The sequence below is a fragment of the Odontesthes bonariensis genome, chromosome 2, assembly GCF_027942865.1.
Source record: "Odontesthes bonariensis isolate fOdoBon6 chromosome 2, fOdoBon6.hap1, whole genome shotgun sequence".
Classification (NCBI taxonomy): domain Eukaryota; kingdom Metazoa; phylum Chordata; class Actinopteri; order Atheriniformes; family Atherinopsidae; genus Odontesthes; species Odontesthes bonariensis.
The window spans coordinates 26,715,484-26,776,431 of record NC_134507.1 but is presented as its reverse complement, the minus strand read 5'-3'; the positions used below and the strand labels follow the sequence as shown (position 1 = coordinate 26,776,431).

General features: G+C 41.0%; 2 protein-coding genes across 2 annotated transcripts; both read right to left on the bottom strand.

The window, feature by feature from the left end:
- Positions 1-7,574: 7,574 nt before the first annotated feature.
- crls1 (cardiolipin synthase 1) lies at positions 7,575-17,752 on the bottom strand. Its single transcript, XM_075480624.1, has 7 exons — positions 17,167-17,752; positions 13,649-13,786; positions 13,278-13,407; positions 13,083-13,168; positions 12,303-12,371; positions 10,797-10,888; positions 7,575-8,112 (listed from the first exon to the last, which is right to left on the bottom strand). The coding sequence occupies exons 1-7, from the start codon at positions 17,596-17,598 to the stop codon at positions 8,016-8,018; spliced, it is 1,044 nt and encodes a 347-aa protein (XP_075336739.1). The 5' UTR covers positions 17,599-17,752; the 3' UTR covers positions 7,575-8,015.
- Positions 17,753-18,033: 281 nt separating this feature from the next.
- mcm8 (minichromosome maintenance 8 homologous recombination repair factor) lies at positions 18,034-29,509 on the bottom strand. The gene is made up of 20 exons (XM_075483262.1): positions 29,360-29,509; positions 29,078-29,132; positions 28,889-28,971; positions 28,610-28,759; positions 28,231-28,328; positions 27,868-28,066; positions 27,610-27,695; positions 26,279-26,424; positions 25,949-26,023; positions 25,726-25,864; positions 25,401-25,431; positions 25,160-25,297; positions 24,903-24,963; positions 24,708-24,788; positions 24,353-24,548; positions 24,052-24,265; positions 22,570-22,779; positions 22,400-22,476; positions 21,117-21,306; positions 18,034-18,685 (listed from the first exon to the last, which is right to left on the bottom strand). Exons 1-20 carry the CDS (start codon positions 29,507-29,509, stop codon positions 18,593-18,595), a joined length of 2,472 nt encoding a protein of 823 aa, XP_075339377.1. The 3' UTR covers positions 18,034-18,592.
- Positions 29,510-60,948: the final 31,439 nt, after the last annotated feature.

The following is a 60,948-nucleotide window of genomic DNA, read 5'->3' as shown; positions in this document are numbered from 1 at the left end:
GTGATAACCAGAGATGGGACCAAGTCACACATGTGCAAGTCCCAAGTAATTCTTTCTTGGTCAAGTCAAGTCACCTTATTATTGAACTTTTACCTGCAGAATCTGATCTTAATAAAGTGAAAAGACAAGGTATAAGTAACTGTCCCCCACCCCGTATCATATCAAGCTAACCTTAGCTAACTACCGACTAGGCTAACAGGATAATATTAGCTAATATGACAAGCACTTACTGGTCAGAATGGATTTTCAAATGAGGAACAAAGTTCGAAGTTGTCGTCTGGCTGTCCGAGATGTTGATGCCGCATGTCTTGCACTGTGCTGTTCGTCTTTTGCTGTCAAAATGGTAATTACGGCTCTTAATTGTTGTTGTTTTTGTCTTTATTTAGCTATTTACTTATCTGTCGATCCTACAACATGTAAAAGACCTAGGGGAGCGGAGGGTGGGTTGTATACAAGTTCTTAAGTTGTTTGGAAAAAGAAAAAAGAAAATTACTTGTATTCCTGTATACACTTCATATTTTTGTCTTACATTTGATAGATAAAAAAAACAAAACAAAAAAAAAATGGTAATTACGAAAGCCGAAGACAATGACTCTCGGTGTCCCTCCCGCTGACATGTTGATCCTGCGCTCCTACCGGGTAATCCATATTATTTTTTTAATCATTAATTTTATATTCAAACTGAAAACATGAACTGAATAACTCTCAAGTCATTCAAGTCATCGTGTCTCAAGTCAAGTCAAGTGCAGAGTCTTTAACTTCCAAGTCCGAGTTGAGTCTCAAGTCTTTTCTTTTTTGTCAAGTCAAGTTACAAGTCATCAAAACAGCAACTTGAGTCCCCATATCTGGTGGTAACAGCTTATGTTTGGTAAATCTGAGCTGGGTTAGGACAGGAATATGCTTGCTTTTTAATCACATGTACACAAAGGCATCTTGCTCCGCTGTGCGTGTAATTGTTCTACGTCTGTTACCAGATGATTCCACCAGGGGGCACAACAGATGACTCAGGCCAGAAAAAAAACACGCCACTGGCACCATCCCTACTCCATTTCTCCAACACTTTTCTCCATTCATTGATGTTTCTAAAATGGATGTGGTTAATTACAGACTTTCTTTATAAGCTTGTCACCTAAACTTCACATCATTTTTACCACGGCCGACCCCATGACCTCACATCTGGTCCCCTACCAGTCACCTACATATTGCAGCTTACCAACATGTGGCGTTCGTTTCTGAGGACGTGCATAAACAACGCTCCACACAGACGCTGGCAGCCGTGATAAGCATGTGCATCCGTAACAAAAAGCAAGTATATCCTCGCCCTAAAAGGGTATGAGTGGGTCATTTCACTATGACTAGAGGACCAAAGTTAGTCCTGGATGCTGCATGGGTCTGATCAGAGCTCACATTGGGCTGGGAAGTGACACCCCTCATAGCTCCATAGCTAGCCGCCAGGACGCTTTGCTGGCAGTCTTCAGTTGAGGCTAGATTAGCATAATGCTAAATCCTCGTCAAGAAGAGAAAACTTACAGTCTAACCCAAACCATTTTAAAGCCATGAGACCTTTTTATCATGGCATGGTTTCGCAACTTCAGTTCCCACTTCTACAAAAGATGTTGTTGCTCATGGCTGCAAGCACAAAGCAGTGACCATTACTGACTACAAAGCCAACAACTGGGGAGGAAATGTGAAGGATATGGCAGTAAAATACGGAAGCCCAGAGCGGACGTGGTACGTATAAACTTTTTTCTGATGGTTTTCTCGAGATAACGAGATAATTAAAACTGACCTCGAAAACCATCGGTAAATTAACTCGAATTAAAAAGATCTCGAATTAGTTATCTCGTTATCACGGGAAAACGGAGGAAAATTATCTCGTTATCACGGGAAAACGGATGGAATAAAATGTATTTATCTATGGCCGTTTAGGGCTTCCGTAGTAAAAGAAACAGAAAAATACAACAAATTTGTACTTGTTGTTATCTGGACTTCTAATATTTGTGAATCTGATTTTAGTTGCATCAGATTTTTACGTTTGTTTGTTTTTAAATGAGCACAGTCTCCCAAAAAATACGTTAAAATAAGATTTCATGTAGCTACACTTCAGCTGTAGCTTCATGTCTGAGTTGATACTGTGCTAAATAACTGCCGTACACTCTTGTGCTGGGGTTAGTTCACAACTTGAATGTGTTGTTTGCCCTTGAATACTCCGTTCTCATCATATCACCGGATCTCAGCGCTGTCAGAACCGATGATGGTCAAAAACTGCAAAAATAACACAGAGATTGTTAAATTAAAACCAGAATTCCTTCAAGGACCTGTCATCCAACTTGCTGTGCACTGCGATACCAGCAGGAACCATCTCACAGAAACACATCCAAACATTTCCACACATACATGTGTGCACACTCACACACAACTCAAGACACTCCTACTGCCCACTCACTGGCACGCACACAGACAGAGGCAGAGCCACACATGCACACGTATAAACAGGCATCAACACACACACACACACACACACCCCAGTCTTCTCCGTGCTGGGAGCTTATATAAGGGAGAGTGGGAGGCTGAAAGCTATTTCAGGACCAGAAAAGACGAAGTGTGCATGAGCGTGAGTGTGTGTTTGTGTATGGCTGTAGTACCCATATGGATTTGCACTGCTGCTGCCTTTGTGTGTAGGCCTGCTGTAAGGACTATAAGCACTCTGATTCAGAGGGTTTCATAAGCAGTCGAGTTTGAAGTGAAGTTTGGTTTAGAACCTCTGGCAGCGTGTGCGCCGACAACGTGTTCAGTCGCACCCCGGAGCTGCCTGCACGCACGCTGAAAGCACAGCGCTCCCACAGAGCTACGCCTAGATGTTTACTCGCTGTGGCCACAGACGGATAAAAGCACCCGGATGTTGTGGCAGCCGCCATCCTTTGCAGCTCTGATAAGAGCCTTTCGGAAAAACTTTAAATTGTAGTTGTCTCCCTGAAAAAAGGCCCTAAATTTACTCTTTCATTCGACTGAACCTGGCTGGCTGAAACAGAAGACAAAAGCCGCGACTACCGTGGGGGGAATAGGTTCCTTAACTGTGCAAGCAGGGCGACCAGGGCTGGTCCAGACTGACACATCTTTCCAAATATTTGCTGGATTATTTCGTGAAATTGTGCAGATACACTCAGCGTGTGCAGAGATGTGAAAAATAGAGGCATCACACTCAGGCAGTGACGACTAAAACTGAGTGACCATGTCAGAAAGGAAGAGTTTTACATTCTAAGTGGAACATAAAATAAACCCCGAAACTCCATCAAGTGAAGAGATTTAAGGTTTGAACACCGGATTGATGCAGAGAGGCATGCATCCTTTCGTCGTACCCAACAATATAGCTTAAAGTTACGACTGACTGGTCTGCTTAGTGTGACGTGTTTGCAGAGACTCTGCTCTGCTCAAATAGTACGTCTGCATCAAACAAAGGATTTCTGGTCCTGGTGCAGTTACTCCACTCAAATGTCCACATATTAAACCACATTTCTGCACTGAGTGGATGGCTTTGAGTTTTTGACAGTTGGCCTAGGCCTTTATGCACTTAGATTTCCTGAGGTTACATGAGTTGTGCTTTATTATTTTAGCTCTATGCTATTCTTTGTATATTACACACAAAGATCGTCTTTAATGATTAACCGATTCTCTGAGTTTGGTGGTGAGCAAAGATCGATCCTTGCTTGGAAAGACTAAACCTTTTGAAGCTCCTTTTATATATACCCTCACCTATCACATATCAGTCTGCTGATTGTTGACCGTTTCTTCCACAAACTCTTCTCCATTTATCTAAAATTCAACAGTGTGACGTCTGCTTCGTATTCTTTATGGACTCAGTTGGGACCGCGTTCCTCCACGCCATCATTTCTGACATCTACCCACTTCTCTGAGTTGCAGCATTGTTCAAAGTGACCACTGTTAAACATTATTAACTTCCCACAAACATGTAGAACCAGAGTTTTACATCCAGTAAGAGGTTTTTGGTCACTGCTGAAGCAGCAGCAGCATAGCAACCTGCCACCAGTTAGTGGTGCTGAGGTCCATTTAGAGAAGATCCAGACATTCAGTGGAAAAAATTCAGTGGAAAAAATTTCAACTTAAAAAAATTCAGTGGAAAAGCCAATTGCCATTGGACTGAATTTTTTTAAGTTGAATTTTTTTTTCCACTGATTGTTTTTAGAAATGGATTTTTTTTTACACTGTTGGTTTTTCAAATTCAAAGTCTGATTTTGATGCTGTAAAAATTCAATATTAGAAATTCATATTCAAACTCTGATGGCACAGGGAAACTTCCATAGAGCTAACCGTTCTTTATCTGTATCAGAGACAGGAAACCTCTCACTTGGTTCAGAACTGACTGCAGCAGTGAGAGGTAGCCGGAGGGATGTGCCGACACGAGTAAACAGATCTAAAAAGTTTGTCCTTGTTAGTGTGATTCAGCCCGTCGTGGGTTCTGAGGAGCTGGGCCGTGAAGCGTGAAGGCATGTTTGGCTGCTCTCGCCTCCATCACTCAGTCACCTGTATCCGCATTAGAGGGAGTCTTCCACACTGGAAAAAATCTAAATCTTACCAAGTATATTTTTCCCATTGAGTATCTCATTACACTTAATATAAGACACAACTGCCTAACAAGTACCATTTCAGCCAGATATAGGGACTTGTTTTAATACATCTTGAATATCTGTTAAGTGAAAAAGTCTTGAAAAAAATCTTGTTTTGAGTCAGATTTCATATGAAACAAGCTTTTTTTTTTTTCATTTGAAGAGGTTTTTAAGCTAATTTCAAGATCACTTTTAACTCAAAAGTCCTAAATATCACATCTTATTTCAAGAAATCTTGACAAGCCGATTTTCACTAGTTCCCATTGGCAGATTCTTTGCTTATTTCAAGCAAAAACGTCTTGCATTTGTTGTTTTTTTACTTATTTTTGGAGGGGCATTTTTTCCAGTGCAGCGGTTGCTGCAGCAGCTTTTTTCAGAACACGGATGTGTCCCCGGAGAGCTTTTTTTCCCCCAGTGCGTCGTGTTGTTAATGAAAGCAGAGAATATGCCCCAACAGGACCTAAACTCACTGAAAAGGAAACAGAAAATAAAAAGTCACCATGTTACCCCTCATTAAGGACATTTAACACAAGCTGTGAGCATCACTTGCTGTGACTCTGCTATGAATGCTGAGTATTCTGGGTAAACTAAGAACATTTATTCAGAAGGTCAAGAACATTCCTGCACAGAGCTGCAGTTTTAGTGACATATTAAAATGATTTTATTAAACCTGCATTTCCCCAACAGACTCATTTTATTCCTCCCATGGTTGGAAAAGGCCCCGAGCAGCATCTGCACTACAATAAACTAATTTCAGAGCAAATTAGATGCATTTTCCAGGGTTTCAAGGGAACTGTAGAAGTCCAGTTCGGGTCAGATGAGCACAATGAATAATTTTCCTGTTTTAAAGTACACATGCCGAGTGACTCAAAGAATCTGACGGAACTAATAAAGAAGCTCTGGAGCTGGTTGTTATATAAGATGCTCGACACCACACACCCTCCGAGGGCGCAGCTGCACTGCAACGAGGAAAGTTCCAGGTCGTCGTTCCTCCCACCACAACCTACTCCAACAGCGCCAGAATTACTTTGCTCAGACAGCATTGTTCTCCAATTATGCGTTTTCATTAATCCGACATCCGCTAAGAGACAAATCCTACAAGCCGTCCACGGACTCAGAATAGAACCTGACTAATCTAATGCTTTATTCATGCAGCAAACGGACGCAGTGCATGATTTAAAGATATCCTGCATTTTACCGGCCGTTTACTGGAGAGAACACCGACGTCCTTTCTCAGTATCTAAACCGATCAGCTGATTTTATCTGGTTTTGGATGTTAAATTTGATCTTTGCGTGTTTTACATGAAGAGGTGACACATAATCTCTGCATCCATGAGTACACACGTCTCTTAGGAGTTGGTTTGGATGCAGTTTTACCAGCTAACCAGATGCCTTTTCACATTATTGGTTCGCTTTGATGCGATTTGGCTGTGCTTCAGGATTACTTTTACTTCATCTCACTTTAGGTTGATGATTCTATAGTTGAAGATGGGGGCACAGAAAGCTGGGACACGGGAGGTGGTGCAGTCCTGGACTGGCCCGGTCCCTCCTGGTGGTGCCACAGCCATCGCTTTAGGCCAACAAACACAAATCTGTGGGAAAGTGGGAGTCATTTACCGAGACAAGGACATTGATTCCGTTTGAATGGCCCGTTGATGTTATCACTCCCCTCTGGACACAGTGTGGCAACTTTGTTCAAAATAATCAGAGCTCAGTATGATTTTAGAGTATCAACAATACAGATAAGATGAGGAATAACAACTAACTAAGAGGCTCTAAGTTATCATGTACATCTGAACACACAAATTACTTCTGTATTGTGTAAATTTACTTTATAATTTTTCTTTTTATCATTCATTATTGCTATTTCTACTTCAATAATTACTGTACATTTGTATAATTGTACTGTTTTCAAACCCAAAGTATATCTGAATGAGAACAAAAAAAAATAGAAAATACAGCCAAATATGAACTATTTTGTCTGGCAGAAGATTTTTCAAGCTTTAATCACCACTTAAGGAGCTTTCCCTTCACACACAAAAACAGTGCAGGGTGTTAAATAGCACTTTCAAATTAAGACACGACCAATTTGTGTTATCAGTCGTGGACTTAAAAGCCATTTCATGGAGAAAAAAAAAAAAAAAGAAAGCATTAGAACTTCCTTCTTTTAATCTGGTGGGTATCTAATTTTAGAATGAGATTCTTTCCCTTTCTCACAGAGGACGTAATGAACACACAGAAAAACAACCTGCACAGGCCTGAGAGTCATCTGCGCACGAGCCTCAGCTTTACCAGCGCTGCGAAGCAAAGGAAAGAACAGAGAAGGTTGCACTTCCCGGTTTGTAGAGGGCAAAATAAGCAGCGCAGTCGGATACGATCGCCACAGGAGTCGGTGGAAAAGGTTTGGTCTTCGCTTGTGTTCTCCCAGGGTCTCCGTATAACCTCTGGCTTATTGATCCTGAAACTGTAAGAACTTCAAAGCAGCAGCAGAGCTGCAGCAGTTCAGTTAATCATCAAAATAGTGAGCCGTTTCATTCCCCAACTGGCTGATATTTTACAGTATTTGTAGACGATAAATTAAAAACGAAATTCAATTAAAAAGATTTAACTCCACTGTGCAATTAATTTTTCACAATACGAATTAATCTGTCATTTGGTTTCCTGCTTTCAAAGCCACAGACGATGAGAAACAGTTCGGGCCAAAGCGAGACCTGAAGACATAAATCAGGAGATTTAAGAAAACCGTTGGATAAATAATCAAATGAAAATAACAGCTTTATTAACTAAAGATATGAATCGGAGGCTCTGAGATGACATTTCTGGGGACTTGGTGACACCAAAAAGAATCGGGTTAAAGAGGACGTGCTGAAGACGGCTTCACGTTTCAAAGCTCATTCTTAAAAAAACACACCTACATCCATCAGTCAGACACCTGCAGAGGAACCAGAGCTGATTTTCCTTTTTAATCACAAATCATTGGCTTACAAAACTAACAGTCACGTGACACTCTTTTAGTTGACGGTGCGTCCGGATGATTGAGGGAACAGCTGGTGGCTGACCAGCCGACACGTGGCCGACCTGCATAATTCGGGCTGTGGGTGGATGGTCTGTTGATATTCGTGTTTGCTGTTTATTTCTGTGCACTTGGCTCGGGACCAGACCGGCGGCAGGGCTGCCGTGTCTCTGTAGTGTTGCAATAAACCATCTGCGGCTTCAGTTGTTTTCTGTGTCGTTGCCATGGCGACCCATAAATGGTTGTCACAGCTACTTGTTTTCAGAGCTCCTGGCGATCGTCCATCTGCACGTCCATCGTTTGTCACGGCCGACGAGTGTCTCTGCAGAGGCTGCTTCCAGCTTTTGTTCCCGACTCCTGTGCGTTTCCAGCTGCGGTTATGACGGGGATTTGGTGTTCAGCACCTTGACCGTCTTGCGGCCGTAGTGCCAGTAACTGTAGCCCGATGCCGTTGTCGTCACAGCTGTAATATACCTGAAACAGGAGACGTGACAGAATTCAGACCGCTATTTCATTCAGACGAACAGAACGGTCTAATATTTCTATTTCAAATGCTGCTTGCAAGAAATTACTAGTTGTAGTTGCCCTCGGTGGAGGCATCAAGAAAAACATTGCAGAAGATGAAAAACACGATAAAAATAGGGAAAAGTAACATTTTAAAGGGGAAATTTTATGTGAAAATCCCTTTTTTCTGTTCTTGAGGCGTATATTTACATGTCTGGTGAGCAGCAAGTGTAAAATACAAACCGTTTATTTAGTCTTTGTTTGAAAGTTAGTAATTTAAGGAGTCATTCTGATTCTCATTTCAAAATTACATCGCTCCTTAAGCTCCCTCCACCTCCTCCGCTAAGCCTCAACCTCTGAGCTCCAGCTTCTGGTGGAAATGTTCTGCTGTCAGCTGCACTGAGGAGCATGCATCTTCCATCAGGCAGCAGCCACAGCGGATATCAGAGCCCAGTGGGTAAACTCTGAGGCTAATGTTCCAGCAGAGTTAGCTAAAGACTGTCTATGTGCAGCAACCACTTTCATCCCACTGTCTTAACAACTTGGTCCAGACTGAAGAAACTGAGCCACAAAGAGGGATCAGTTCCAACTCTCAGAGCCTGAACTTCTTATTTTTTCCTTTAGCAGCAGCTAACGCTAACAGCTTAGCTAATGAGGATGATGTACACACACTTCTAAAGAGTTATTGCTGCTACTCTCTGAAAGATGAACATTATTGTTACCACATTACTTTGTTAGCTGAAGCTTTCTAGTTGAACGGTTACGTTCTGTAACTCAGAAAACTGGCAGCTGTGTGGATGAGGTGTGATTGTTGCATTGAACGCCGTGTACCGCTCTCGGTAAATGTACTTAGTAACGGCACAGACTGCAGCTGTTTTGTTGTCTGACAAGCTACAGATTTTAAAGCAACACAAAATAATTTGGCACATTTTTGCTCTTTGGCTCCCCCTACAGTTCAGAGGCCACAAAGACGCCATCAAAAGCCCACAAAAAATCTCAAGCGTCCTTAAAGCAAAGCTGGACACCAAACTCTGCCATAGACTCACATCTCTCTCTATATATACATATATATGCCCCTGGCAGCTCTAGGGCAATTCAGGGCCCAGGAATGTGAATAACAAAAACGTCAATGTACTTGTAAGTCACAATCACATAGTGTTGCTTTTAAATGCAAATGTATCATTCAGCATAAATAAAACAAAGTAGGAATCGATGTAAAGTAAATAGTTAGAAAACAGAGTATTTTTTTATATATAAAAAAAAAAAAAAAAAAATAAAATAAAATCACAGCTGATCGTGATGATTTACTTGTTACAAATGTCCGCCTTACAGTGATCCATACGTGTGCACGTGTGAGAGAACGGGGCTCTCCACTGATCGCTCAGTGTGTCGCTCTTAAACAGCCAAACTGAAATCAGGTGTGGCGTTTGCTTTTGACAGCTGATTAAATATGTCAGACAGCAAATAAAGACTCCCGTCATGATGTCAGTCAGTTTAACATTTTTATAAAAAGGTTAGGGAGGTACGATAAAATGTCTTCACCGAGCACGATTTCTGCTCCAACTCAAAAATGAGCGAATGTAATGGTTTTAAGTATGTTTACTGTTGAACACAAAGAAATAATATACATAGTGTTTTGTTTTCATTCATGGTGGTGCCTGGAGAGAAGCCAGAACACATTGTGATTTGTGTCTTTGTACGAGAGAACTTGTGATAGCGTTAGCACACTGATTTGCTAATCGAGCGATCCATGATCAGCTGCTCTGGTCTTGCAATAATAAAGCGATAGAAAAAATGCATTCGAACAATAACGCGTTTAAAATGCCAATACTTGAATATTATTTTGTTTATTTTTCATTGTACATTGATTTCTTCAAAGTTTTTACGTCTGCGTAAGGGAAACGTGTTGCTGCTGCTCGTCCATTACAACACTGGACGTGACGACAGTAAATTCCCCTTTGAAGGTAAACTCTTTGCTTATTAATATGTTTTATGTCTGTACTCATGTTCTCTGTGTTTTAAGAAATAAGGTTGAAGTTAAATCTGTCTACAGTAACAATGCTGGCTTGAGTAGGTGCAGCTCCACTTAAGTTTTGAGCAGCGGTGCAGTCGACACAAATGTACTGTTTATGTGCAATGTTTAGCACTCAGGAAAGATGAAAGCTGTTGAATATAAGAATATTTCATTAATGTTTGTAAATGCACAGTGCAGCATGTGTTAATACTATGTTATTGCTGTAATAATACATTTTGTTGTCTATATTAAGGGTACACCACTTGGATATGTGTATTGTATTGAGATTTTGGCAACTAATAGTCATATTCCTATATCTTGTACCATTTTATATGATGCTTTGTTGCTAAAAATATTGTTTCTTATGAAAAATTCCATTACAACACTGGACGTGACGACAGTAACATCATGTCTTGTGTCTGTTCTTCACTATTCCCCTTTGCAGGAAGGGGAGGTGTAACATGAACACACTTAACCTGAACAATCTGCTGAGAACAAACAGCATTTGTGTGCTCAAGAAAGATGAAGCCATTCGTCTAATCTGTTGCTTTGACCCTGCACTGAACACACTGGAAAGAAAAGGGCTATTAAAGGGTAAGTGGATGGCACTGGGACTGTGTTCACATGTAATGTGGTTTACCATAAACAAGGCAGCAGGACGCTGTCTGTATAATGGAAGACCGGAGCAGCCAGAGAGGCAGCAACCAGGAAGAGCTGGATCACCGTGTTGGCCTAAAGAAACAAAACAACACAACACGAGTCAGAGGAGAAACAGGAAGACGAAACATTCACTGACTTTTTGGCAGATAAATCAACTTCTCAAGACAAGCACTTTGATCTTCTCAATGTCTGTAGACAGACCTCAGCCTTCATTATAGAGCATTCATTCAACACCTTTCTAATGCAAATGTGACGCAAAATGCTTTACAGAGCAAAATACACAATTTTCAATCAAACTGACCACAAATTTCAGGGTTAAAAGCATTATTATTCATGTCTATATGTTGATTTTTTTAATTTTTTTTTTTTTGTAAAGCATCGTGTTCTGTAATCAGTCACCTTACTTGGTGGATATTCATTTGAAAACCTTAGTTTCCACAGCTGGAAAGAACTTTAAAGCAGCCTTTAAAACATCAGAAAATATGATAATCGACATTTCCCATGCGTATAAAGGACAGTGCATCATTTGGCTGTTTATCCCTTGGATCAGAAACACAGAGAAAAACACTGAAGAGGCAGAGTTTAAGCGTTCGTAAACGCAGCCGCCTCAGAGAGACGCACTGATGCCAAAACTAAAAGAGTTGCTTGACATGAAAGCAGAGGCAAAGAAGAGGGCGATTATGCAGTGTGGCTGATATTGGCTGAGGTGCAGGAAATCTGGAGCTGTCAGGAGATAAAGAGAGGGTGGGCTGCTGCTTTACCAGTAAAGAAATCTACACCCCCAGCAGAGAGCACTGCTCCGATTATGACACCTAATTCATACACTTGGACATACTTCAGTCAATATCTCAAATCCCCCCCCCCCCCCCCGTGCATGTAAACAGAAGGTCGGGGGTCCAGTTAACTCGACTGTGCATCCAACTGTGCATGAAGAGACAAACTCAGAATTATCCAGATTGAATTCTGCTTTACTCAAGACTTTAAAAGGTAGGCGTTTTTTTCCTTCATTTATTCGCTGTCATTCATGTCAGATATTTCAACTGTGAAAACTTAAAAGAAAAACAAAGCCCAGATGTTTGTTTTTGTCTGCCCAACAGCGTCCAAATGAAGCACAAACACGAGAGTACTTTGGAGACATCCGAATGCTAATTCTCAAAAATAGTTCAAGCATCACAGTTTCCTTTGTATGAGAAGGTTTATTCATATTCTGTTCAAATGGGGTGCAAAGCTAAAGAGGTTCGGCAGTTTCATTAAACAGCCAACATGACGGGGTGCAGAACAGGCTGTGCAACGGTCACATGATCAACCTGAGCTCATTCAGCTTGGCGAGTATTGATCAGTTTCTCATAAACTTTCTTTAAGTCAGTCGTGTTACTATTTGTTTTTTCTCTAACTCAACTACCAGCGGCAGCAGGACAGTTTGGGTTTCTGTGTTTAATCGTGAAAATCAATGTTGGTACAGAAACGTAAAGCTTGTGTTTCTCACCTTGCTGAAGAGTGTGGGCTTGAGTTGTGCTGTAGTGTAGCAGGGGTTAAAAAACTTACTAAGGGTCACCTGCAGAGACAAAGGAAAGGGATTACATAACAGTCATGATAAGACAGATTACTCCAGGAGAAAGTCAGACCTCACAATCGCTTGGCGCCATTTTCTCTGCCTTCGTATCACTGCCTGCTGCCGCCTGCCGACAGCCGTGCCTGTTACGGTGTTTACTGCTCGGTCTACACAGCAGGCAGTGATACGAAGGGAGAGAAAATAGCGCCAAGCGATTGTGAGGTCTGACTTTTTCTGGAGAACGATTTTGGGATGCAAATGTATTACTCTTTTGAACGCATATTGTTTTGAGAAGCAAGACGCTTTATTTTCGGGACCCCAGCAAACTAGCCGGACTACCTTCGTCAACACCAAAACGAGGCTGGAACTCGGCTCACAGGACGCAGCAGGGGGAAAGAAAATGTTCATAAACAATATTGCTAATATGGGATGTCATACAGCTTCATGTCAAAAGAGGCGAACTATCCCTTTAAAGATGTAGAGTTTCCAAATTCTGTTGCCTAAAAGCAAGTAAAGAGCTCGGCTCGTGCTTCCAGAAACTGCTGCTAACCAAATATAAATGCACCACTAGAGGTCCGACTGTCCAGAATCTCAACAGGTTCATTTTACGTTCACATCAGGCAGGTTTGTAAAAAAGATATATACATGTTTCAGTGCCCAAAAAGCTTTGTCAAAGTGTACTCATTTGGATTGAAGTGTGTTTTTTTTTCTCACCGGTGGAGGTACAGTCTTGTATCGGACCCAGAACACAGCAGCTATCAAACCAATGTCCCTGAAAATCACCAAAGCGGTCAGTGGAGCTGAAACAGAAGACAACAGTTAATATCTGTGCTGCACCCATTCCCCTTTAAAGACTTGAAGCTGCTTGTTGGATCTTTGAAATTAGAAAGTGTGAGACACACATGGTACCTGGTATAAGTTCAGCATAGGTGAGACTGACGTACAAAAAACTGATGAGAATCTTGTCAGCCAGCGGATCGAGAGCACTTCCCAAAGCGGATTTCTGAGTGGGCCACCTTCTGGCAATGTATCCGTCCAGCTGAGACACAGAGAGGCAGAAACACTGTAAAACTCTGAACTAAATGAGTCTTAATCTAAGCTGGAAATACAATTAATCAGTCAATATCAACATGAATCACTGGGTTTCTGTAGTTGGGGGTGTTAGATTCCACGTGTTAAACGTTTAGAAGCATTTAAATCCTAAAGACATTTGTAATTCTGAACAGACTAAGAGGAACTCAGCAGAGCAGCATATCTGTGGGGAAGTGTGTCTGCATTACCAGGTCCGTCGCTCCAGCCAGCGCGAACAGAGCCAGGCTGAGGTCAAAGTGCTGCTGGATGATCAGCTGACCCAGAAATGGAGCCAGCAAAATCCGACACACACACAGCAGGTTGGGGATTGTCCACGGGTTCTCGTACTGCAGGGGGACAGGTTGCATACATGTGTTAAAAATGTGAGTTTACAGATCAGAGACGCAGTGGAGCAGCATCATTGAACACAAGAATAAACACCAGGTTGGTACGCGTCTGTCCAGTTCTCACCTTACTTTTTACTGAATCAGATTAGCTGTGTGAGGATAGAAGGTCAAAGACTTACACAAAATAAACTTTGAAATTTATCTTTCTGCGTTGCCTGCCGACTTAAATGAAGCCCTGAGGTGCACCATCACCTCTAAAAACTCTTTCCTCAGCGGTTTGATATCTCGCTTCCTCATTGAGGTGCTTTGATAAATGCTTTTCTATGTGTTATTACATATTTCAGAGCATCATTAGTTACTAGGAGTATATCTGGCCTTCATTTCTTTATATTTTGCTTGCAGTGATCCAGACTTTCTGAAGATCTTCAGTGTTTCTTTAGACATTGGCTGCTCCCCCCCCCCAATAATTTTCAGAGGATTGAGTTTTCTTAGGCCACTAAACTATGAATCATTCAAGCATAAAGCACATTAAATATGTTTTTAGCAGCAACAAGGTGATTCCCAAAGAGCTGTTAGCTGAAAACTTGGCATATCTCAGCATGGTGTGCAGTGTGTCCTTAAAACATTTGAGGAAACTGGACAAGTGGAGGACAAAAGAAGAAGTGTCAGGCCTAAAGAACCATCTACAGCAGATGAACAGGATCTGAAAGTGATGTCCTTAAGAAAGAGGGAAAATTCCAGCAAAGACCTGACACGGGAGATGAGAGATGCATCTGGAGCTTCAGCTGATCCATCTGCTGTTGGCCCGAGCCTCATCAGAAATGGGCTCCATGGAAGGGTGGCTGTCAGGAAGCCGTTCTTAAGGAAGGGAAACAGGGAGAAAAGGCTGAGCTGTGCCAAAGGACACAAGAAGTGGACTGAAAATCAGTGGCAGCAGGTCTGATGGAGGGATGAATCCTCCCCAGAGCCCGGAGCTCAACATTACTGAAGCAGTGTGGGATCATGTTGGCAGAGAACGGAACAAAAGGCAGGCCACATCCAAAGAAGAGCTTTGGGATGTCCTTCAAGAAGCCTGGAGAACTATTCCTGAGACTCCTTAAAGAAAGGACAGGAAGCTCGTCTGAAAGGATAAAAGAGCTCAGACCAGATATTCACTTTAAAAGCTGCTCAGAACTGTACAAACTCTGTTTTAGCCTTATATGCTGTAGTTAAACTATTTCCTGTTTTTCTGGAAATGTATCAAGAAATGATGAGCAGCTCGGCACATTTCTACAGTACTGTATATGCCAGTGGCCACCAGCCTGCCTCTGTAAATCACCAGAAAACAATTATAATCCTCTACATTAGACTGAGGTAAAGATGAGCCATTCAGCAGCTTATCTGCGCACCCCCCCTCCCCTGCAAACTCTGAAGGATTCTGTATGAAATCACTTTATCCAATGGCAGCTAATTTATTAAATACAACAGTTGTTAAAGCTACTGGATTTAGTCTAATTTTACCACCCAGTAGGATTTTAAAGTCTAGCCCAGCAAACTAACCCGTCTTATTCTGCAATTTTACATCTCTAAGAAGAGAATATTTATGCTTTAAAAAGCCTTATAGATAAAAAAATAGTAACCTGCTACCAATGCAATTTAATTACTCTGATCCTATCCCCTCTGTTCCAATCATAACCACCTTAGGTTTTAAGCAGTCCAACACTGGGAACTGCTTTGAGATTCTTAATTCCATAGTCGGTAGTCCAGAGCATCCACCCCAATGATCAGCAGTTATTCGGGGCAGCTGGGAGTCTGGGTTCCCTCCAGGATAAGAATCAGCAGTATATCCAACCTGGTCCCTTCTTCTGTAAGATTCTGCTAGTGGTCCACAGGATTCATTTCGGTGTCCTCAGACAGGAGATAAATGAGCACCGAGACTCAAAAACCTACAGTTTTTATTCCGTCTCGAACAGTGTTGACGCTCACGTCATTGGATGGCGAAGGGACGGCACAATCAGTGCCAAGATGAACACACAGTTCTGACAAACAACAGATTAGTCCAGTCGTAACAATTATCAAACTAACTTGCATTGTAAAATACTGTCGTGTTACTGCTACTAAATCAAACTCTTCTATCTGCAGCTCAGACCTTGACACAGAAAAACAAACTTGTTTCACAAGAAAGAAACATGACACACAGAACAATGTGCTTCACTAACCCTTAGGAGGTCCTTTAATAGTCAAATGTAAGCCTGGTGGACATCTGGTGGACAAATATGAACATTTAAATGGAAAGACAGCAGTCCAAAATCAAATCTTAACAGAAAGGAATGCATTAATGTCTTTTCAATGGGACATTTTCTGTCATTGGGAACAAATTTGTTGGTTTTTGCGAAGCTTAGTTTGGCTATATTCATTCAGCACAGCCTAATCGGCTTTAAAATAAAATAAAAATTTAAAAAGCTGAACGGCTCAGGATCTCCTAAAGGCTAAAAACTTTCTAGCCAATGTTAAATACCTTCAATCAACACAATCATAAACATTATTTCATCATAAAAATCCTAATTTTAGCAATAACAAAACAGCATGTGATAATGAAAACTGATCCTCCTGCTGTGACCTCCACATTAGGCAAGGCAAGTTTATTTGTGCAACACAATTCAACAACAAGGCGATTCAAAGTGCTTTACAGATACATTAAAACAGAAATAAAAAGCATGATTTAAATTTTAAACAAAAAAGAAAGAAATAAGAACAATAGATAGAATCAGATAAAATCAGAAGTTAAAATGTGATTAAGTTTTGAAACTCAAACTTCAGATTTGGAGCTTTATTCAAATGCAGCTGAAAATAGGTGTGTCTTCAACCTGGACTTAAACACACTGAGTGTTTCAGCTGATCTGAGGCTTTCTGGGAGTTTGTTCCAGACATGTGGAGCATAGAAGCTGAATGCAGCTCCTCCATGTCTGGTTCTGACTCTGGGAACTGATAGAAGACCAGATCCAGATGACCTGAGGGGTCTGGAATTTAGTTTATAGTCCATATGTTCATGGATATTTTGAAAAAGCAGACTTTTCCCATGTGTTTGCACCCATCGTCCATATGTAAACTCAGTTTTTGGGCTTTTTTTTGTTTTTACCTGCTCTCCTCTCAGGACCTCCTGATTCTGTCATTTCACTGTATTTGGTATCAATTCAAAATAACTTAATTTTAAGTCTTTTTATAGTTTGTCAAGCTTCTGATCTTTATAACTAGTAGCAGCCGTTTACAGGAATAAATAAAGTAGTACTAAATGTGCAGGTCACCTCGCCTGTCCTTCCATGTACTAACCCTTACACAGGTGTGTGACACAAGTGTCGTCACCCCTGCGGTCTGTGCAGGTGTAACAGCTCAACACTCACCAGCTCCTTGAACTTGAACAACCCCTGTCCCGGAACCACACCTCCTTCCTCCCCTTTTTCCGGAGACTTCTCGGACTTCCCGCTGCAGAGTCCTCGAGCTCTGAGGGACAGCAGGGACCGGAAACTGGCCACTGACCTCCCGTGACCTCCTCGATACACGAGCACGGTTCCTCGTGCGTGCCAGGGAGTCTGTTTAATCTGCTGGAGGATCCCACTTCGGCACGCGACGCGGTTTTCCGTCCATTTGAGCCCGAAGAGCCACGGCCCGTTGAACTGCGGTTGCTGTTGCAACCTCGCGCACTCGGTGACACTCATGTGTCCGAGCCGCCATAATGCGGGCTCGAGCCGGCACACGCCCGCGCACCGTGTAGGAACATTCGCTGCGTAGTAAAGCAGTGGCGTGGAAATCCGCCGAAAACACGCCGTCATCATTCTCACGAGCCCCACGTTACCGACCAGCTGGCATTGTTACATCCGCCCGCGTGGTCATGATGAAGTTGCCGATTCTCACAGTCGGAGCTTATAGGAGCCCAGCTCCAGACTGCAGGCTGCCATGTTGCCGTAAACCGATCCGGCACACGGTGTCGTAAAGTGTTGTTTTGAAATGTAGCTCTTTTTCCAAACTCTTTCCAACAGAAAGACGTCATAGAAAAGTCTTAATGATATATTTGGATAAAAGATTAACACTAATGTTAGTTTTACAGAACATATTTAAAGTATTGTGGTCATATCGTGTCATATTCAGTGGCCGAACAAGTAGAAAACACACAAACAAATGTCTTCACGGGTAAGAATATTTTATATTAACCAATATGTACACTATACCACCGGAAAAAAAAAAAAAAAAGTATTACAGATGTATGACAAATTCAATTATTAACCATCTTCCTGTTTCAGATTGAAACAAAAACAGACTAAATATAAAAGAAAAAAAAAGACTGGTTCCCAAGCTACTAAACAATGGACATTTATACATATATACAGTATATAAATAGCATTTTCCTCTCCAAAATTAAGGCAAATTAGTAAGATGTTTCTACCGCAAAATTGAATAATACATTCAACCAGAGGTACGTTTTGTCACAGTGAGGGTGTAATTGTGTTCTATAAAACAACATGTGCACGAGCTGTTTTCAAATCTGGAACTGATTTTATACGTCTAACCCCTCGATTTTGAGTTAATGTTACTTCATGACGCTGTGGTGAACATGCAGGGAGATAATCTTCCAACAGTTTGATAAACTGCCTTTTCTTTATCAGCTGGGATTGTCACAGTGTTTTTGGAGCGTCACAGCGTTGTCAGCTTGTTGCAGATTAATGGGATCCTCGTACAGTTCCTTCTATTTTCAGATCGTCTCATTTACATTTCATTCCGTACACTGACCTTGGAGTAAAGTTTGTTTGTACTCTGAGTGTGTTGTTGTTGTCAGACAGTCTGCAGCTGATACAGCTTGGGCCCTTTCTTCAGCAGGAAACCCTGTTCGTTCAGGGAACTTAAAAGACCTTGAAAATCCATCACCTGGAAGAAATCAACAGTAGACTGAATAAAATGTCCAAATGACAAGTAAAAACAGTGTTTTACTGAACACTAGAAGCAGACTTCACTGCATGTATTCAGAGATAACATATAATAATGTTGTTGACAATATTTGACCATTTTTTTCTAGGGCTGGGCAACGATTAAAATGTTTAATCTAATTAATCACATGATTTCCCTGATTAATCACGATTAATCTCATTTGTACACAAAATCCAAAAATTAATCCAAAAGTAGTGTATAGCTTTTAGCATTTAGTTTTATTTTAAATGTGCTGCCATATGAATGAAAGTGCCATAACATTTGTTGTGCAAACACACTTTTAACATCAGCATCTTTCTGTAGTTTTTATGTAGAAGCCTCGCTCCACTGTCTGTTTCCTTGAATGACTTGCTGCTATCAGTTGTGTGTTTTGCCTTTAAGTGATATTTTAGACTGGAACTACTACGCTGAGAAGACGATTCAACTTGGCAGTGTTTACAGATGACTTTGGTTCTGTCGACTCCGCCGTCTGGAAGAACTTTAAAATGAAAATGGCCGAGTAAAAGTTCCGTACCCTTCTCCATGTTTGGTGGAAATGCCGATTACTTTCTTTTCCGGTTCCGCAGCAGACAGCAACAGACTTTTACAAAATAAAATAAAAAATTAAAACCTGCGTTAATGCGCGATAAAATATTTATCAGCATTAAACAATTAACGAGTTAACGCGATAATAACGAGTTAACTCGCCCAGCCCGATTTTTTTCCAATGCTTAGTTAGTTATTAAATTAATTTATCAGTTGACAGTCTACTCCAGCAGTTATTTATCCCCTTGGAAACTCTGATTTTGAAGGTTTTGCCATGAAAAAGTCTTTAAATGGCTTCTGGTATGACTATTGAATCATCGGGGATCTGTCAATATGCTGATCTTACCCTGCATGTATCTTTGCTCTGTTTTGCTCCAACTCTTTATTTTATTCTCTGTTTAGCACTACTAATACTCGTTTGTTCCCACATGACTAAACTAAAGAAGAAGAGGAAGCTTAATTACAGAAGGTTTTATGTAAGTGGAAGTGTGTGAATGATTGTTTTCAGCTTCTCTGGCTCTCTACAGTGTTAGAAAGGAACCACTCGGCCCGACTGAAATCCTAAAGTGTTTAACTTTGATATTTTATCACAGAACAAATGACAGTTGATGGCAGCCGCGGCCGCTGTATTTGGGCAGGATGGGCAGAGCCCCGCCTTCCACACCCCCAACCTTTCTTTTATAGATAAAATATAGATAATTATAAATTATAGATAAAATATTTATTTCAACTTCAATCACAGTGGGAATCGTATTACACCATATTGTGGCTTGTGACGGACTTTGCGAGTGGAATCTGTTTTTATTTTCGCTGAAATATAGCCTACCTCCAGTGTGGCTGCTTAACGTTAGATCTATGGCCATTGGCCAGGGCAGATGTCTGGTCTGCTCTCAGCTAAGCCCGGCCCCGCCGAACTCTCGAGCACATTCTACCAATTAGAATCACTGTAGGCCCCTACGTAGCATAATATCATGTAACATTTAGCGCACCTGTATAGATGCTATTGGGGCAGGTGTATGATCTGCCCTGGACATGGAATGGACTCAAAGGGTTTAAGAAATATTACCCCGCCCATCTATCAATATCACCTACAAACTTGTTGGATAAAACGGATAACTATGTCGGATTTGATGAAGGCTATTGGCTGTTTAATCCGGATTCACGTTTGTGGTAAGTAAAGATTTTACTTTATAGTTGCTATCTTACAAAGTTTAAGTGATTGTGAACGAAGTCTTTGCAAAATGGGAAACTGGGAGTGATTTAATGAAATATCTTAGCTTGATGAGCAAAGCAATGTTGAGACAGTAAACAATGTGTTGACAGCTTCGTACATGTACAGTAGGTTACTTGTCTGCTACCTTAGGTTGGAGCACTGTCGGTGTGTGTGACATGAATCATTTTTTCGGAAAAGGAAAAAAAAAACACGAGTCCAGCAAGGCGCATCTGAGTTGTGCCATGAAATTAGCCATGCAATGCTTTGTGACAAGTTTCCCTCTAATTGAAACGTAGGCAGTATTAATTCCTTTCACAAACTTTCTCTTCGCTCATTTTCACGTGGCTTTTGTGTTTGTTGTATGGCAGGCTTTTATGCGAGTGCGCACATCCCCCCCCCCCCTGCGTATGGTTGTATAGACTATTGGCCTATTGCGTATGCTCCATAAAAGCTTCCATTTTGATAACGCAGATCATCTGCCCCGCCTATTTTCCAGATAACGAGCCGCTACTGGTTGATGGAGATATTTAAAGGCAATGCCACGTGATCCATGCACAGTTTAGTGCACGTACAGATGGATGCGTGCACAGTTAACTTCACTGTTTTGACAGGTTTACATCTCGGTGCGTTCACCTTTATGTTCAGTTTGTCTGCGATAGATCGAAGCATCTGTAGATCAAACTGCTTCTGACTGGTCCTCTGAGCGTGCGAGTGCAGCGCGTTGACCAGCCGCTTCGCAGCACCGCGCTGACTCATGCCGGACCCAAGCTGAGAGCGCTCAAAGTCCAGATTGCCCAGCCCATCTGAATATGTGTCGGCCAGACTGCAAAAACACAAACAGATGGAAAGATTTACATCACAGAACAGTGCACTGTAGCTCAGGCGTGCAGTTTTAGAAGCTGTATGCTTTCACTGTGAATATTGTGCTGCACAGAAATGTCAAAGCCCATCTTTGTGAGGACATTTTGCACTTATAAGGAAAAAAAGATGAGAGGACTGAGAAAAAAGAAAGAAAATAAACATTTTTATGTTGGATAAAAAGCAAAACAAACATGAATTCAATTATTTAACTGAAAGACAGAGACAAGCAAATAAAAACACATCATATGAAATAGAAGACATAGAAAAATACTTTATTCAAAATTCAAATTAGTCAAGTAGCTCAAAATAATTAATATTTACAATGATTATTATTATTAAAGCTGCCGTCGGCAGGTTTTCAAAATTCTGAGTCTAAAGTCGGAAAATTCGAACTGATACAACTTTCAGGTCCCTCCCCCTCTGTGGACGAGGTTGTGCACGTGAGTTCACACCAGTGTGCGCGCACACAAGCTGGGGGCAGACTCACGCTCAGCATGGAAGACGTGGGTGGTGACTGTTCTGCTCAGATAATAGATAAATAATAAACCTAACGTGATTGGTTAAAAACAGCCGGGAGTGCTCGATTTTTGCAAGCATGATTACAGGCTTCAGAGGGAGCTACAGAATTCGGGATTTTTCCTAAACAGCCTATTTAATATTCTACTTCCAGAATCCCATGACAGTTCAAGCTAATATCACTAAAAAAAATTTGCCGACCGCAGCTTTAATAATAATAATAATAATTAATATTTACAATATTAACAACAACAACAACAACAATAATAATACCAATTCTAATAAAAAAATACTACTAACTAATAATAAATGACTAAAAAAAAAAAAATAATAAAAAAATAATAATAATAAAAAATAAATAAATAAATCAACCAATCAATTTGAGAAGAACTCAGCAGTCACTGTTAAAAAGCCTTATGGCTGTGGGAACAAAGGACCTTCTGAACCTCTCAGTCCTGCAGCGTGTAGAGCGTATATCACATTTAAAGACTCCCCTTTACATTTGTTAAAGTAAGTGTAACCCATGAACATTGAGTTACCTGTGTTTCATGATCTCCACCACATCCTCAGCGTCACTGTTTGTGGCCGTTTCTCTGAGCTCCAACTTCGCTCTTGCCTGCACAAAAACACACAGTAAACGGAAATAATTGTAACTAGGAATCTTGTTCCTTCTGTTCTGGATGTGTCGGGTGAGAACACGTAAACCTGCCTCAGTCAGTCTGATGAGGGACTCCAGCTGTCGTGTGGTGATGGGCGTCACATCGGCAGAGTTGGCCTGAGATCTCAGCGACAGGTAGAAGTCCTGAAGGGTCTGTGCTGCTTCGGGAGAGATTGTGGGATGGACATACTGACGAGCGTAGCTGACGTATTTCCTCAGCAAGCACGCTGGAATCAGGTCGAGAGTTTCACCTGCAGAAGCCTTGAAACAGATCGCAAATTATGCAAAGATTTCTACAGAGGAGATAAAACCTGAATCTGAAGAAAATGTGAGATGATACTAAGAATGTTTTCGGTAGACAGCTCTGCCTGAATCCTTAACAGACGCTGGGATCAAGTGTACTGACAAATTCAATCTCTTCTGGAACTTATGACCCAGTAGGATTCATGTAGGTCTTTCTGGATAAAGACTGCTTGGCTAACAACCTGCGTCTCGTCCTCAGGACGTCGCACACAAACTGGAATGAGTGGATAAGAGAGCAGGACAGACTGACAGCCTGTGTCTCTGCTCCCTGAACCGTCCCTCTGCTCCACATCTGTTAAGATTTCGAAGGACTTTGCACCAATCTGTCTGCGCTGGATGAATACCCAAAATCCTTCACTGTGCGCCAAGTGACATCAGCGAACAATGATGTCTATGTGCTACCACAAACAAGCCCACAGTCTGAGTGTCATCAGACCCAGACTGGGGAAGGTTTGACACTGTGGATCCTGAATTACTTCTAGACAGACAGGAAAACTGGGTCAGGCTGCCTGGAACAGACATCTTGGGATTTAGACCATACTTAAAGTCACAGGACAAGTAGTCAGTATTGATAATTATGAATCCGAAGTCCTAAAGGGATCAATTCTTGAGCCTCTCTATTCCAACCTGTAAATATATTACATTACGGTCATTTTGCAGACGCTTTTATCCAAAGCGACTTACAATAAGTGTGTTCCACATCGGTAGGCAAAAGAACTTCAGGTCACAAGAAATCATAAGTGCATTTCCTTCCAAAACCAAATAGCGAAGAGCATAACTAGTGCTAGAGTAAGTGCTGTAAGTTAGGTACCAAGACAAATGGGAAGACAATTTAGAAAACAAATAAGTGCGTAAGAAGCTGGGACGAAACAGGTGATGTCCTAAGAGGGCGGATCAGGGTAGTGTTTCCTGAAGAGATGGGTTTTCTCATACTGGACTGTGGCTGCAGTCAGCTCCACAGATCATCATACCGGCACTCTCATCAGATCGCCTTACAGGCCTTCTATGTATGTGCATGACAAGTAAACAACCTGGATCCAACCAAACTTTCTTCAGCTAAATACAGAAAAGTCTGAAATAACTCTGAGAAGCTAACACAGTGCTAGCCTTAACATTACATAATGGATTTTGTTTAACTTTGTTTGGTATTCTTCTCTCTCTAAGCTCGATGTAAATGACTCTGAAATGGCTTTATGTGTGAAACATGCTCCAATATAAACATAGTTTTACCTGCAAACGCTCCGACAGCGGCATGGCTGAGTGTTGTAGGAGGATGGAGGTCTCTAATTCATTGTTGGACCTGGTGACCATGGCGCTGCTTGCTCGGCCTTTTCCTGCCCTATTTGCCATGACGTGCTCCGACAGGCGGCGGTCATGTGACTCATCTGGGATGTCCAGGAGGAGGAAGACGACGTCAAAGCGAGAAAGGAGGGCTGAGCCCATTCTATAGACAAAAAGTAAAAACAAGTTAAACATTATCATCATTGGGTTATATCCTTTATCAGAGGCCACGAGGCTTACTTGAACTTACTTAAGATTTTCAGACACAGTCTTGCCTCTGTTGTAATGTCCTCCGATGGGGTTGGCAGCTGCTACGACGGATGTTCTGGCAGGCAGAGAGGAAACTATGCCAGCCTTAGCCAGACTCACAGACTGCTGCTCCATGGCTTCCAGCAGAGCCTGCTGCTGGTTACCCAACTTATCAAACTCATCAATGCAACACAAACCTCAAGAGATCAGAAAAGATCAAATAAGGAAGCTGGACAAGTTGCTTTTATGCCAGAGATTATTTCCTCAAACCCATTGCAAATAATAAAAAGATGTTTTACATACATAAGAGGTGCAAATTCTTCTTCTACACACATTTTTCTGCTCTCTTCTCTTACCTTGGTCAGCCAACACCAAGGCACCGGCCTCCAGAGCGTAATCCCCTGTTCCCGAGTCTCGGGACAAACTCACTGTTAGTCCTACAGAAATAAACAGATAACATTACTTCTCCAAACCCATTCTGTTCTGATAAAACCAAAGAATTATGCAAATCAACAATTTATATCACACTATTCCATTTTAAAATAACTCACCTGTGGTGCTGGTGCTATTGCCGCATACATAGATTCCCCTTGGAGCCACGTTGCACACTGCCTACATAGAGAAAAGCATCAAAAACAAAACACACATGCATGAGTTCAGTTCACATTAGATCTGAAACAGTCCAAGAACGAAATATCACAGTTAAAAAGGGAAGAAAGAAAGAAATTACAACTCCAAGTCTAAACTGGAGCAACAAGTTTATTAATGATTGGATTATTCCAACTGTGTGCCGCATCTTCTGCGTTACCTGTAGCATCTGACTCTTTCCCAGGCCGGGGTCTCCAACTATCAGGATGTGGGGGTCTCCTCTCACCGGGACGCAGTTCTTGCCCGTGTGCTTCTGTCTGCCTCCAAACATGGTCAAAGCGAGGGCAGCTTTCACAAGCTGCAGACACACGGGAACGTGTAATGAAAGATGAAAAGATTCACACCGCAGAGTAAGAAAATCTCTGCGGTCCTTTCAGTCTTGTTGAAAGTGCTGAACTCACCAGATGGCCGTAGATGGCAGGACACAATGAGCTGAAAGAGGCCAACAAAGTGGACATGTTGAGTAATGCGTTAGCAGCATGCTGCAAGCTTTATCACAAACCAGGAAGCTAAATGTCTGGGTGGATGATCAAGATGTAGTGTTTCTAAATCTTTTTCTCTGCTGTGACAGACCTGTAGAAGCTCTATTTGATCTAAGATGCACTCAGACATTTCGAGGCTACGCTAATATAAAATGGCTTTGAATAATGCATTATATGGTTCATCATCATTGGACTTTTCCCAGATTTATCCATTTCAGTTCTATGCAAGTGGTGATAAACTTACTGAACAATAAGTCGGAGCAAGTCAGGCTGTGCCTGGATTTCCTGGATGGCGTACAGCTCCTTCAGACTGAACTCCTCCCCTCCACAGCGATCTTCAAGCGACTCTCTCGACTCCTCATTTCCAAACTTGGACAGCTGGCCTAAACATCCAGAGAAAATAACTCATCACAGAAGTGTTAAATGACAGTCTATCAAGTCTAAACCGAAGAGAAGCCAGATGGTACCTTTGGTGTTGCTGACCGAAGTAGCATCAATGTAGAGAAGAAACAAACACTGATCTTTATTTCCTCTGGAAGAACCTGAACAAAAACAAAAAAACAACACCTTTAAACTTTAAGCTGCAGCAACTTAGAATAAGTGACTGAATAAACCATGCCAAAATGCCTTTCTGCCCTGTGACCATGACTGATGAAGCAGGAGAGCAGCTCTTCCAGGATGGCTGCATTCATGAATGGATCAAATAATCCTTCCTTTCTCAGTCTTGAACAGAATTAGAGATTTCACCGTGATGTGTTCGGTGTAACCTCCCACTGTGATCACATATGTGTTTGTACCATCATTGAGAACTCGAACTATCCCCGTCACAGTAACCGTGTCTCCAGGGACGCAGCTGTCGCAGAGGTCGGCGGTCAGGTGACACTCCACGGTGCGTGGGATTCGCCCAGTCTCCCGCTGCTCTCCACCCATCAACTCCTGAACCCTAAAGCAAGACAAAAGCATTCATTCAAGTAAAGTCTATAAATAGCTTGGAAATGTGCCGTAAATTTGCAAACGAAAGCATTTTTGACACGAGATATTCTTGCACAGTTCATGCTGGAAAGCCACCCATTGTTAGGCTAATTCATCCCACAAATGCTTATTTGCGTGTCAACCAGGGGCGTCAAATGTAAAACTGTGTGCACAGTACGTGGATACACACCAAACATGCACACACTCATGGCTTTGTGAAAATATGCCTTTATAAATCTTCTAAGAGCCTCTCAGTCTTATCAGGGTTAATTTAATTTGTCAATGTGGATCCTTCATAAGTAGAGATCCAAATAAAACAAAGTCTGAGAATTGTGTCTGTAACATCAACCCCGACATCAGTGTGCTCGTGCACAATAGTTGTGTAGCAGGACATGTAATGTTTTGATGAGTAGGCCTGTAGCCCGCGGTGAACTGCTGAACGTGTGTGAGTCGGTGTGTCGCATTTGTTGGAAAACAGTCGGAATTAAAAGCGGCAACACAACAAACACGCATCTAAAACACAATCATCCGCTGCAGTTTTCCCAGTTGGGGAAAAAAAAAACACAACAAGTGGGCCGTCTTCCTCTTCCCGACAGAGCGCAGTCACCGGGGCATTTAGTCGACAAACGAAGTACAAACAGGACAGTGCGAAATGGATTACACTCACAGACAGTGTAGTTCGCTTCATTGCTAAAGAGATGCTGCCCAATATTGTCGCTTATCGCAATAATTTCTGAGACAATTTATCGTGACAGGCCTAGTGATGAGGAACGTGCCACGTTACAGCCATTTAGCTACTTCATTCAAAAGAAACATTCCTCTTAATATGTTCAGGTACAAGAACTGGACTGGAAATGTGTGAAAAAGCAGCCAATATCCACAAAAGAACTACTCCACTCTATACTATATACTCTATACTCTATACTCCAGAGCTTTTGTTCAAGACGACTTTAAAAAAAAAACAGAAGCAAGTCTGGCTGCTTGGAAGCAAAACGAGGGCTGGATCAAGACTTTGCACGGTTACTCCAAAATCCATGCAGAACACAGTTGCTTCAAGCCTGTTTTGGGTGTTTTGTTTCATTCAACAACAGCTGGAACCAGTTATTCACATACTCTGATCATTCAGTGTCACTTTTTACTCGCACAGTATACTTACTTGATGATCTGCCAGTCTACCGTGTGCGTGAGAGGAGAACTACGGATGGGGATGAAGGAGCGACTGCGACATCCAGGCTGGATGCACTAGGTGATAAAAACACACAAATAAAACAAAAACCTGCAGAGACTATCTGCAAGTCTAACAAACAAACACGATGAAGATGCATGCCAGCATATAATGATGATGCGTTTATACACAGTTTTCAAACCATGAAAGTGTAGGAAAGAGGCTTAGATTGAAAGTGTGTATGCACACCTTGGTGGGTGCGGCGTATTTCCCATGCTGCAGCGGCAGAGCCATAGTGTTTGTGCACGTCTGGCACCTGAAGGCCATCCTGGTGCACACAGGTCTGATGTTGCCCACTCTGACCACTGTTCCCTTCACACAAACCAGCCGTCCAAACACGCTTGCACGCAACGTCCGCAACGGCGTCAACGGCTCGTAGTTGTACAGCCTGTGGACGACGTTCAAAGTCAAAGTCAAATTTATTTGGGTAGCACATTTCATGTACAAAACAATTCAAAGTGCTTAAAAACAAGCAACAGTCCAAAGCAGAAATATACTCTTCTTCATTCATGGTCAAGAAGGCAACTTACTACGCCTGACTGTGTGCATTACCTCGCACTGATGTGAGGAATATTGATGATTGGTGTGGAAACGGGAAGCTCGTCCTCCTGCAGCTCAGCAGCTTGTTTCTCCAAATCTGTTGTTAACACCTGAATTACACACACACACACACACACACACACCTGTCAGTATGGTATTCTGGGGAATGATGACACAGATTACAACCAAGTTCTTTAACTTTAGGATTTACAAAGTTTATATAACGTTAACCTCATACTAATAATTGTATATACTTTGGAAAATAGCTATAAAACTGATATAGCTTTCATTTTCAAAATAATTATCAACTCAAAGAGAGACTGGAGTGTGTGTAACTATAAATATGAAGATTTATAAGATATGACAGCGCTCGTTCTGTAGCAACTGATACCTGATGAATGGCCGCTCCCAAACAGTTGAGCATCACCTCTGGCTGTTCCTTCAGGTCGTTAATTATTCCAGGAAGTGCTTTACACACCTTTTTGTCTCCAATCAAGTCTGTGTAATCCACCAACACACTGCCTTGACGCTCAATCTCATCCTGTACGTAAACGCACAAGAGCTGTTCTCACATAAAACCTTTTCTCCACAAAAAAAAAAAAACGTACGAAATAGGCATAAAAAAACTCAAACAAGCCGTTTATTAAACAGAGAGATACACACGACTGACTTTGTCATACAGGTGAATCCTGGAGGCAAAGTATTTTTCAAACACTTTGATCTTCTCCACGCTGGGAGAGCTCTGTATGAAGCCTACACACAGAAAACAAGCATCACAGACACAGAAAGAGACACCCACACAGGTCGGTCCATGAAGATGTTATCATGATGTAAAACAGGCCACAAAATACACACTTACCCTCTGTGAAGTAGAGTGCCCATCCTTTGTACGGACACAAAGCATCAAGAGTAGTCTGACAGGGGACTGTGGGGGACAGTCAAGCAGTTAGGAAATTGTTGCATCGGTTTATTCAGTGTTCAGTTTAATTTGCGTTAGGAAATAACAACTGGAAGAACATTGGATTTTAATACTTAATGAAACGCAGCAGATAATGTTGACAGCTTCTAAAACAAGAGCATTTTATTTCACACGCTGTTAACAAAGAAAAGAAGAAGATTCAGTGGAAAAGAAAGAGCTCACCTCGCTGAGAGCTAAACGCTGCGTTTCCTGATCCTCCTCCGTTAGCACCACCTCTCCAGCCTCCTCCTGAGCCTCTTCCTCCCCCTGCTGATCCTCCTCTCCACGGTCTACTCCTCCATCCTCCTCCTCCTCCTCTCCAGCCACCACCATCACCTCTGCCGTTTCCTCCTCCTGCTGATGCTCCTCCTCCTCCTCTACCTCCTCCTCTCCAGCCGCCACCACCACCACCACCACCACCACCACCTCTTCCTCCTCCTCCTCCTCCTCCTCTCCATCCTCTACTGCCACCCCTCCATGATCCTCTCCTGGAATCGTCTGCACTCATTGCTTTAGAAATAAAGGAAGACAAACATTTGTGAGACTTAACAGCACAAAACACGACACTATTTATTTTCCTGTACCGTATTCTGTAAAACATACAGTAGTTAAATACACGACAACACCAGGAAGTGAGTGGCTAACAGTGATCAGATACCATATTGGCTGCCACCCTCAAAAAGCCAGCAACCTCTTTAATTCATCCCAATTCAGGGAGAACCATTTGAACCAGAGGTTTTGTAAGAGGCCCCCATGAGGGCTTCAAACTGTTGAGGGGAGGTTCAGAGGATGGAAGTGAAGAAATACAAGTTACTGAATTATTTATCTAAAGGAGATCACATTGAATAGCCTAAATGTGTGATATTTGGTTGGATACAGTTCATAGATAAACATAGACATTTGGAGGAATTGTACAAGTTTCCCTACAGAGACACAACCATAAACTTTCCAACCAACCACCTAAAAATGTAAAGCAACCACAGACAAAACAGCCACCAAGAGACCGTTTATTTAATTCTGTTGCATGTACTTCTCCAAAAATAGGCGCTTTTATAATTCTTAAATAAAACATTTGACCGTTTTGACAATGACTGGCTCATTTTGCTGCTTCAAAACACGTTTAACTTAAGTTTACTGAGGTTAGCTACACAGAACCTGTAAAAAAAAAAAAAAAAAAAAAAAAAAAAACACTAAACAGAAACACTATTCATTTATACATTTATTCTGCGTCTTCTAGCTCAACGACTGTCACAACTGTTTTCTCTGTAAAACGTTAAAATACAGCACAAATAGCGTTTCTTACATAGTTTGACAAGCGAATCGCTAGTTAGCAACACATATCTCTGTCATCTGTGACGTTTTTCTACATTTAATATAATAAACCCTAAAGACAGTAACAGCAAATATATACAAACCTTTCCTTTTGTGTCGAATAAATTATTTTAAAAAGTCTGACAACCAAAAAAGGTCCTCTATGTACTACTTTAACCGAAACGTTAAGAACATGTTCGTTACCAAACAAACTGTTAAAGTTCGCGCCACTGACGTCTGACATCACATTTCTTCTTCTATCATTTTAGCAGATCAGCCTTTTGGCTTCTTACTGCCCCCTACAGGATGCCGAAACGACTACAGGTCAATTTCATTGTTTTTGTCTTTTCTTCTTAATTTGATTGAATTAACTAATACAACTTAATACAAAATAACAGAAATACATTTAAATTTTTTTCAGTTAAAATAAGCACTTATTAAAGTATATCTGGAAATATACGTGGAGTAGCATGCCTAACTTAGTTGATTTGACAGACAGTACAGAAGGGCTTATCATGTAAGAAGAATTTATAAGAATATGTAAGAATTTACAGACAGGGATAAAGGGATTTCAACCAAAGAAAATAAGTTTTCTAATTGATGGAAAAATCATTAAAGGCAATGGACACACTACAAAATAGTAAGTTTTTAGAAAAGATCAGGGGAAAAGAAGTATTCCCATTTCAGTGCCTCACATATCGTGTTAGGTACTGATACGGTATTGTGGAGTACAGTCTGAGTATACTATAAATAAATTAAACCTTTATTACTTTGTAATTGATCAAAAGTCTATATGTTAGCATATAATCTATTCCAACACAAAGAAACATAAGGAATGAAGACTTTGTCTTGTTGAAACAAAAGCACAAATATGTCATTAATTGCTCTTATGAGACATAACAAAACAGTTTCTGCCAACAGGAGATTTTAATAGTATACAGATCTCACAAGAGAAAGCATGAAATATAAGATTGAGACACCAGTATTTGGTTACAACCATATCATATCCATACCATAACTAGGGGATTTCTGAAACACTAATTCTACTCTCAGCTTTAGTTTGGAAATGTCTACCTTCTTACTTTTGCTGAATTTCTTGATACCATTAAGGTCATGATTATGTTATTGAATCCTATCGTGAACCAAAGTGAGCCAAGATTACATTGCTGTATGACATATCCAGACTGCACTAAATATAGAAAAGGTCTGCCCTATTTATTACTTTCTGGCTTTGGGGAATACAAATTCCCTCAGAACAAATGTAATGTATTGTATTTAATATTGTATGTGTATGTGACACTGACAAAGAATGTTTATCTTTCCATTAGTTTATAGATTCACAGACCCATAAAACGGTGCCCCGAGACCTTTGGACAGGAATGTATATTGTCTTTGCACAACAATACAAGATAAAGTACTGTGGGAAAATGACAGTTTTATACAGTTTTGATGAATCAATTCTAGATTATTTTAAAATATCTGGATTCTGTAATCATCCATCATTTACACAATGACTCGAATCTCTTGGAAAAAAAGGCTGTAAGGTGATGTTTGTTTTGATAACTGTGCTATCTGTATTGTCTTTTTATGATATTATTTAGACCAATTATGCTTTGCCTTTTACTGATATCATTATTTCCTGTTGAACATGACTGTATTCATCAATCACATAATAATCCAATGACCTCAACCCAAAATGATTTGAGTCATACTGATTCTATCCAGTGAGGACAGCAGTGGACATGAGATTATAAAACTACTGAATACTTTCAAAAGTACTCTGCTGCCCTCTTATGGACATTCTCTGTTATAAAATTAAACAAGCACCAAGTTTGTTACGGGATGAGCTCACCTTCCTCTGATAATCATCTCAGGCTTATATTTTCATCCAAACACAAACTTAATAACAGTAGAATTTGCATCATTGATGTCAAAACTTTCATGTTTGTGTTTTCCCAGACTGGGAGCCGGTTCCACAGAAGAGGAGAAACTAGGCTTTTCCTCCCAGAGCAAGGAGCTCCTGGGGGTTGATATGGAACAATGAGATCTTTAAGGTAATATGGAACTGGACCATTTATGACGTTGTATGTGATCATTTAACAGGGAGCCAGAGATGTTTTCTCTGTTGGTACCAGTCAGTACTCTGGCTGCAGTGTTTTCGATCAGTTGAAAAAATTACAACAGTCCAGTCTAGAAGTGATAAAAAAAAAGGTGTGGATCAGCTTTTCAGCCACACTTAGGGACAGGATGCTTCTGAATTTAGAAACATTCCTCTGAGAAAAGAAGGCTGCTCCAGACACCTGTTTAATATGAGGATTTAAAGACAAACCATGGTACATAATAACTTAAAAAACAAGATAAAAGTTTCTCACTATAGCATAAGAAGACAAGGTAATATCATCCAAAGAAACTGTATTTTAGGATAGATAACTCAGTTTTGTCTAGATTCAACAGTAAATAAATGACAGGTCATTCAGGCCTTGATTTCTCCAAAACAAGCTTGTGACTACAGTAACTGATTGGTTTCCTCTGTTTTAACTGATAAGTGGGGCTGGGTGTCATCAGCATTGCAGTGGAAATGTGTGTCATGCTTTTACTGTAATAAGAAACAAGACATTGAAAGACACCCCTCTGTAGAATCACAGTTTTAAGGTGATGGAGGGGTTTGAGTATCCCCATGAAGACTTTGGGCAGACGCAGAACTCACTATATATACATATATACATATATATCAAATCAAATCAAATAAAATTTATTTGTATAGCACATTTCATGTACAAAACAATTCAAAGTGCTTCACATAAAATAAAAGCATCAGGGAGTGGAAGAAGCATTAAAAATACATAAAAGAATATAAAGAGAAACAAATATAAAAAAATTTAAATGAATTTAAAAACAAGCAAAACTCCAGATAAGTTCAAAGATATCGTGCAGATTTCATGCATAGACACATGAGAAAAGAAATGTTTTTAACCTGGATTTAAAAATGTCTCCTTTTGGTGAGAGTTTAATCTCCACTGGCAGTTTGTTCCACTTGTTTGCAGCATAGCAGCTAAATGCTGCTTCTCCATGTTTAGTCTGGACTCTGGACTGGACCAGCTGACCTGAGTCCTTGGATCTAAGAGCTCTGCTGAGTTTATATTCTCTGAACATATCACAGATGTATTTTGGGCCTAAACCGTTATGGGATTTGTAAACCATCAGCAGGCTTTTAAAATCTATTCTGTGACTGACTGGAAGCCAGTGTAAAGATTTCAAAACTGGTGTGACGTGTTCAGACCTCTTAGTCCGGGTTAAAACTCTAGCAGCAGCGTTCTGGATGAGCTGCAGATGTTTAATGCTCTTTTTGGGAAGTCCAGTTAAAAGAGCATTACAGTAATCGAGTCTACTGGAGATGAATGCATGGATGAGTTTCTCCTGGTCTTTTTGGGAGAGGAAATCTTTAATTCTGTTGATGTTTCTGAGATGGTAAAAAGCTGCCTTGGTGACAGATTTGATGTGGCTGCTGAAAGTCAGATCTGAGTCTATCAACACTCTGAGGTTACGAACTTGGTCAGTGATTGTAAGGGCCTGAGTCTCAAGATATTTACCAACGCTGACCCTCTTCTCTTTGCTACCAAACAGAATGATCTCAGTTTTGTCTTCATTTAATTGTAGAAAATTCTCTCTCATCCAGATGTTTACTTCCTCCAGACACTGACACAGTACGTCTGCTGGGCTGCAGTCGTCTGGTGACAGAGACGCATAAAGTTGTGTATCGTCTGCATAACTGTGATAATTGATGTTAAAGTTCTGCAATATCTGACCCAAAGGGAGCATATACAAGTTAAACAGAAGAGGTCCAAGAATTGACCCCTGGGGGACTCCACAAGTCATGGCCATTCGCTCAGATTCATAGCTGCCAATTGTATCAAAATAACTCCGGCCTTCTAAGTATATATACCACTATATATACCTTTATCTGGCCTGGGAACACCTTGGGATCGCCCAGGAGGAGCTGGAGAGTGTCGCTGGGGAGTGGGATCTCTGGGTTTCTCCTCTGAACCTGTTGCCTCTGCAAACCAACCTCAGACAAGCAGAAGACGATGGATGGATGGATTGAAAGAGAATGACCACAGAGAAAAATCAATACCTGAACTACTGTGGCCTGAAGTAGTTTCTGGTAATAGCACAGAGCGCTCTCGCAGACAAGCGAAGAGAGATGGAGTGTGAAACAGGTTGCTGCAAGTTGTTGTGAGGGAAGCAGATAAAGAAATAAAGACGGTGCAGGATGTGTCCCCTGATTCTCCACTAATGTTACATTTATAGGACAGTTTCATTAAAAAAGTGCACTCTCCTGTGTGTGTAAGTGTGTTTTTTGTGACAACTTGTGTTTTCAGGAGATTAATATAGAAAGTCAGAGGCATTTGCAGGCCTCCCTCAAAGCTAAACAATCACCGTGGAGAGATGGATGTGGAGGCAACGAGGAGCTGCCCCACTCAGCAAGGCATTTAATCGCTAACGTGATCAATCAGCAGCAGATCAATGCAAATTCAAGAGAATTTAGAAAACATGGGGATATAATTTTCCAGCAGTTTGTTTTTCAGCCGGAGTTCAAGGCCCCAAAGTTAAGTGGATATAGCACCGCTGCTGACATAATGCTATACTGATGTGTTTTTAACAGAGTCTGGTGTCAGGGGTGAAAAATCGCACCGCTTCTGTGTGTGTTAGGAAGAGGAAAAGTTGGTTTAAAGTCAGGCTGAGTTATTTTAACTGCAACAATCCTGTAGTTTGGAGTATCTGATTGTTTCTAAGCTTGCTTGCAGGTGTTCCCTCTCAACAGTTTAGTCAGTTTCTAATTAAGTTTGCAGCAGTGCTACAGAATAACCATCATTTAGTCATTCTAGTTATTTCCACCCAAAGAGGCTCAGAAACGTCCTGCATCATTTTCAGATTTTTGCTCATTCCTCGTTTTGGTGTTGACGAAGGTAGTGCGGCTAGTGTAGACCGTGCAGACCGAAGTGCAGACCGAAGTGCAGACCGAGCAGTCCCCTGCTTCCGAGCAGTAAACACCGCAACAGGTGCGGCTGTCGGCAGGTGGCAGCACGCAGTGATACAAAGGGAGAGAAAATAGCGCCAAGCGATTGTGAGGTCTGACTTTTTCCTGGAGAACGATTTTGTGATGCAAATGTATTACTCTTTTGAACGCATATTGTTTTGAGAAGCAAAACGCTTTATTTTTTAAACCCCAGCCAACTAGCTGGACCACTTTCGTCAACACCAAAACGAGGCTGGAACTCGGCTCACAGGACGCAGCGGGGGGTAAGAAAATGTTCATAAACGATATTGCTAGTATGGGATGTCATGTCAAAAGAGGTGAACTATCCCTTTAAGGTTTGTTAATGATCTGCATTCTGTTGCCGTTGTGTTGTTTTAGCCGTTGTGTTGAACTGAATCCATTCTTCCACACCATGATTAATCCACCACCATGCTTAAATCTAGACATTAATGTACATTTTTGAAGCACCATTACTAACGTTGGGTGTATTTGACCTGATATAACATAGCCCCCTCCCCCCTGAAAAAACAATTAAAAGAAAAATGTTGTTATGATAAACCTTCGACGTGGCAGCTCAGTAGAATACAGCAAATAATGAAGAATTTCACTGTAAATGAATAACAAATAAATTACTGGAAGCAGTAATTTACAAGAGTGCATTCACTGTAATCCATGTTACACTATTATATTATATTTTGGATCAAACTATATAAATAGTTGAACAGCAGAAGATTTGGTGTAATTTTCCAGTATTCACCAACATATAATTCTTTATGTACAACCTCTGGCAAAAACTATGGAATTATTACTCTTGGAAGATGTTAATTCTGTTGGAAAATAAAATGGAATAACCTCTTAATTTGTATCTCTAAAACAAACTGTTGAAAAGACTAAACATGGAAATTATTCTACAGTTAGAATAGAGTGCTGACAGAGCTTAATATCTGTTGCATCTGGCTGATTGACTGGAAAAATGACCCCAGCAAAAGCGCTGTCAGCAGAAATAGAAGAAAGGATCATAAAACTACCTCAAGAGGGTAGTTCAGCCTGGAGCATGGAGGAAGATGTGGATTGTTCCCAGTCAGCTGTGTCTGAAATTTGGAGCAAGTACAAACAAAATGGAAAGCTGTAGAAGGGAAACAAACGGGTCAATTAAGCGTCAGGACGGGAAATTCAAAGCAAAAATGCCTGAAAATAGAGAATACACAACAAAAGTTACTGAAAACAAATGGGCAGAAACAGAATTTACATTCAGAGAAGCCAAACACGAACGTGTAAACAGAAGCAAACAGGGTTACAGTGGGCTAAAGAGGAGCAGACACGGACTGTGGATGACTGGATTAAATGGACATTCACCATTTTGCTTTGGACAAGAAGACGATGTTGGAACTTTAGTTCTGTGTCAACGTATAAAGATGACTGCCCGAAGAAAACAAACACAGGTTGATGTCAGATAAAGGACCAGAGGAGATGGCAGTCATAACCTCTACAATGAATGCACACATTGAAATTTTGGACGCTTTTTTAATTTTGGACGTTTAGAAATCCCAGAACGGTTTCGGCCCAAAATACATATGTGATATGTTCAGAGAATATAAACCCAGCAGAGCGCTTAGATCCAAGGACTCAGGTCAGCTGGTCCAGTCCAGAGTCCAGACTAAACATGGAGAAGCAGCATTTAGCTGTTATGCTGCAAACAAGTGGAACAAACTGCTAGTGGAGATTAAACTTTCACCAAATGGAGACATTTTTAAATCCAGGTTAAAAACATTTCTTTTCTCATGTGTCTATGCATGAAATCTGCACGATATCTTTGAATTTATCTGGACTGTTGCTTGTTTTTAAATTCATTTAAATTATTTCATTTGTTTCTCTTTATATTCTTTTATGTATTTTTAATGCTTCTTCCACTCCCTGCTGCAAGGCTTTTATTTTATGTGAATCACTTTGAATTGTTTTTTACATGAAATATGCTATACAAATAAATTTGATTTGATTTGATTTGATTTTTGATTTTCTCATTCCATCCATCAGAAAGAGGGTTGGTGACACTGAGGTCATTTTTTAGGATGATAATGCATCTTGCCTCGGAGCAAAGAGGCAAACTATTCCTCAGGAAGGCCAACTTAACGACACGGCCAGCAAACAGGGGTTAGTTTTAAAAAATATCATGGTTTGGGTTAAGATTTATTCGTCTTTACAGCTGACTGTCATCTTCATGGACTTAATGGACTCTTGGAGTTGTATTTTGGCAGAAGGCCATTTTTGTTGTAGCCACATGCAGGTTAGCACATTGGCGAATTCCGTTCAAGCTGAAATAACATAGGTCGGTTGTGCACAAATCATGTGATCACTTTTATTGAACTGTGTGTCGATCGTGTGATAAAATCTACCTTTTCATTTAAATGATTTTAGTTGTTTCTCTTTATATTCTTTTATGTATTTTAATGCTTCTTCCACTCCCTGCTGCAATGCTTTTATTTTATGTGAAGCACTTTGAATTGTTTGTAAATGAAATGTGCTATATAAATAAATTTGATTGATTGAAATATCTCTGTTTGAAGAAATCATGTAGCAACAATCGCTTTGTTCTAGTCCACCATCCCAGAATGAACCAGGGCTCATTTGCTTTTTGGTGTGAACACGGTAAAAGCAGGAATGGCGCTAAGAGATAGTGCCGAGGGGTGAAGTAGGATTGGGCCAAAGGGCCTTGAAAAAGCTTCTCTAGCAATTTGCCATCAAGCCCTGCTGACATTTCTGTTTTCATGGTGGGCCAGCAGAATTCAATTACAGACGAGGACACTCCAGCTGATATCTGAGGGCGAAATATTCGTGAAGACATCAGCCGTGACTCTGAAATACAGAAACTGAAACCTGCCTCTTACAGCCATTCTGTGAGCAGCATCTCTTTTCTTTGCTTTAGCCTGATGGAAATGTCAGGAGTCTTTTTCTTTCCCTCCAGCCCTTTTCAGTTTGAACACAAAATTACTCTGATGACACAGCTTTGCTCTCTGCTTTTCTCTCAGTGCCTGTGTTTAAAAAAAAAAGAGATGCATAATTGTTTCGTCTTTTTTACCGAGGAGGAAAAAAATAGCAATCAAGGACTGTTAGGACTCCTTTAAGACTTCTTCAAATGCATGAAACACTTTGCAGCACCCACTCTTAAAGGGATAGGTCGCCTCTTTTGACATGAAGCTGTATGACATCCCATATTAGTAATATCATTTATGAACATTTTCTTACCCCCTGCTGCGTCCTGTGAGCCGAGTTCCAGCCTCGTTTTGGCGTTGACGAAGGTAGTCCGGCTAGTTGGCTGGGGTCCCGAAAATAAAGAGTCTTGCTTCTCAAAACAATATGCGTTCAAAAGAGTAATACATTTGCATCACAAAATCGTTCTCGATGAAAAAGTCAGACCTCCCAATCGCTTGGCGCTATTTTTGCCTCCCTTCATATCAATGCGTTCAGCCACCTAGCGATAGCCGCACCTGTTACGGTGTTTACTGCTCGGAAGCAGGGGAGTGCTCGGTCTGCACAGTCTACATTGGACGCATTGATATCAAGTGAGGCAAAAATAGCGCCAAGCGACGTGAGGTCTGACTTTTTCATCGAGAACGATTTTGTGATGCAAACGTATTACTCTTTTGAACGCATATTGTTTTGAGAAGCAAGACGCTTTATTTTTCTAGCCCCAGCCAGCTAGCCGGACTACCTTCGTGGACGCCAAAACGAGGCAGGAACTCGGCTCACAGGACGCAGCAGGGGGTAAGAAAATGTTCATAAATGATATTGCTAATATGGGATGTCATACAGCTTCATGTCAAAAGAGGCGAACTATCCCTTTAAGAGTGTAAACACAGACAGAAATGTCTTTGTAAAACCATGTTGAACAACCAGTTTTCTCCAAAGATTTTGTATCATTTTATTTAAACACCTTTTTAGATCCAATGTCTGAATGTGTGTCTGTGTGTTTTAACACCTCTGAATTATACTGAACCTGGTGTCACTCCATCCACTCTGTGTTTTTAGTGCCCACTCGTGGACTGTTATGAAACAGACAAGGGTATGAATATGCACTCTAGGAGCTATTTGTAAGGATAGTTTTTTTTTTTTCTAGTTGTAAGATTAATTAGCCAATTATGCGTAACTTTATTTGATTAATTTACATTCATATTCTTTTGCCCGCGTTAGACCCCATCCCCATGGTGCATCAGCAGCCTTTTGATTTTGTTTGGTTTAAGTTTAATTTGTTTTTTATGGACAAACGGGCACTACATGCACGTTTTGTGCATGTACCGTAGCTACTGTATGTGTGGGTGTTTGGAAAATGTGACTTTGCATGTTCAAGTCATCAGTTTCAAGCAGTGGGGACAGAAAAGTTTTATCAGATTATGTGAAATAAACAACTGCTGATCTCATTAACTCAGCAATTAACTCACAACGAAGTGGCTCTTTATGACACCCAGACTACAGCTGCAGAGCAGGAATGAAGCATTCAATTAACGACTTTGTAAAGACTTCTGGGAGATTTCGAAAACATGTTACTCATAGCAATCTTTGAGGAGATTGTTGTTCTTTAGAAAAATATACTTCAAATCTAATTTTTATGAGAAACAGCTTCACAAGACTGACCAGAAGATGGAGAAAAAAAGGACCAGGAGGTGCTTTACTTTTGTATAAAACAAGAAGAACATTTAAACATGTTTGTCCTACTGAAGTTGCTCAAAATTGAGTCTCTCAAAACTGGACAAACGCACCCAGATGATTGAATTGAATTCAATTAAATTGAACAGAATCTAATTCAATATTTTCATTAATACCAAGACAGGAAATCATTTCTGGAGCATAAAGAATTAAAACAGCTATTTGCCTTAAAACACTATTGTGTAGAGTAGCTGTGTGTGCAGGGCAGCCCCAGCCTTCTTCATCGGTTTGTTCAGTTTCTTTAGAGTCAATAGCTCTGATGTTGTTGCCCCAACAGTTGGTTGCAAAGCAGACTGGACTCTCCACCACAGATTTAAGGTTTCTTCAAGAAGTTTAGTCTCCTCTGTCCCTTCTTTTAGTACGGAAGCCCAGAGCGGACGTGATACGTATAAACTTTTTTCTGATTGTTTTCTCGAGATAACGAGATAATTATGTCGTTATCTCGAGAAAACAATGATCATTTTCTCGAGATAACAAGTTAATTTACCGATGGTTTTGAGGCCCCCTTTTCTCTCCAGTCCGCCCCTGTTTATATGTGTTTATGTATTTCTGGCAAAGGTGTACCGATTTATTTATTTTTTGGCTTTTTATGCCTTTATTATAGGACAGTGAAGAGAGACAGGAAGCAAGGGGGAGAGACAGGGAAATAACACACAGCAAAGGGCCGTCCGATGTGGGATTCAAACCGGGGCTAGCTGCACAAGGACTATAGCCTCTGTACATGGAGCGTCTGCTGTACCCACTACGCCACAGACCGCCCCAGGTGTACCCATTTTTACTGAAAACTGAATAAAGTAGCCAGAGACGGCTGGCTCGACTGCAGCTCAATAGGCGTTTACATCCAAGTGATCCTGATGATATAGTCAACTTCATCAGTGACCAGCTGAGGGGACCAGTCTGTCTCCATGGTTACCGAATGATGCACCAGAGCTGCCGTTATCGTTTTCTCGAGATAACGATAACGGCATGATTGGTGTGTGTTAAACCTGATTCCATTCTTCAAATCCTTGTCACATCAGCGGGATTTGCTTTGTGCATTTTCACGAGCAGAATTGTTACACAAACATTCCATGTTTGATTCATAGGCTACTAAACACATATAAACATGGGGCGGACTGGGAAGAAAAAGTGGCCTCGAAAACCATCGGTAAATTAACTCGTTATCTCGAGGAAACGATCAGAAAAAAGTTATACGTACCACGTCCACTCTGGGTTTCCGTATTTTAGACATCCTGAGTGTTGTCAGGGTAAATTTATAGGCATCTGCAGTCCTCAGCCACCTCCTTCCTCTTTTCCCAGGATAGAAATAAAGTTTGGCTTATTCCTGATCCTCCAAAAATCCACACTCATCTATTTTGTTTTGTTCGTGTTCAAGATGAGGTGATCGTCATCCAAGTGGATGTGACGGCATCCACTCGTATTTTCTGCAGCTTCTTACAAAACAATGCGGGCCAATTTGTTTTAAAAGCACTGGAGACATCAAAGAACATGATCCTCACGGTGCTGCCTGCTCTTTCCAGATGATTGCGGGCTTATTGAAGTAGGTAGATGATGGCATCTTCAGCTCTGCTGCATCAAAGAATGTTAGGAGAGGTCATTCCTGCTCACAGCAATAACTCTACACATTCACTTTAATATCAAGCAAACCTTATGAAGCATCTGCAAGAGGAAAATGGAAAAAGCTCTGGGAACGTCTGGGATATTATATCATATCAGGGAAGTCGCCAACCGGTAACATGCATTTATTGTTTGCAGGCTCAGACCAGAAACAAGCTGTTCAGTCATGTCATTTCCATCTTTGCCAGGTTAGATGCAGATTGCCAAGTTCACATCCTCTAACTTTGAATCAAAAACAGCAACTGAAACCCAGATGGTGTCTGTGTTCTCAGCTCTGTGTGGAGCGCAATTAGCAAACCAGATGCAACACAAATTAATTCCTAAAAGAACATTTATAATGAAAGTCAATTGACCCAGTGAAGAAAATAAATTCCCTTTAAGATGTAAAAGTGCCAGGGTTGCTACTTATGCTTACTTCCCTTTCAGTAATATACTCCGAAATGTTTTTAGCTCTAAACAAAGTTCAGTCCAATCAGAAGCCTCGAGGTGGAGGATTTAGCAATAGATTCCCGACGGGGTTCGGTCTGGGCTTGCAGTGGCAGTGACCCAATCTGAATCTTTATTTCAAACAGTTCAGAAAACTAATCTTCAGGCATTTAACAAATTCAGACTAGCTTTTATAGCACTATACCCTGCTTCTCTGGATATTCATCCTCATTTTTTTTCATTCTTACCCTCCCTTTCATTTCCTTATCGAGACCAAACACTCTCTGTGTTTTCTCTATTGCACCATCTCTGGTATAAGTTGAAAACCTAATAGCTTTGGAATCATTGGCCTCAAATTGAGTTGAGTTCCATGAATAAAAATAGGTGAAAACATCCAGTATTTTTACTTTAAGAGGAAGCAAATACCTAAATATGAATATAAACTTAAATATATAGACATAAAAACAACATTTCCCACTTTCTTTGAGCTTCTTAAAAAAGCACTGGAGTGACAGCGTTTGTGTACTTTCTTTTTCACATTATGGGAAGATAGAAATGATAAAAAGTGCACGTCTAAGCCATTTCTAAAAAACCTGATTCAATGCGTTTTCTCTACCCATTCATCCGTAAATACTTTTGCCAGTTTGATTATTGCACAGCTGGTCGAAAAGCTTCCACCACATGCAAAACAAAATATCAATAACAAAGTATTATCTGCTACAGAGATGAAATTTGTGGTTCCTAAACTGTCCTGCTGCATTGATTTCCAGCGCTGAGACAAATTACCTATGCAGTGGCTCTTTAACATTTGTGAACCCTTATATTTATCCATGTTTCCCTCCTGCGTTCTGCTTCTGACAGTCTTGTCAGGTGACTGGTTTTTCCATTTGCAGATCTTCTTTATTTAGTTGGAATGCATATTTTTCCTATGCACATTTTCCCCATCATCACCATCCAAATTCCCTTGATTGCATTGTGGTAGAAGAATTCCCTCCAGTCACACTGGAAAAAATCAAAGTCTTCCCAAGTATATTCGTCTCATTTCTCATCAAAATATCTCATTACTCTTAATAACTGCCTAACAAGTACTATTTCAGCCAGATATAGGGACTTGTTTGAAGACAATACATCTTGAATATCTTGTTAAATGAAAAAGTCTTGAAAACAAATTGTTTTGAGTCACATATCATATGAAACAAGGTTTTTTTGACATTTGAAGAGGTTTTTAAGCTAATTTCAAGATCACTTTTATCTCAAAAGTCCTAAATATCACATCTTTTTTCAAGAAATCTTGACAAGCCGATTTTCAGTAGTTCCATTGGCAGATTGTTTTGCTTATTTCAAGCAAAAACATCTTGTATTTGTTGTTTTTTTAACTTATTTTTGGAGGGGCATTTTTTCCAGTGCACGAGAAGGAGACCTGCCCATCATGCAGAAAGCACCAGCTGCAGGTTAATGTTCATGCCTAACACATCACAGCATGTGTGTATTGCTCCGTTTCTGCCAGGCAAATCTTGAAGAGGCACTTGGCGTTCCAAGGAAAGAGCCATTTGTGTGTCTGTGCGACCGGCTGACGACACGATGTGAATATTTATCCTCTCGAGGCCCTTATCCTCTCCCTGTTGACGGTATGAATTTGTCAGCTGCTGCACTTCAGCGATGAAAGCTTCTGTTAAAACAAACACAAAAAACTGCAAACTGTTAGTGCCTCTGGAAAGCCTGCTGCCTGTTAGCTGATGGTAAACACAACCTGGGTGTTCTGTACCAGGAACAAGTGGCGGATTCTTTTGTGCAGGGCCCTGAAAGCAGCAGGACACTTTTTTTCTTATCTTGGTGACAGCGAAGCAGACATTCCCTTTGTGTTGTCACAGTCAGTGACGGTAACCGATAACCTGATTTTCCATTCCGAACACTAATGTTGGCTAACAGCCTCCATCTGTGCCAGCTGACCAGGCCAGCGAGGCCTAGAGGGATCAGTAAGTGTGAATAGTTCACTTTTTGTGTCTGAGAGTAACATGACTGCCACCTTAAGGGACCCTTTCCATTACAGCAAATAGGGCAGGATAGAGGCTGGCTAATGAGCCCGTGGACTGGCGCAGATCCCCAGCCTTCACCCAGACAGTCTTTAGTTTTGATCAACGCTAACTGTGGAGGAAAGACAGCGTGGGTCGCTTCATCATTCATTTCATTCATAGGAACTAGCCATTGGGTTCATAACTGCAGAGAGAAATGTACATCTGAACTGTTCCTTGTGGGAGCTTGAGAAGGGCAGAGATTATTATGCTGAATCCATCATGTTAAAGTAAGGAAATAACACATGTAAATGTAAATGTACCTTATTTATACAGCCCTTTACAGTCAATCCTTACGATGTACCAAAGTGCTTTAAAGAGCACTTTATAAATAAAGAGAAGAATAAGTAAAAACAAATAAAAACAATAAAAGAACAGTGAAAGCAATAAAATACAACAAAATCGAATAAGATAAAATAAGATAAAAGTGTCATCATACCACTGGGTATTAAAAGCAATCCTAAAAAAGTAGGTTTTTAGCCTAGATTTGAAGAGGCTAAAATAGATGCTAAACATAAAATAACAATTCAATGTTAAAGACATCTGAGATGACTTTGCATCGCTGCCTGAACAGTTGGCGTTTCACTGGTCGCGATGAAGACAAGTGGGAAAAAATGACTCATTTCATCAGCAAGTACATTCAGCAAACAAGAAGCAGACAGTTGTTCCATGGGAACAATGTGAAAAACAGGTTTCTTTGTGTCTTTTCTTTCCGCTGAGTCATATATTTGTGTCTGAGAAAACAATGCTGAGAGCCACGAATTATGAATTTGTGAATTCTGTCGTGCATCAGAAAGTCATGCTATTGATCTCTGTGTTTATACAACTTCTGTCCTTGTTGACTCAGGCTTTCACTCGCTGCCAAATTTCTCTGGCATGATTTAGTCTCTTGTGAACTGGTTTGCTCCCAAGAACTGAACCTTTACCGTATTTCACGATGAACATGCAGTAGAGAGCGACTGTCCAGGACTGATAGCTTTGCCACGCAACCTGTAATTTTGTATTTGACTTAAATATGTCAATGAATAGCCTGCACATACTCTGTAGACATAACTCTGCAGACATAACCACACCTAATGAAAGCATGACATCTGGTAATATAAAAGGATTGACACAGACTTAATATGAAACAACCCCTTGTTTTGTGGTTTACTGTTTTACAGACTCATGTTTTGTATTTTGGTCATTGCCAGGATGTTTTTTTTTTTATTTTATCCAGAGGTTATAGGTGAGTGATGGATCTGATTGAGAAGCAGAGGTGACTTTGCTAATCTATGAGATAGCTGTATGCCAATCACAAGGATACCCTTCCTTAAAGCACTGTCTTGCTTTTAGTCTATTTCACTCAAAATGGGACTACAGTTTCTGGACATTCTTTATCTTGAACTTTCTTCTGCAAGGACAAAATGGTGCCAAACCAAGGACGATGCAAACTTGGTCCAATGGAATTACCAGAGTTAAATACTTGTTACTGAAGAAAATCGAACAAAATTGTCTGTTTAACTGTTTGTGAACTGTTGTAGGTGTTATTTGACTCCCATGTAGAGGGGTGGTGGTGGGGGGGTAAGTTTAATAGCTGTGCTCTTGTCTGTTGTATTGATATTTGCTTGTGAAAATCAATAAAAAATGAGTACAAAAAAAAATGGGACTACAGACAGCAAAATGAACATCGTGTAACGAAGAAGACTTTTAGTCTAGAAACTCATCTTTTCACTGAGGTAATAATTCAGATGAGAAGTGGAGTCATTTTCTGATAGATTTCTAAAAGTTAGAGGCACTTCTGACCTGAGTTTCCTTTTCAGACTCAAAAATGGTAAAACAACCAATGAACAAAGGGAGTTTCACTCCCAGCATGTCGCATGTGACTGCTTTGTTAGGCCTCCTTTGCATCACAACTCAATGCGCAGCTTATTGTCTGGCATCAGCAGAGGATTACGTTTATAAAATATCTCTTATCTCTTCCTAAACATAACCAAGCTACTTTGATGCCAGACTGGGCCTGAAGTCGAGTCTCCTTATTCCTGTGACATAACCACTTCTCAGTGTTGTTGGAGCATAGATGCTCCTGGCATCTAAGATAGCTGTGGGTCACTTTCCACATTAATCCAAGTGCCACAATCTGCGAAACTGCAGTGTTTGATTAACTAGGAATGAAAACAGGTTGATGGGGCATCTCTCAGTAAGTACCAGTTGTTTCCTATAGTCATTACATCTTAACATTAGAGAATTCACAGGCAGGGCATGACTTGGTCACTCTCTTAACTGTTAACGCTTAATTGAAATAACATTCAACAAACTGAAAGGTGCCTCTAAATGCCCCAGTTTTCTCCAGCTCACCGCTGAGTTTCAAAGTATTGAGGGTAGAAATACGTGTATCTCGCACCACAAAATGGTTGTACTTACAACGATATCCTAAATTCTAACAATCTGTCAAAATTAGGGCGGGGCGAGTTAACTCGTTATTATCGCGTTAACGTATAAATTATTTAGCGCCGATAAATATTTTATCGCGCAGGTTTTATTTATTTATTGATTTAAAAAAAAATAATAATAAAAAGAAAAATTGGGGGGCTTTTGTGCCTTTAAAGGATAGGAAAGTTCAGAAAGACAGGAAGCAGGGAGCAGAGAGAGAGGGAACGACACGCAGCACAGGGCCGTCCAATGCGGGACTCGAACCGGGGCCAGCTGCAGCGAGGACTGCAGCCTCTTGTACATGGGGCGCCTGCTCAACCCACTACGCCACAAACCACCCGTTTTATTATTTATTTTATTATTGTAAAAGTCTGCTGCTCACAGGCTTTTATTTTGTAAAAGTCTGTTGCTGTCTGCTGCGGAACCGGAAAAGAAAGTAATCGGTGGATCCACCAAACATGGAGAAGGGTACGGAACTTTTACTCGGCCATTTTCATTTTAAAGTTCTTCCAGACGGCGGAGTCGACAGAACCAAAGTCATCTGTAAACACTGCCAAGTTGAATTGTCTTCTCACCGTAGTAGTTCCAGTCTAAAATATCACTTAAAGGCAAAACACACAGCTGATAGCAGCAAGTCATTCAAGGAAACAGACAGTGGAGCGAGGCTTCTACATAAAAACTACAGAAAGATGCTGATGTTAAAAGTGTGTTTGCACAACAAATGTTATGGCACTTTCATTCATATGGCAGCACATTTAAAATAAAACTAAATGCTAAAAGCATACACTACTTTTGAATTAATTTTTGGATTTTGCGTACAAATGCGATTAATCGTGATTAATCAGGGAAATCATGTGATTAATTAGATTAAAAATTTTAATCGTTGCCCAGCCCTAGTCAAAATACATATTTTTCTTTTTGAAGAAATACATCTTTTCTATTATATTTATAACTTCCACACATACAAACATTCGTTTTGTTGGATTGTGTTCTCTCTTGGCAAAATTATGTGAGGGAGCATAGCAAAGCAAATGTGTGCATTAAAAACTTAACTTAAAAGAACAAAAATGAACCGATAGTTCAGTTCAGTTCAGTTCAGTTTACTTTATTGGTACCCGTAGGTAAACTGGTTTTGCAGTTTAAGAGAGAGATGGGTGTCCTTACATACAAGCTACAAGACACATGACACATATAAACATGGAATCTAAAAACACATATAGGCTACACAAGAATAAATAATACAAGGACAGTGCTGACATATAACATACAACATATATGTACGCAAGAAGCAGAACTGCAGTGGGATGACCATAAGGCTTCATGCAGTTATTGAAGAACTATGGCAGTTAAAATGCAATTTAAGTGCAAAAGCATTGCTACAAGTAAATATATAACCTGCAAGTGCATTGGAAACATAATAATCCACACAGCTTTTGTCTTACATCTTATTTAGCAGAATAACTGCAGCTGGGACAAAACTGTTTTTGAATCTGTTGGTTCTGCAACCAGGAACTACCAGCCTCCGTCCAGAGGGGAGGTACTGGAATTCATTATTCAAGGGGTGTCGGCTATCATCCAGGATACCCATTGCTATCCGCTGTAGTTGTCTTGTGTATAGGGAAGAAGGGTGCAGCTGTGTCTCCCCAATTAGTTTGCTTGACCACTTGACAATTTGGTATAGGCGGTTCTTGTGTGTAAGGGGAATATTGCCAAACCATGATGCAAAAGAAAAAGATATAATTGATTCAATAAAAGAGTGATAAAACAAAATCATCATGGTCTTGTCAACATTAAACTGGTAAAGCTTCCTCAAACAGTGTAACCGCTGTTGTCCTTTTTTGCATATAGCCTCACAATTCTCCTGTAGATTTAGTTTGGCGTCGATGATTGTCCCTAAGTATTTATAGGATTTAACTTGTTCCACTATTTGACCTTTCATAGTGGTGGCCTCATGCCAAGGATTTTTTCCAAAATCAATGTGCATATCCTTTGTTTTTGCTATGTTCAGTTGAAGATATGATTCCTCACACCACTGTACAAAATCTTCTACTTTTGGTCCATGACCTCTTTCGTTCTTCTGTAGCAAGCTTACAATGACAGAGTCATCTGCATATTTAATTATGGTCCTATTAGCAAAAGTACTCTGACACATGTTTGTATACAGGATGAACAGGAGGGTGAGAGTGCGCACCCTTGTTGCGAGCCTGTGGAGGAGAAAAGTTGACTGGACATGACTCCATTTACCCTGACTTCCTGTGTCCTATTAATTAAAAAGTCTAAAATCCAACCAACAAGATTAAAACTTAAAGAAAATTGTGTAAGAAGACGGTTTATTAAAATGTGTGGTTGGATGGTGTTAAAAGCTGATGAAAAGTCAATAAATAAAACTTGTGCATGTGACCCACTTCCTTCAAGATGTTTTAGAAGCTGATGGAGTAGGGTGATGGTAGCATCTTCCACTCCTCTGTTCGGCCTGTAGGCAAACTGCATGGGGTCCAATGCATTTTCAGTGTGCCTTAAGATGTGTGACCTTATCAATTTTTCAAAGTTTTTCATTACAATTGAGGTTAGGGCAATGGGTCTAAAATCCTTCAAAGTACTTGGCCTGCCACATTTCGGGACAGGGACCACAACAGCGTGTTTCCATACCTTGGGTACATGTTGTGTCTGTAGAGATTTATTAAAAATGAGCTGGTACATTGAGCTCAACACTTTTGCACTTGTCTAAATTACACGCCCACAGATATTGTCTGGTCCATAACTTTTATTAACCTTTGTCTTGAAGAAGACATTTTCAACATCTCTACATGTGATGCTGGTGTGCTGACCATCTTTGAGTTTGCACTGGAGTTTTCCAAGTTCCTGGCTGAAATCAAACTTATCAAAACGGTTATAAAAACAATTCAAGGCATTTGCAAGCTCATTATCAGATTTAAAACCTTCAAGGGATATATGGTTACTTTTACTCTGGTTCTGGATACCAGCTATAGTTTTCATACAGGACCAGGCAGAGCCAAGGTTATTCTCAGCCATTCTTTGTTCGAGTTTGGACTTATATCTTTGTTTGGCTTTAGATAGCGGGATTTGTGCGTACTAACACCGGACATCTCACTCTTTGGATTTTTTCCAGTCTTGTCTAATCCTCCGCTCTCCATCTCTCTTGGTTTTGTTCTGTTTCCCTTTGCAGAGGACCAGCAACTTGTTTCTGCCGTGCAGCAGATCATGAATGCAGACGACGTCTCCCCTTGTTCCGTGTTAAGAGTGTTGGTTAAATAGTGCCGGATACCATGCGCTAAATGCTTCTTCATCTTGATGCTAAGCGGTGTGAAGCAGAAGTAGTGGTGTGAATGATCTGGAATTAGTTGTGTGGTTCCATTCTGTTTGTTTGTGGTTACGGCTTTGAACTGTGCAGTCTCCAAACGGGCGCTTTCAGATACCACCAGTAATATATTGTTCATGCAGGGCCTCAGGCACACAGAATGATGGATTGAGCCGTTCTATTTTCTTCTCACAATCCGTCTTCAAAGAAACAAATCGATCTGGAACAGAAAAGTAAAGGGGAATGGGTAAAAATCACAAAAATAGACTTTCTTTATAGTGTTTTGATGGGAGGCGTTATTTTGTCAGGAGCCTTTTCAAATCAAAGTTTACCCTCTGGAGCTGAGAAGAGCAAAGGCTTGAGTATGTATGAAGTTTTAAATGTGGGTGTGAATCACGGTGGGTGAGCAGCAGCAGGGAGCTATTAGTTACAAGAGCAATGCTGCATTCAGAGCCCCATAATAAAGCTTGAAATGCATCCAGAAAAAAAAAACTGTCATATTTTTTTTTCACTCGTCTGTAAATAATTAGAAATAGGGTTAGAGGACATTCAATAACTTTTACCCCAATGTACTGTTTCAGAATTGATTTGTGCCATTTTGTGCACAAGAAAGATAATACTCATCCATTTCATGGCTGCAACACATTCCAAAAAAGTTGTGGGCAAGTTGGGGATAGTAGGGAAGTAAAAGAAGATGAATTTGTAAGCTTTATTTAGAGTGAGTTATTTAGAAAACCATTGAACTGTTTAAAAGTGTTCCTCAAAGAAAGAAAGAATCTCAGATCCCTCGGACAGCACTGCATCAAGCAGTGATGATTAATCAAGAGCTGAAATAACCACATGGACAGCACTAAAACAGAAAGTTGCATGCTGGGATGGACCATCAAACAGTGGAAATATGTATGGTGCTCAGACCGATCAGTATTAGGAGCATCCGGACTCAGTTCTCACCAACCAGTCCAAAAGCCAGGCTCTGTGATGGTATGAGGTGTTCTTGGCAGAGCCCATTTCCACTTCTGTGATGGGTTCACAGACATTTTACCGCAATGTTATAAACTGGCTTTATTCTTAGACTTTATGTATTCATATTCTGTAGTTTACTAAATAATAATAATAAGTTCCTAGTTTGTACTTTTACACTCTGCTCATACAAACGCAATGTATGTCCAAGACTTTAAGATGACGTAGCGGGATAAAATAACTGGGTCAGATAAAGCGTCTCTATTAGGTCAGATAGGTCTGGTACAGTAGATACACGCCTGAAACAACACTCACACACACACATTGTTTATCACATCCAAAGAACATGACGAAGACGGTGGATGGCCTGCTCATTTCACTAGCAAATGTTCAATGATACGTTGTCGAGTTTAAGTCCAACCTCTGAGATAATGGTTAACATAAATATGAAATGTTTCAGGATATCGGGGCTCTGTCACTCCGAGTCCAGCGCTGCTATACTTCATATGTGACCATGAATAAATACTTTGTTTAGCTTAAGATTTCTCCAGCTTGTTCTTGGGCTTCCAATGAAAGAATCGGGCTAACAGCAACATACACTGCCTTCAAGACCACATCTTTTCCAGGGACGTCCACTCATTTTTCCACGAGACAGTGTTGAACCACATTCTGCACACATTACAAAGGCTGAGGAAGAAGAGGGTACGGGTACCGGTACTGGACTGGCTGGAGTGCCGAACCCATCCCTAAAAGATACGTGGATAGTATAGATGGAGAACGATATGACAATGAACGCTCTTTCTCAGTGCCAGAATGTCTTTTAAGTGTTGTGGAAGAATGAGAACATTACAAAGAGATAAGCCTGAAATGCAGGGGTTGATGTTTATTAACAAATTAAACTAAGCTGATGAGAGAAAACATTAGATATGTTGAGTTCATACCATCTGCAGTGAAATACAACAAAGTAAATGTTGGAATCACTGCCTACTGTCCCAGTCTGGGGTTGTGCAGTGCAGAGGGTTTGATAAAAGGTGTTACTCACACCCTGCAGCAAGGCTGTTGTAACATCTATCACCTCTTGAGGGCAGAAGGATTCCACAGTAAAATGAAAAGAAAATTTTGTTCTTCACTCTCGTTTCCCCGTCTTCAACCTGCAGCTCATTCTTTCTTTTCTTTTCTTTCTTTTTCTTCCCGCTGACCCCACCATTGCCCTCACCCTCTCTGGCGTGCCAGCTGAGAGTGTCACAAGCCTCGTTGTTTTACCCATTCCATCAAAAAGCCATTTAACAAACCCAGACCTGAGCAGCGGTGCTTGCGATGCCACATCTATTCCTTTGGACGCTCACACACCGCCTGAAAAACAAACCTCTCTTTCACTTACTGTCCTTTCAATCCGCCTGTGTTTGTTTTCAACATCACTTTTGTTTTGGGTTTCTCTTTCTGTTTTTTCCTTCCATTTTCCACCAGCTCTCCTGTTTGATATCTTTATCAGCTCAGTCGATTCAGAACTATTGCCTCGAGAGGAAAAAAAAAAAAGTAATATTAATACATAAACTGAACGCAAGCCAAGCTTTACTTTATATGAGAGAAACAATTCATCTCTGAACAGAAATTATATTTGGTTTGTTATTCGGACATAAAAAAACTGATGATCACACTATGCTCACAACGTAAAGCTTCCCCGTAAGACATTACAAGGTGGCTATTTTTAGACATTAAATAAAGGAAACATTGTGTATGCTTCAATCTGCCAGCTCTCTTAAGCTAAATGTTTGCTTTCTTCACAATTCTTCAGTCATAGAAATAGCTAACGGATTGAGAACTGCTCCATGCGAAGGGCTCTTAATGTGATCACCCTCTGCAGTCTGGACCCGTGTGCCTCTGAGAGCCCTCCATGCCATGCCCGAAACGAAAAGGTCAGGAGGCCCTTGAGGTGGTAGATGTAAAAGCTGTGGAGGAGGGGAGGTGCTGCATCCGATGACTCATCCTCTGTCGGGGGTAAATGTGCTGCTGGGGCTTTTGTCATGGTCATCTGTCAGACAAGGTTGGCCTCCTAAAATCTATTGAAATTGTGAGCCATGTTCAAAGGGGATGGAGACAGGCCGGAGAGACCAAAATATTCTTTAGTAAATGGACTGTACTTGTATAGTCTAACTGACCTCTCAAAGCACTTCAAACACTACATGCCACATTCACCCATTCACACACACTCATACAGCACGTCTTAGTCTATGGCTGTGTTCGAAACCGCATACTACATACTTCCATACTGCATACTCATCGATCAGACAGTATGCAGAGTGTTTACCCACAATGCATCTCGCTCCTGCCCGAGCCAAAATCAGCCGGCCTGAAGCTGATTTCACTTAAGCTCTAAACTCTGTAAACTTTAGCAACATTTGAAACATTTTCAGGCGAGAAAGTAGTCGTTTAGATCCCCAACGTGTTGAAAATCTGACAAAATACCGGCTATTTACAATTTTGTTCCCACAAATTCGGCGCTACTAAAGCTAGCCGCAGTGAGCAACGCACTTCCGGTTATTTTCACAAAATAAAATACCCGTTGCCTTTTATCATAGGGAAAGCTATTACCATACAATTGGTGCTTTTGTTTTGAAAACAGGAAGTTATTACTCAAACTCGCATACTAACTCAAAAAGTTAGTATGAGTAGTATGAGTAGTAGGAGAAGTATGCGGTTTCGAACACAGCCTATAACTACGTGCTTCCAAGTAATTCACACATATTCACACACTGATGGATGCAACGGTAGGCAACGTGGGGTTCAGTGTCTTTCCCAAGGACACTTCGACATGTGGCCCAGGGAAGCCCCCTGTACAGTAAACAAATCAAGGATGCTATCGAGCAGGTAATCCCAAATAAACTAAGACTCCAAATGAACAAAAAGTAAAGCCCAAAGAAGCCACGTAACAGGAAATCCCGAAAGGAAGAAACAACAACAAATGGAGCTATCCCAGCTTCCACTGGGTGAGAGGCAGTCCAACACGGGGCCACTCAGAGACAAACAAACAAGGAGGGACAATTTAGAGACCCCGATTCATCTAACATTCAAGTTTTTGGACGGTGGGAGGAGGGAACACACACATGCACAGGGAGGACATGCAAACTCCACACAGAAAGACCCCAGCTTCTGCCAGTGAGGCGACGATGCTAACCACCACACCACCGTGCAGCCTGAACTAAACCAAAAAAAAAACAGCTAGAAACTAAACAGAGCACAAACTCTCACAGAATCAAAAAAAGAGGACTGGATCTGGACTTTTGTAACTTTTTTTCTGTACCCACGTCGCCAAAGGTCTGCATCCCAGTTTTTAAATCACATATATGTAACGTCAAAACAGTCAATTATGATTAGGATACACAGTTAGGCCCTCGAGTGTCTGCATTTCAACACCAAGAGGAGCTCAAACACAATAACACAACAAAAACGGAGTAGAAACAAAACACAGAACAGAGACTAAACCAAGGCTCCAAGAATAACTAAATCCAAGCATAGAGCCAAAAAAGAAATAATCATAGACAGACAAATAAATTGACTATAACAGGTGAAACCAAGAGACTAAAAGACAAAGATAAACTAGAATAATAAACACCACTAAATTAAAACCCACACTCTCTAACAATTGGAATTGTTTCATAACAGATTTTTTTCGGATCTTTTGGAGTTTGGAAACAGTGACGGAAAAGGCCAAATTTAAAACAAACTTCCTAAGTTTTAAAAAAAAGAAGAAAAAAGGACTTTTTAAATGTAAGTTTTATGTTTTCTGAAGTTTAAACACTGACATGAGTGGACAATCTCTGAACAGCCTGGTTTATTCACTTGAAAACCAGGCAATGAAAATGTTCCTGATGCACATTTTCTGTTAAGTGACATTTGAAAGTTTCCTGCAACGGACCGCTGCAGGGAAACAGAGAGAAACAGCTGCAATTCTATCTGCAAAATACATGGCCAAGTTCACACTTTCTCAGCCCTCCAGGCCGTTGACACATAGCAGAAACAGGACGGGCGGAATCACTGTTCCCTGTGGACGTGAGCATGACAGGACGGACGGCGCTGTTGACTCTGACAGTGCACTTTCTCTTGATGTGCAGGTCCAGTACGCCAGAGGACAGTTGGCACGACGCTGTCCCGAATTCTTTTTATTCATCAATCGTTCCTGTCCACATTTGGTAAAATGAAATAAAATGAAAAGAATTCTTGATTTATATAAAGAGTTTGTTTCCAGGTGTTCCAAAGTTTCTTTATCCTCATCTTAAAGTGAGAGGGTGAGTTGAAGCTGTGCGACATTGGGCAGTTATTGGGCTCTCGTCTTCAGAAATGAATACCCTAGCCTGGAGCTACAATTTGGGCAGAGGGAGAGCCTGAGAGGCCTGCAAGCAGGATCTTTGGATCTGCACCTGAGTCATACGTGAGCCTGGATCTGATCCTCCAGATGCTGTTATGTCAGCATGCTTTATGTCTAATAAAAGTGAAGGAAAAAGTCACATCGTGTTTAAAACGTTCCATAGTTTTACACCATCTATATTTTTTTGTATCAAGCAGATTAATTGTTTCATCATCTATCCCACTAAAGAACACAAATATTGTTAATTGGGGGGGAACATCCTTATTTTCCTGTAAAGAATGGAGCTCAGGCTTAGCTTAAAGACTTATTATAAACACAAGTGAGCTATTTAACACACCAGAATCCATAAACAAGTGTATGCCATAACAACAGTTAGTGTCTTTCAGCTAAACTATGCTAATGCTATGCTAGCATCGGGCAACATTCTTCTCATATAAACTCCCAAAAAGCAGTGAAAAAAGTGAGTAGCTCATATTCAAACATATCCAAATAGTCCTCTAATTCATTATTTTATCTAGAAAGTCAAGTAAACCACATGTTCATTAAACCATTTACTGTTTTTATCTCTCACAGTTGGCCTAGAGTCTCCTGTCCATCTTCTCACTCTCACCTGTTTTGTTTTGACTCATTCTTTGTTGACATTGTGATTTGTGTGAGCTCTGCCTTTTTTTGCCTACATGTAGCATGCAGTATGTGTTTTTGTGTGTGCTTTCTGATGAAGTTTTCTCACCTAGAAGTGCCAAACAGTGATGCAGGCAGCCAGAATCTCCTGGTCCGTCTGCCCAGCAGTAGTTGACGCTTCAGTTACATCCGTTTCTTAAAATGAAAATGAAGTGAGAGGCAATTAACAATAATTGTTTTTCTCTTTGCATCTTTTAATTCTGTCACATCTTATGAAATTCAAATACTTTTGCATCTTACAGCCTGAGCATTGGCCCTGTTGTAGGCTACTCAAATAGCCAGATTTGGTTTGTATCTCCAAATGTTTTCCCATTTCATTTCCATAGGTGGGTGACTCACACGGTCATAAATCAGTAGCTCTGTGCAGTGTGAACATTTTGCTCCTGATAGTTTCAGGTAACACCACGGCCAGCGAGATTTTTCATTTGTGGCGCCTGGAGCACGGCCACGCCTGCTGGCAGTAGGTGTATCCATGACAGAATCATGCCTGTTTTTAATGCAGTGCCACCTGGGAGCTCAATGCTCACAGCAGTCCAGTATTGCTTTTTGGTCATGTCACATGCACACAGAAAGGTTTCCAGATCCTCTGAACCTATTCAATGATAATATGTACTGTGGATGATGGAATACTCCAAGTCTTTGTAATTTATGCTGAGGACCATAAATCTGAAATCTTGTTTTACAGATTTTGACATAGCTTATAGCATATTTTTGAACCTCTGCCTATCTTTACTACAGATTCAGATTACACATCTCTAAGGTGATCATTTTATTCCCAATTCTTACACCCAGTCATAATAATTACCTGTTTCAATTTAACATAATTAGATGCCAACATGTTCCTCCAACCGGAATGTATGGTTGTGTGGTGGTTAGCACTGTCACCTCACAGAGAGAAGGTTCACATTTCACAGTTTCCCTGTGGGGTCTCTTCAGGTACTCCATCTTCCTCTAACAGTCCAAAAAAAAATGCATGCCAAGTTAACCCATGACTATAAATTGGTCCCGGGGAGTGAGTATGAGCATGCCTGGTAGTTTTTCTCTGGACTGGGGATCTATGCAGGGCTGACCCAGCCTCTCGCCTGAAGGCAGCTGGGAGAGGCTCTGCCCCCCCTGCGACCCTGAATAGGATGAAGCAAGTTAAGAAAATTAATGAGCGTTCCTCCAGCTGTTTATTTGTTGCACCTCTTACTTTTCCAGCCTTTTGTTGCCCCCATCCCAACATGTTTACATGTTGCTGCCATAAAGTTCTACATGTGCTGATATTTTTCATTAAAATGTCCTATTTTCAGTATTTTTGGTTTGTTTTCTGTGTTATACTGTGAATTGTGAATCACTTTTTTTTTTATGTCCCATCTGTTTTTGAACTGGGGTTGTAAAAAATACGACTGCTCGTTTTAATCCCATTTTCTATCCAAGTAAAGGTCTTGGATGTTGGGATGTTTTGCCCTTGGTGAGTAAGCCTCCTCATGCTGATGTGATAGTCAGGAGAAGGTGTTGTTCAGCAGGAGGCCTGAGATTATGCTGAGACAGGGGGGAAATGTCAGGGACACGAACAGTCTGGACATCCTGGCTGACAGCAGGGTGCGTCATATCCTTTCGTCCTCTCCTTTATTTCCTCACCTTTCCTCCTGCTTTGTTCCTTTGCTGCTATCCTCCATCCATAATTCCCACACACATTATCATCTGCATCACTCCCTCCTTCCTTCCCTCTGTTGTTTCTACCTATTTATCTCTCTTCCTCACCTACAGCGCTGGCTGGAACTAAGCAGCACAGGCAGTAATAGACATTGAATTACAATTAATCCTGCCTCACTCAATTTGCCAATAGTCATCGTGCTGAGAAAAGAGAAAGATGGAAGAGAAGAGATACAAAAGGAGGAGGAGAAATGAGGAAAGAGTGGTGCATCTTGCATCATACATTTATGCATTATTCGGTTTGTGTTGCAATTATTCGTATTTGACAGAGTGGAGAGCAAAAGGAGGAGTAGGATGTAGCATAATGGAGAAAACAAGAACCATTTTAAAGGAATTGAGAGTTTTGTTCTTATTTTGTGTGCTTGATGGAGCAAAACACACTAACACTGGGATTTGCTGAGTTTATAGTCAGAGAATGTGACTTAAAAGGAATATAATAGCTTTCTCCCCTCAGTAAGCTGGACTTCACCTGGCAAGATGATGTGGGTAATTTCTTACACTCCAACAAACCAGCTGTACCACGGCCTGTGCACAGCTGGTAATCCAAGAACAAACCTAAAAATAGACAAAATGCCAGCAGTGAGGACACACACGAGGAAGGGAGTAGGGGAAGCAGGAAGTGATCTGTTTTGGTGGTCTGTGAGCTTTGAGAGCTCGTCTTCTGTCTGTTCCTCTGAACGAGTAGTTTTGCAGAAGTCACATGTGGCTTTAAACAGGTGGTATATCACTAGCCGGCACTTGGAGAGCAGTGCTGCAGGGCAGCTTCTGCATTGCTAAGCTCCAGGCAGACTTTCCAGGGAGGGTGAAGGGCTTTTTCTGGAGGTTGCATTTTTTTTTTTTTACCTTTTCTGTAACTCTTTCTGGCTTCACTTTGCTTTGTTCTCGGAAGAGAATAAACCCATATCTGTTCTCCATTAGCAGTATTTAGTTTGGGATATTTTCAAATCATGTATTCTATGTATTCTTTTCCTGCTCAGCCAAATAGGCCCCTCAGACAGCTTGTTTTATAGTTTGATTGTTTTTGCTGTTATAGCAACACATATCATTCATAGGGTGCTGGGGAGGGGGGTTAAACACATACTGGGGGAGGCTGGGGACATAGGCTGTGTTCGAAACCGCATACTACATACTACATACTTCCATTCTGCATACGGCATACTGATCGATCAGACAGTATGCAGAGCGTTTACCCACAATGCATTTCGCTCCTGCCCAAACCAAAATCAGCCGGCCTGAAGCTGATTTCGCTTAAGCTCTAAACTCTGTAAACTTTAGCAACATTTGAAACATTTTCAGGCAAGAAAGTAGTCGTTTAGATCCCCAACGTGTTGAAAATCTGACAAAAACACCGGCTATTTACAATTTTGTTCCCACGAATTCGGCGCTACTAAAGCTAGCCGCAGTGAGCAACGCACTTCCGGTTATTTTCACAAAATAAAATACCCGTTGCCTTTTTATGATAGGGAAAGCCATTACGATACAATTGGTGCATTTGTTTTGAAAACAGGAAGTGAACCTACCCTCGTTGTAGCGAGCTTGAAACTGCTGTTTTGACAGGAAATGACGATCGACGACGTCACGTTACGTTGCATCTTGGGTAGTTTGAGTATGAGTAGTAACCTCATGATGCATACCCAACATTTCGGAGAATCTGGTATGCATACGGGAACTTCTTGCTTACTTAAACTCGCATACTAACTCAAAAAGTTAGTATGAGTAGTAGGAGAAGTATGCGGTTTCGAACACAACCATAGACTCTGAATGGACCATGTTCAGGACCACCACTGTGGATGCAGCTGCCAGGGGCTGTAACCAGAGGATCGTCATTGCCTCTCAGGGAGGCAAGCTGCCAAACTGCCAAGCTGCAGAAGGAGGCAATTCGGACTTAGTCCAGAGGGGGGGCAACAAGAGGGCTGTAGCATTGCTGGCTGCAGAAGTTAAGGCAGGGAAGGGTGAAGGAAGAATTAAAATGGCTAGAAAACAGAGATTGTCGGTGGGCTTTTGGAAGTTTTGGTAAATTGTTGGGTTGCTCAGGACTGAAGAGTGGGGCTTTGTTGTTGTTTAGCCTCCTTGGGAAAGTTTACTCCAGGATGTTAAAAGGAGGCCTCTGACTGGTTGTTGAACCACAGATTCATGAAGTACAGTGTGGTTTCTGTCCAGGTCATGGAACAGTAGACCAGAGCTTTACCCTCTCTGAGCTGCATGACGATGTAAGGTGAGTTTCACCATTTAGTCCAGCGGTCCCCAACCCCCGGGCCCCGGGCCGGTACCGGTCTGTGGGTCGTTTGGTACCGGGCCGCACAGAAAGAATAAATAACTTACATTATTTCCGTTTTATTTATTATCCGAGTCTGAACAATGTTTTATTTTGAAAAATGACAGAATTCTCTCCGTTACATCCGTCTATGACTTACTCTTGACATGTGTCAAGATGCTCGTCTCGGTCACTTGATACATTACCGCTGATATTAAACCCACAAACTGGAAAAATTAGTCTTTGGAAAGTTTCTTTGCAAAGGAGGAAAAGGCCCAGTGAGGAGACAGAAGAAGAGCCTATGACCACTAAGAAAAAGAAAGCTGCATTTAACAGACAATACCAGGAGACCTACCTAAAATATGGATTCATGGCGATAGGGGATTCCCATGCATCAAGCCCGCTCTGCATTATATGCGACGACCGGCTCTCACCTTAAAGGCCGGTCTGTGAAAATATGGTCTGACATTAAACTGTTCCGTGGTGCAAAAACGGTCGGGGACCGCTGATCTAGTCCACATGTGTTTTGTTTGAGAAGGCTTACGACCATTCTGTTGTGGGATTCTGTTGTGGTGGCTACAGGAATATGTGGTGTTGAAGTCGCTGTTGCAGGCAATCAGGTCCCTGCATAACCAACCATGTCTGAGTCCCTGGCACTAAGTCTGTAAACAAAGCTTGTTTCCAATGCGTGTTTGAGTCCACCTTCAATTCTTGAAGTTCATAGAGAGAGCAGGCGACCTAGCCATCTGGCGTGTTTACTGCAATGATAAATATGAAACGTCACACACTTTTGCGTTTCCGTATGCACGCAGATTTTCACTCTAAAATGCTCGTCTAAATGCAGAATTAAAAGTGAAAACGAAACGCCACTTTTGCGTTTTGGTTTCAGATCGTTTCCGTGTAAAGGTAGCCTTAGG

Coding starts and splice junctions, on each gene's coding strand:
- crls1 (XM_075480624.1), bottom strand. CDS start 17,598: ATGATGACGGCGTGTTTTCGGCGGATTTCCACGCCACTGCTTTACTAC. Junction 13,787..17,166: donor TGTTCAAGTTCAAGGAGCTG/GTGAGTGTTGAG, acceptor GTCCCCCTGCAG/TACGAGAACCCGTGGACAAT. Junction 10,889..12,302: donor AGCCCACACTCTTCAGCAAG/GTGAGAAACACA, acceptor TTGTTTCTTTAG/GCCAACACGGTGATCCAGCT.
- mcm8 (XM_075483262.1), bottom strand. CDS start 29,509: ATGGTGGTGGCTGGAGAGGAGGAGGAGGAGGATGGAGGAGTAGACCGT. Junction 25,432..25,725: donor TTGCTCCGACTTATTGTTCA/GTAAGTTTATCA, acceptor GGCCTCTTTCAG/CTCATTGTGTCCTGCCATCT. Junction 24,964..25,159: donor GAAAGAGTCAGATGCTACAG/GTAACGCAGAAG, acceptor TTCTCTATGTAG/GCAGTGTGCAACGTGGCTCC.